General features: G+C 32.1%; 1 protein-coding gene across 4 annotated transcripts; it reads right to left on the bottom strand.

The window, feature by feature from the left end:
* Positions 1-15,442: 15,442 nt before the first annotated feature.
* On the bottom strand, positions 15,443-56,892 carry LOC143067723 (4'-phosphopantetheine phosphatase-like). Of its 4 annotated transcripts, none has more exons than XM_076241198.1 (17): positions 56,773-56,892; positions 54,813-54,955; positions 53,034-53,101; positions 52,133-52,356; positions 50,762-50,945; positions 48,241-48,333; positions 47,509-47,668; positions 46,699-46,886; positions 40,517-40,598; positions 38,147-38,241; positions 36,948-37,103; positions 35,932-36,041; positions 34,825-34,912; positions 33,886-34,090; positions 18,691-18,845; positions 17,533-17,702; positions 15,443-16,651 (listed from the first exon to the last, which is right to left on the bottom strand). In XM_076241198.1, exons 2-17 carry the CDS (start codon positions 54,910-54,912, stop codon positions 16,420-16,422), a joined length of 2,310 nt encoding a protein of 769 aa, XP_076097313.1. In that variant the 5' UTR covers positions 54,913-54,955; positions 56,773-56,892; the 3' UTR covers positions 15,443-16,419. The 4 variants fall into 4 exon arrangements, with proteins under 4 accessions (XP_076097313.1, XP_076097312.1, XP_076097310.1 ...); XM_076241197.1 differs by lacking the exon at positions 56,773-56,892 and adding an exon at positions 56,602-56,648; XM_076241195.1 differs by lacking the exon at positions 56,773-56,892 and adding an exon at positions 56,304-56,588.
* Between the last annotated feature and the right edge of the window lie 2,453 nt (positions 56,893-59,345).

The following is a 59,345-nucleotide window of genomic DNA, read 5'->3' as shown; positions in this document are numbered from 1 at the left end:
TATCCCAATTCAAGAACCTCTAGCCTCTGTACCATTGTATGTTTGTATCGACTGCAACAAGAGTCGCAGTATGCGAGACATACATGGTGTAGGTATAACTATCAGACGATAAGGCTCACCTGACCTCGACCTAATTTCATGGATCAATTATCAAGGTTAAATTAGGTGATTAATTCTGTTTTTCAGATTATTATTAGTAGTAGGTCAACTATATTTGTTGTATGGAATGATTGTAAGGTGAACATGTCGGTCTAATCGGTATCATCTGACATTTGCCCTCTGTTCATCTATCTATGTGATACTTGTAGTAAAACCAATCTCATTAATTCTTTCAACATAAATCAATGATCATTAAAGCAGGTCAGGCAATTTAACATGTGAATTCTTGTTTTGAAAGTTGTATTCTTCGGAGTTAATTGTAGCGTTTATCTCACTCAATTAGTATTATGAAAAAGAAGATGTGGTATGATTGCCAATGAGACAACTATCCACAAAAGACCAAAATAACACAGACATTAACAACTATAGGTCACCGTACGGCCTTCAACAATGAGCAAAGCCCATACCGCATAGTGAGCTTTAAAAGGCCCCAATAAGACAATGTAAAACAATTCAAACGAGAAAACTAACGGCCTTATTTATGTAAAAGACATGAACGAAAAACAAATATGTAACACATAAACAAACGACAACCACTGAATTACAGGCTCCTGATTAGTATTGTTTAATGACAAGGTTAAGCCCGCCCCTGTGTGTTCGATTTTAACTTTGCGTTTGATACCCATTGGTGGCCTTGGGCTGTATTTTGCTTTTAAAAATTTGGTCGGGTTATTTGCAACTTGACACATTCACCATTTCCTTTCTCTACCCTATTTAAAACGTCATTAAAATTGAACTATAGATTATTCATTTACAGTTATGACTCTACTTTGTCAAAATAATTTATCTCCTTATTACGCCAGTTCATTTTCACAATCGTAGAAATGGAAGCCATTGTACGGATGACGCGCTGCCAATTTTGCTCTTGGAAACCGATAAATTTATCCACATTGCACCATTACGATCCTTATATGTCAGTTGTATTTTAAAAGACAAATGTTTCAACTAGCTAATGAGCATCAGTAAATGATCTTTCTCTGCACTGAGTCAACTTAAAATTATTGTCTGATCGGTTGTCAGGTGGAATTTTCGAAAATTCATAAACATTTTAAAACATTCTAATTAAATATTTCGTGGAAGGGCAGACTAGATTTTTTTAGTGGTTGAAGACTATAAACCCTAGTTATCACACACATATCACACACAAAAAAAATATAACTTTTCGAAGATATGCATTTTCATCATCCAACTTGGAGGACTGTGTCAAGTACTTTTAGGAAAAAAACTAGCTATTCGAACACACATACTCTGATTTGTGATTCATTGGATAGGTATTTCACTTGACCCATATATTTCATCTTTTAGTACTGTGTACTATGTTATAAAGTTAACCTGTAGCTTTGATATATAAAAATGATAGAATCTGAAGCAAACGATGTATGAAGTATTCTTCATTTTTACGATATCGAGACAAAATATTAAACGCAAATACGCCCTAACATAAAAAGGTGCACTCGATTTTCTCTTTTCGATACAATTGTTACCCATTTGTTGGAATTTTTTCTTAAGTCACATAATGGAAGGGCAGACACGAAAATTACTGAACTAATAGATTGATATGTTTTCCGTCCGTGGTATTTTTTTTTTAAATCGGAGGTTATGCATTTTCTACATCCAACTTGAAAGATACCCATGTCGTCGACTTGATATCTTATTGTTCTGCTTAACTATGTACTAGATAAATTGAAAACGTATGCAAATGGTGTTTTTGAAATAAAACACTTTGTAATTGAGAAGAAAAATGTCATTTTATTTGTTTCTATTAACTTTTAAAATTTTGGTCACTATAGCAAACATTACAGTAAGCATTTATCGCCTTCTCTAACAAAGAGCTTCGATTCTTTTGTTCTTTTCAAACCGGGATTCCGCATGTTTAGCTGCGAGTTATCATTTGTAGGCTATGCAGGAACTAAACAACAGCAAAGATTATACTTCAAAAGGAAACATGTGCTTTGAAGATAAATCAAAACGTCATTTAACTAAACTAATCAACCAGTAAAGTTTTATTTAAGCCGCTATCATTAATTTAAGAATTCCATGAAACGGATTTCCGGCAATCATTACCGGTCTTTCTTAAGTCATGGAAGGAATGCAAACATTGTTGCTGGCAATGATAAACAAGAATGAATGATTTTTTTCCCCAACGTAGTCGATCATATAGTGTCCGCCATTGATCGTATGTTGCTAACCTATGGTTAAGGTGTGGACATTTTTGCTGATCGGTTTTATAATTGGAGGAAAATGTCACGTTTGCTATCCGGATAATTTTTATCTCAGATATCTATATTTAAACTATCTTATTACAATGGTACAATTGATTTATCATTGATAAATAGCATTTTACGACAAAAGCAGTATTCATTAATAGAAACTGTTGAAACAATTCCAGAATGCATCCATCCATGCTTTACTTTTCATGAACGTTTACGACCTATGCTCTAACTGATTTAAGCGTTTCACTGTGAGTGCTAATGTCTGCATAGGTATGGCTATCTGCATGAAATTGTTTTTTTGTTGTTTTCTTTGTTTTTATGGCTATTGTTTCGGAGCAGTTGGGATGAATGTGGTTGGTATTAAATCCTTTATAATACTGGTACCTTTGATAACTATTTACATCACTGGGTCGATGCCTGCTGGTGGACGTTTCGTCCCCGAGGGTATCACAAGCCCAGTAGTCAGCACTTCGGAGTTAGCATGGATATTAATTAAAATGTTCCTGGTACAAAACTTTGAATTTTTCGAAACACTAAGGATTTTCTTATCCCAGGAATAGATTACCTTAGCCGTATTTGGACTTTTCTGGGAATTTTGGGTCCTCAATGCTCTTCAACTTTGTACTTGTTTGGCTTTATCATTATTTTGATCTGAGCGTCACTGATGAGTCTTATATAGACGAAACGTGCGTCTAGCGTATCAAATTATAATCATGGTACCTTTGATAGCTATTTGGTTATTCCTGTTCTCTTTTTTACTTATATTGCGCTTGATATTTCTTGTAACAGAACATTGAACTAACTAAATTATCATGTATTCTAATGGCAACATTCGCTCATTCAAAACTCAAGTAATAAACAATTCGTTTGAGTGCTCTGAACTTATTTTCGACATGGTCCGCATTCAGTCTTTCTAAAGTATTAGATTCAATTATTCATACTTGCCTTAGTTTTTACTGAAAAACCATTATATATATTTAAAATCTCAATATGAAGAAAATCCCAATTAAATAACATTCAATAAAATGAAGTGATAAAATATATTATTTTTTTATGTTCTTAAGTAATCCTTTAAAACGCTCAAGCTATAATAACACATTTAACAATTGTCGCTTATATTAGGTTTATATAGTTATAGTTATATTGTCTAGTCCAGAAAGTATTCATGTTTAAAGTCCATCCAAAGTCAACAACCAGTAGGATAGCCGTGTGGTATCTCGAATACAGCTTACATCAGTAATCATAGTCAAAGCCATGTTGAGTAAGATGTGAATGGCCTCATAAAAACGAACACTTCATACCAAATATCATCAAATCACTAATATATTGCCAATAAAAAAAACTTTAAAAATGACATGCCTTCACGTACAACTATTTAGTGTTACACTTGTTAAATCTGCTTGGTTTTTTTCTATACAAAGTTAATTGTGATTCTATTGACAGCTTACATATTAATTTCAAATACAGTTAAGATTAACTTTTCAAAACAGGTGGCCATTAAACATATTAAACATTGAGGAGAAAGTGTATCCAATTCGTCTTTTAATTTATAAAACACCATTTTATAACTCTTATATAAATTGGATATGCCATTCTCTTGTCAAATCTGTTGGACTTATTTCACTATGATTAGACATCCATTAGACTATCACATACAACTGAAAATCAATTCATGTGTCATGCCTATCGACATTCGACTTTCACAAAATTAAAGTAAAAAAACAATATATATTTACACAGAAACTTGTATAGAAATTTGCAACATAAATAAAGGTTATTGATAGATATTAAATTATGCTAATCATGATAATAATAAACAATTCCTTTGAGTGCTCTTACATTATTGCCGACATGGTCCTCATTCTGTCTTTCTGAAGTATTAGTTTCAATTTACTCATACTTGCCTTAGTCTTTACTGAAAAACCATTTTATATATATATATATAAAATATAAAAATTTAATTCTGTGTCCACACTAGTAGAAATATAAATAAAATTAAATTTCAAAATGCTCTTTAAATCCTCTTATTCTCTACATTTTTCTCCAACCGGATTCACATCTTTGTGATAATCATGGATGAATGTAACTAACAGTAACGTAACGTCACGATAATAAGTCTGTAACAATGCATCTAAGGGACGTAACCCTTACAAAAGTAACCTCTTATCTGTCATGGCTTGGTTTGTACTTTTTTATAAACATATTTTCTTTATTAATCCTCATTTCTTCAGTGAATTGGTCGTCACATTGGTAAAATGGGAAAACATAGTATTTGGGTGATTTGGTGCTAGCGCATAAATCTAGGTGTTCACTTACGTTAATCATCCTAATTTCTTTATGTCGGATTTGTTGACGGTGAACAGTGAATCTTTTCCGTAAAGTGTTTCCTGTTTGTCCAATATAATTCTTTTTACACACATTACATTTGATGACATAAATTAAATTGCTCGATGCACACGTAAAAGAGTTTTTAATAGTGAAAATCTCTCCTAATTTCAATTCATATGACAGTCCTTCCATAATATTTTGACAAATACTGCAATTTGAACGTCCGCATTTTTTTACAGAAGGAATTGTATCATCTATGCTTAATTTCGCGCTGGTGAGTAATTTCTTCAAGGATTTTGACTGTCTTTTACTCTTAATAATTTTCTGTGTAGCAAGGACTCTTTTCATTCTTTGATCTTTCATCAAAGTTGGTACATTTTGATATATTATGGTATACGCCTCTGAATTTCTTGGGTTATACGATGAGACGTATGGTAAAATTTGATTCGTATCAATTACTGTGTTTTTCGGTCTCCTTAGTTCTTGAATATTTATAGCCTTTGCACGTTTTATTCCATTATCAATCAAAGTTTTTGGATATTGTCTCTCTAATAGTATTTCGTTAAGTTCTTCGAGTCTTTTATTTCTCAATTCAATACTGGAGACAATAGTACATATTCTTCTCGCCAAATTGAACGGCATGTTTGTTCTTGTGTGTTTTGGGTGACAAGAATTGAAAAGTAAGTATTGTTTAGAGTCTGTCGGTTTAAAGTAAATATCGGTTTCAATTTCTGTATCTTTTTTTATTATCAAGATATCTAGAAATGGTAATTGTTTATCGCTAAATTCCATAGTGAACTGAATACTTTTGTTGATATCATTTATTAAATTTCTAAATTCATTTAATTTTTGTAAACTAGAAGTCCACAATATAAAACAGTCATCTAAGTAACGTTTCCAATTATCTAAAATATATTTGTGGAATTGGGAACCGAACTGTAATTTGGATCGTTCGTACATTTGAGTCTCCAAATACGCCATTACTAAATTTGCATAGGTTGGGGCAAATTTTGTTCCCATGGCTGTACCAGATATCTGTCTGTAAGATTCCCCGTTGAAATTGAAGTAGTTATTTTGAAGAATAAATTTAATTCCTTCAATAATGAATTTCTTCTTTATCCGATTAGGTACTTCGGATGGAAATTTTTCAAGCCAAAATTCAATAGCTGTTAATCCATATTCATGTGGTATGGTGGTATACAGGTTAACTACATCAAAAGAAACCATAATGCTGTCTTTGCAAACTGTTCTGGGAAGATGGTTCAACATATCTAAGTCATCTCGAACAAAGCTTGGTATATGTTTAAGTATTGGTTTCAAAAGAATATCCAGAAAATTACAAAGTCTATGTGTTTCACACGAAGGACTTGCTACAATTGGTCTCAATTTCAGATCGTTAGGATGTGGTATATTCACACATTCTGACTTTGAATTATTACAAGATTCCCTAATAACATTACTTTTGTGAATTTTTGGAAGTCCTTAAAAATTACTGCTTTTACATTTGAAATTTGTTAGGTAATCGCAATCTTTGTCGGTTAATCCTTTTCTTAGTAAGTGGATACAGGCTATTAATTTGCTTTTTATTTTTGACTGATTGTAGTTCTTTACTTTTTCATAATAAGTATTGTCTGCAACAGCACTTTCTTTGTCTGCGTCTTTGATTATTATATCTTTGTTATTTTTTAATTTGTTTATTGTTTCCCATTCCTGACGACTTGTATTTGGTCGGCATTTCGGACTTTGTTTTTCGTTAAAGGGAAAATTTGTTATATGATCACAAAATGTATCTAATGCTTTGTTTTTACCCTTTGACGATTTATAGGTACTTTTATTCCGGACAATAGATTCGTCTGGGTTCTCTTTATCAAATAATTCTTCTCTTAAACGTAATTTTCGACAGAAATTGGAAATGTCATCTTTAACCTCATTATAATTTGATGTTTGTGGAGTCGGGGTAAATTTTAGCCTATTTAGTTACTATTACTTTATTCATATCTTTGTGAACGTTGTTGGTGGTTCTTTCTAAAATTGTTCGTTGGACTGAGGTTTCTGTTTCCCTGCATAAATCTGTTTCGCTGATTTTGCTGATTTTGGAAATTGGTTCGTCTAGAAGTTGACGAACTACGGTTTCTGTTTTTGTATGTATTTTCTGGTCTGACTTTTTCTACATTAACATATTTGTTTTGATATTTTGACTGTTTGTTAGTTTTTCTATTTGGCGCTTGTCTAGCTGCTTGGGCATATAATTTATTTTCAATTTTCTTGAAAAAAGGGTTTTCTGAATTATATTCTTGTTTAAATTCGGTTTCGTAATGATGAAACCAATCGTCACTCTTCTCCCAACGTTGTAGGGATGAAATTTCTTCATTCTTCTTTCCAGAGTTTAATGGTATTATCGCGTAAAAATCCCTCCGCTTTTTTAGAAATTGTTTGTTCAATTTCTTCATCGATAAATTTAACTTTCTGTTCATTTGAATCGGCTCTTAATCGAAGTAATTCAATCTCCGTGCGGAATTTGTCCATTGACATTTTTTCTCGCAGACGCCTTTGCTGTTCGGGTTCATCATGGATTTCTTTAACCTGAAGTTTTCTTGGAAGAATGATTGGTGTCGATGTAATCCAATTTTCGTATATGTCGGCTTTATTTCCGTTTTTTAGCATATTCCAAAAAGCAAATTTTCGTAAAGTAAGGTTCTTATTCCAAAAATGGCCTAAACGGTTCTTGATTAGATAAGTTGATCGCTGTTGACCATCATCATTATTGTCTGATTTTTGTTCAATATTCGCTGATTGAGGTCTCAATAAAAACGAGACACTCGGTGGAACTGTCAAAATGTGAGATACCAAGAATAATTAATCTCTCTAACTTAACATTATCAGCACCAGAGATTCAAATACTTTCAAAGGGACTAAAATTTAACCCGACTCCACAAACATCAAATTATAATGAGGTTAAAGATGACATTTCCAATTTCTGTCGAAAATTACGTTTAAGAGAAGAATTATTTGATAAAGAGAACCCAGACGAATCTATTGTCCGGAATAAAAGTACCTATAAATCGTCAAAGGGTAAAAACAAAGCATTAGATACATTTTGTGATCATATAACAAATTTTCTCTTTAACGAAATACAAAGTCCGAAATGCCGACCAAATACAAGTCGTCAGGAATGGGAAACAATAAACAAATTAAAAAATAACAAAGATATAATAATCAAAGACGCAGACAAAGAAAGTGCTGTTGCAGACAATACTTATTATGAAAAAGTAAAGAACTACAATCAGTCAAAAATAAAAAGCAAATTAATAGCCTGTATCCACTTACTAAGAAAAGGATTAACCGACAAAGATTGCGATTACCTAACAAATTTCAAATGTAAAAGCAGTAATTTTTAAGGACTTCCAAAAATTCACAAAAGTAATGTTATTAGGGAATCTTGTAATAATTCAAAGTCAGAATGTGTGAATATACCACATCCTAACGATCTGAAATTGAGACCAATTGTAGCAAGTCCTTCGTGTGAAACACATAGACTTAGTAATTTTCTGGATATTCTTTTGAAACCAATACTTAAACATATACCAGCTTTGTTCGAGATGACTTAGATATGTTGAACCATCTTCCCAGAACAGTTTGCAAAGACAGCATTATGGTTTCTTTTGATGTAGTTAACCTGTATACCACCATATCACATGAATATGAATTAACAGCTATTGAATTTTGGCTTGAAAAATTTCCATCCGAAGTAAAATAATCGGATACAGAAGAAATTCATTATTGAAGGAATTAAATTTATTCTTCAAAATAACTACTTCAATTTCAACGGGGAATCTTACAGACAGATATCTGGTACAGCCATGGGAACAAAATTTGCCCCAACCTATGCAAATTTAGTAATGGTGTATTTGGAGACTCAAATGTACGAACGATCCAAATTACAGTTCGGTTCCCAATTCCACAAATATATTTTAGATAATTGGAAACGTTACTTAGATGACTGTTTTATATTGTGGACTTCTAGTTTACAAAAATTAAATGAATTTAGAAATTTAATAAATGATATCAACAAAAGTATTCAGTTCACTATGGAATTTAGCGATAAACAATTACCATTTCTAGATATCTTGATAATAAAAAAAGATACAGAAATTGAAACCGATATTTACTTTAAACCGACAGATTCTAAACAATACTTACTTTTCAATTCTTGTCACCCAAAACACACAAGAACAAACATACCGTTCAATTTGGCGAGAAGAATATGTACTATTGTCTCCAGTATTGAATTGAGAAATAACAGACTCGAAGAACTTAACGAAATACTATTAGAGAGACAATATCCAAAAACTTTGATTGATAATGGAATAAAACGTGCAAAGGCTATAAATATTCAAGAACTAAGGAGACCGAAAAACACAGTAATTGATACGAATCAAATTTTACCATACGTCTCATCGTATAACCCAAGAAATTCAGAGGCGTATACCATAATATATCAAAATGTACCAACTTTGATGAAAGATCAAAGAATGAAAAGAGCCCTTGCTACACAGAAAATTATTAAGAGTAAAAGACAGTCAAAATCCTTGAAGAAATTACTCACCAGTGCGAAAGATAGATGATACAATTCCTTCTGTAAAAAAATGCGGACGTTCAAATTCCGGTATTTGTCAAAATATTACGGAAGGACAGTCATATGGATTTAAATCAGGAGAGATTTTCACTATTAAAAACTCTTTTACGTGTGCATCGAGCAATTTAATTTATGTCATCAAATGTAATGTTTGTAAAAAGGATTATATTGGACAAACAGGAAACACTTTACGGAAAAGATTCACTGTTCACCGTCAACAAATCCGACATAAAGAAATTAGGATGATTAACGTAAGTGAACACCTGGATTTATGCGCTAGCACCAAATCACCCAAATACTATGTTTTCCCATTTTACCGATGTGACGACCAATTCACTGAAGAAATGAGGATTAATAAAGAAAATATGTTTATACAAAAGTACAAACCAAGCCTAAACAGATAAGAGGTTATTTTGTAAGGGTTACGTCCCTTTAATGCATTGTTACAGACTTATTATCGTGACGTTACGTTACTGTTAGTTACATTCATCCATGATTATCACAAAGATGTGAAACCGGTTGGAGAAAAATGTAGAGAATAAAAGGACTTTAAGAGCGTTTTGAAATTTAATTTAATATATATTTAAAATCTCAGTATGAAGAAAATCCCAATTTTCGAGATGATCAGTTTGATTTTTTTGGCATGTTTGTCTATAGGGTAAAGAACCCAAAAATGTTATGTTTCAATACTTTGTCGACAAAATAACATAAATAGAGATATTCTAATTGGACTCTTTTTTGAGTTTGTGCGTCAACAACCTTAAGAAAACTGTTTGATCCTCATGATTATACTTCCAAACATATGTTATATTTTTACTATTTCGATTTTAACATTTCATGAACCCCTTGATTCCATTCATGTCTGGCTTAATTCATATATCATATATCATTTATAGTAAGATACCAAGTCTTAAGGTTAAAGCGATATTGATATAGGGCACAATTATCATTGATAGACAAGCGTCGACAACTTTCTTGCTACCACAACAGCATACAGACATAAGACATGTCATTGATTTTGTTTCTGATAATTTAGATATAGCATAGGTTAAAAAGTTTATGTTTTGGTTGCGAATGAAAATGAGGGTTAATGTGCTTTTTTTCAATAGATAAAAAGCACAACACATGATTCTTCCGGTAATGAGACATATCTGTGTTGCCTCTTAATAACATTGCAGTATGTTCATACAAAAAACGATATTAAGTTGAATTTTACTTAAAATATTATCACAAGGTGAGCTTATTCAAGAACTATCTAAATATGATAAAATATATAAACATCTTCAATTTATAAATGCTGCGACGTAAAGCAAACACCTATCAAACAACCAATCAATGATGACATACTTTTTGAGATATTTCAGTTTCAATTTAAAAATGAACACAAAAGATGACAACTGCTTTACCACTACAAATGAAAACAGCAAAATATCGGCAGTTAAAAGTTTTTGCAGTACGCACTTGGTTGTTAAAGAAAAATACTGAGTTAATGTACTGTATGTTAAGATTTAAGCAGAAAAAGATGTTATTAGAATACTGTAGATCTTTTTTTTCGCAATAACTTTTAAAAAAAGTTGCAGTATATCGTGTTCTTCTCAGTTGTCTAGAGTACGTAACTTACAACACGTACAGTACACTAGTTTTCGGGAAAGAAAGAAAATGACAATTCGAATACATCAGGCTTCTTCCGTGAACAGCTTTAATTGTAACAACGTTTATACGAGATTTTTAATTGTAACAACGTTTACACGAGATTTTTAATTGTAACAACGTTTACACGAGATTTTCATTCATTATAAATAACATTTGGGAAGTATTCGCGACATAATGTTTGATCCGACGTTGATATTAAGTTGGCCACGTACTTTAAGTATCAAGTTTCTTTCTGGTTTACAGAAATCAAAGAAAACAATAGTTTTCATCATGAATAAAGGCAACAGTAGCATACCGATGTTCAAAGGTCATAAATCGATTGAGAGAAAACAAAACCGGGTTACAAACTAAACCGAAAGAAACACATCGACAATAAAAGGAAACTAAAGGAACAACAGGACCACTGAAGAGCAACAAAAACAACCGCAAACATTTTAAGAAAAAATGGTGGATTAAACCTGGTTAAATGACTAGCAAAACCTCTCGCTTTATGACAATTTTAAAAACATTGCTCAAAATAACACCACTACGTGACAGAAAAACATCACAAACACAAGTAAGAATATTCATCACAGAGAAACGCACAATTAAATAATAATATAATATGCAAACTGCAGAACAGCTACGAACATATTCCATGAACGAAATTTACACAGATGAATACCCGATTTTTATTTTATCATAAGCAAACCTTGCTTGGTGACAGTCACCAATCCATTATATCACAGTTTATTAATCTTGGATTTACATTTATTATCCCTATAACTTCTTTAAAACACCAGACAATATCAAAATTTATTACAAATTTATTTCAGCTTATTGATGTGTCCACTGGGAGCGAATAACTCACAAACTGAACAAAGTCTGAAAATTCTATAGGACTTTTATTTTTAATTTGTGCGTGTCAACAACCATAAAAAAACTGTGTTTAATCCTTATAATTATAATCTAAAATATATGGTTTTTTTTACTATTTCTATTTTAACGTTTTACGAACTCTTTGGTTCCATTCATGTCTGGTGTAAATCATTTTTGGAAAATAATCAGTCAGTTTTGAAAAGTACAAATCGAATAACAATATAGAGAATTTAACTTATCAGCTGCTTTCAATAACATGTAGACTTCGTCACCTCGTGTGCTTTCCTCACTCGACAAAAAGCTGCATATTGTGTCTCATATTGATATCTATGGATATCGGCAGAAATCTGATAATCAGTATATATCCTTTCTGCAATTTTGTTGTTGGTGATATCAAAACAAGGACGGAAAAAGAAGAATACGTCTGTCTCGTGTTTAAATATAAAATAGAAGATGTTGACCAATTTATATTTTGTTCCTTGTGGGAAAAAAATCTTACCTCCCAGTTCTATGAAAGTAATTTTTGTTGATATTTTACTTTAAAAGTCAACATCTCAAATCTATTACTAAGTACCAATATCCTAGAGGCAAATGAACTGTTTCTTCGCGCACAAGGTGCGCATGACATAATCATAAAATTGAGAATTGAAATGGGGAATATGTCAAAGAGACAACAACTCGACAAAAGGGCAGAAAACAGCAGAAGACCACCAATGAGTCTTCAATACAGCGAGAAAATACTGCACCCGGAGGAGGGCTTCAACTGACACCTATTTTTTTTTCAAATGCATGTGTCAGATTTAACAGTTATGATAAGACCAATTGCGATTGAATTTAAAAACAACCCCGAACTCAAACAGGTTCAATCTCGAACAGTAGTTGCAATGATACACTAAACTTTACAGCATGCAAAGTAGTAAATAAGTTTATTTAACAATACACCATACAGTTGGAATAGCTACGAGTGATTGTTGAAGTCTGTATGTTGATTTTAAAAAGTGGATGAAAAAGTTACTTATCATTGATTTATTCTATTCAGAGTAGTAAGTTTGCATTTGTTTCTTAACAAGAACTAGTAGAAAAATATATATAATTATTTATTAAATGTAAAGGAGAGAGAAAAGCAAGAACAAGACATACATTAATCTAAAGTTACTATTATTAAACGCATGCTTGTTTTAATGGACGTCCTTCAGCGCGGTCAGTTTAACTTACAAGCAAATGGTTGTTAAACGAGAACCTGATCAATTTCTTATTAATGAAAATAAATGAAAAAAAAATGGAATTAGTGCCATCGAGACAGCAACCATTAACTTCCTATCAAACATTTACCATTTAGAGGTAATGTTTAAGTCATCAATGGGGAGTATACTCTTATATGTCTTATATATAGTAGTTCAGCTTACATGTGATAAAGAAAAGCTAGCCTCCAGTGATCCAAATTAAATTATCAGAAAGATAACAAATTGTAAAATAAAACAAGACAATCTAAATATCGAAAGAATGTCACTGAATATTGATATCTAGTCCTATATTATGTGATCAATATTCTATTCCAATAATAAATCACTGCTTACCATCATCCAATATATGTTGGGGATAGATAACAAGATTATACTTTAAACTGAGTAATACATACACTTTTGCATCATTTCAAAAGTAGAAGTATCAAGAAACAATTAATTATATCTTTGGCAATTTTTAGGCAACCTTTAAGCTATAAGTCATCATATGGTATAAATTACAATCAAAGATTTATCTACTACGGATTTTAATACATTTCGACAGCATGCACATATTAGACCACTAAATGGATTGAATTTATTTAAAATCATTTTCAGATATATTGGGGATTTGTTTTCACTCAATAACCCACATTTCAGTGAGGGCAGTGATTTTGAAATTAATTGAAAAAAATAAAAACTAGAACTGTCTGCATATAAGGACTTATTGAAAATGATAAGTCTAACAGACAACACAAGGATTGAAGTTACCAAGGGGCATATTGAAAATTATAAGTCTAAACGACAATACAAGGATTGAAGTAACGGCAACGGGCCAATTGAAAATGGTAAGTCTAACAGACAACAAAAGGATTGAAGTTACCAAGGGGCCTATTGAAAATGATACCTTATATTTTTGTTTACATTTGATGCATGCAATAATGCAACCATTATACTTTTGCTTTAGTTTCAAAGTTATAAGCTAACAACTACCTTTTACCCTGATGTACTATTTTTAGCCATGTCAGCCATATTGGTTTGCAGGTGGGAATCATTGAACATTATTTTTTAAACTACATACCCCAATGATGATTGTGGCCAAGTTTGGATAAATCTGTCCAGGTAGTTTCAGAGAAGATTTTTGTAAAAGATTACAAAAATTTACGAAAAATTGTTAAAAATTAACTTTAAAAGGCAAGAACTACTTAATTTTGGTCAAGTTGATTTATTTGTAGATCTTACTTTGAACAGTATTGCAGTTTATAGTTTACCTCTATCTATAATTATATATAAAATTTCAACCAAAAACTTCAAAATTTCCTTCAATGGCAGCAACCAAACAACTGCATGTCTGATTCGCCTGAAAATCTTAGAGCAGATAGATCTCAACCTGATGAACATTTTGACTCCAGTCAGATTTACTCTAAATGCTTTAGTTTCAGAGAGTTTTATAAGCCAAAAGCTGCATTTTACCCCTATGTTTTATTTTTAGCCATGTTGGCTATTTATGTTGGCAGGCATGATCATCAGACACATGTTTTAACAAGATAACCTAACGATAATATTCACCAAGTTTGGTAAAATTTATCTCAGCAGTTTCAGAGGAAAAGATTTTTGTAAAAAAACAACAGACGACAAGAGAAAATGGATGACAGACGCTAAGTGATGAGAAAAGTTCATTTGCCCCTTCAGGCCAGGTGAGTCTAACAAACAACACAATGATTGCAGATACCAAGGAGCTTATAGAAAATGAAGTTATCAAGGGGCCAATTGAAAATTATTAGTCTTACAAGAAACACAAGGATTGAAGATACCAAGGGGCCAATAAAAAAAAAGTCTATTGTAGTTACACAGCATACACACAACCTTAGTTCAATAGATCGACTTGCAATCAAAATCTTTGTTCAGTTCAATTTAATTGTAAAGGTATTCCAAATTGTAAGATTTGCTAAAATATATTTGACATTGAAGATCACAAACATATTCATTCCTGCATTCCTTATGTGCCTGTCCCAAGTCAGGAGCCTGTAGTTCAGTAGTTATCGTTGGCTCATCCATGTCATATTTGTTTCTTTGTAAGGGCCTTTTATAACATACTATACAGTATGGTGATTTCTGATTGTTGTAGGCTGTATGGTTGCCTATAATTGTTTACATATACTTCATATGAACTTTGGTGTCTTAATGGCAATCTTAGGGCATCTTCTTATTTTATATTGAAAATCTACTTTCTGACAACAAAAATATATTTTTTCTATTATTTATAAGAGTGTATTCCTAAATTCAAATAAACATTTACAAATACCTCATAATGTTAAATAGCAATGTAACAACAGGAAACAAACAAATTGTATGGCAGAAAATGCTCAGCCTAGAGTTATACATTTTTGTTTATTGATACAAGCAAATCACTGATAATTGTATCTTAAATTAAGCTAAATAATTGACTTATATCAGATGATTATGACACTGATTATACAAATAAAATAGACTGCTTGCAATTATTATACAGTTTAATTTTCTGTGTTTTCTTTAAAAAAAAAATTATATCATACATGTTTAATCATTCATCTTTCAAATATAATTTACAGATAAGTAGGTGTTGTTTTTATCACATATCTATAAATAAATAAATAATTGTAGCAATTCTATGTATCAATAATTTTACATAGTATTGAGGTCAAGAATTGTGTATTGAGTTCTGTATTGAATTGTATAACAAAGTGCCTGTTCAATTATAATATTAGATATAAAAGGTGGTCTGAAATTCAGAATTATGTGCCATCTTAAAAACCAGACTGATCACATGGAAACCACCATTGGTGGACCAAAATAACAAATCACAGATTGATATGTCCAAAATTAACATAGTCAGAAAATTAATGGGCAATTCAATAATTAAAATTCACTGAAATATGACAGACAGAACATTAGGTTCAACATAAAAGTGAAGAGGTAGCGGGAGATCGTTTCTATCTGTGGCATTCCATTTCTGTGCCAATGATTAACAAATTTAATAGGGCAACACAATAATCACAAAAGTTAAATATAATGGTTACAGTTTGAACCAATTCACATGTTCAGCTAAGGTATGCATGACAAAATGTCTTTGGGCAATTGACCATTGATACATGAAATAAAACCAGTTTATGTTCACAGTAATCTAGAAATGTATCTGTAAATTTTGTAAGTAATTATAGATTATTTTTGGTCAACGAGATTGATTTTTTTCACTTTAGCCTTGACGGCGAAAGTGATAAAAGCAATCGAGATGAGATGACCCAGAAAATTTGGATCAACAAAATTAAAAGAATGCACATCTCTCATTTGTATTACTTAATGAGAGCTGCTATGATTTAGCAGCAATTATTTTTTGTGGTTTCTGATATTTAAAAACAACACTAAACATATCTCCTCCAAGTCTATTTGCCAACCAACGATTTTTTATCACAGCAACTTTCAAAGATTCACAACTAAATGCAGCATCAAAGTTTGTATGAATGGCTCGTCCCATTCCTTCTATCACAATTAAATCAGCCTCTTGTTTCTTCATCAATTCAACAAGCTCAAAATTAATCAATCTGAAAAAAGTGAAATACAAATAAACAGCTTGTACAATTATTTAAATTTTTATTAACTTTCCTACAGTGAACTCTTTTCAATTAATCATACAGTTTAGAGAATACTATATCTTTATACAGGATCTTCAATTTTAATTTAGGACCAACTATTGGACTGCTTTCTTAATAATTGTTTAACAAGTAAAGGTCCTTGGCTAGTTTTAACTTTTATTTCTATTATATGTAATGTTAAACTTGTCTCATCTAGAATGCCTGTCTGACTTAGAACTTTCAGTTGCTGTGAAGTTTCTTAGCATTACATTGCAAAAGATTGTGAATTCAATAGTGATTCTGTGAGGGATAATTTTTTTCCGACATTCCTGCAATAACCCTACATTTTGCTATTATGGTGTCATTGCAATCTGGATAGTATTTTCAAAAAGCATACATCAAATTACTGTGATTAGCTTATTATATACCGAACAACAGAAATTTCATCAATGACATACTTTTTCTTTCTTGGTGGGAATATGAAGATAGCCATGGTCCTTTAGATCCTGATTCTGGAGAATTACCAGGAAATTTTTCAAATGAAAACAAGTTCAACTAATATTAGTTTTGCCAATTTTCAAACAGCAAAAGTAACACTTCTTGTCAATTTAAATGATTTCCATACAACAAATGTGTTATCATATTCCCCAAAAGTTTAGATCTGAAATGGGGAATATGTCAAAGTGACAACAACAATCAAAGAGCAGAAAACAGTCAAAGGCCATCAATGGGTCTTCAACACAGCCAGAAAATCCAGCACCCAGAGGAAGGCTTCAGCTGCATACTCCAATAAAAGGTGAACATTTATGTTATAAATGGGATATTACACTGTTATTGGACTAGGTCTTTACCTTAAATCAAGACAGGGTGATCCTTGCCCAGAGTCCATCACCATTAGAGTACCATTGTCATAAGCTGCCTTTATGTCTGGAGAAATTTCTGCTACTCTCTTTACAAGTATTAGAAGTTCACTATATATCACATCATTCAATGCAGGTCGAGAATTGGCACATAATATTACCTAAAATATATAACTTAAATTCAATAATTTAATAACAATAAATAAACAATGATATACTAATGATACACTTGTGTATGAAATTTGATTTAAAAAAAAAAAGAAATCTTTGTATAACTTGTTGTATAACACCAGGGTTTTGGATTTCAAAAACTTGTCAAAACTTTTATTAATTTTGTAATCAGTATAAGGACATTGTTTGTAAATATAAATCAAGGTGCAGACATCTTTTATCGGGCCGGGCCACGTTCACTTGTATTTTTGTCCATCTGATGAGTTAAGCCTTTTTCAACTAATAATTATAGTTCGTTCTTATGTTGTACTGTTATACCACTGTCTCAGGTTAGGGGAGGGTTGGGATCCTGCTAACATGTTTAACCTCGCCACATTATTTATGTATGTGCCTGTCCCAAGTCAGGAGCCTGTAATTCAGTGGTTATCGTTTGTGTATGTGTTACATATTTGTTTTTCGTTCATTATTTTTTTTTTTTTTTACATAAATAAGGCCGTTAGTTTTCTCGTTTGAATTGTTTTACATTGTCTTATCGGGGCCTTTTATAGCTGACTATGTGGTATGGGCTTTGCTCATTGTTGAAGGCCGTACGATGACCTGTAGTTGTTAATGTCTGTGTCATTTTGGTCTTTTGTGGATAGTTGTCTCATTGGCAATCATACCACATCTTCTTTTTTATATCTTACACTTTCAGGTATTACACATCCCATGTTTTATGGTAATAATCTGTTCAAAGCACAATAAATGTCATCATTCACTTTTTCAAAAATTAACCAGACCTTTTAACAGACTATTATTCACAAGGGATTTAATAATGATACTGTTGTCAAGTCATTAAAGATGTCATTTTTAAAAATTGATATCGACTAACTCATATGGTCTTTGCATTTAAAACAAACACATTTATTCTAAAACATGTAGTTGGCATGCTATTGGTTATGTTCTGGAAAATTTAGAATGGCATGATTCTAAACATACCTTTGTCTCTCTCCTGAGAAGCTCCCTTACAAATGGAAATACTCCTAATATAATATCAGCCCCACTATTGTCTACAAATATCACAGCACATTTATGTGGTTTATCTTGTAGTCTTTGATGCCATTCTTCATAATTATCACACAACCATGGTCGCTCTGAAATACAACAGTTTGGGGCAATAGTTAAAGCAGATAATACATTGAAAAACAAAAATTCAACAGCCTCCTTTAATAGCAATCAAGAAAATAACTGATATATAAGAATTGGTAAATTAAATCAGTACATTATGAATATTTTGTGAAATTCAAATAAAATCTATGTTATGAATTAATCAACCAATCACTATCTGGTTTAAGGGCATCCGATACAGTTTCAAGGGAGTTAACTCTTGGTGCGACATTAAGCGTTTGAATTCTTGCAAAACGTCACTTTTTGAGGGACGTAATGTGTGTAATTTTCCGTAATAAGAAACGTAATGCAGAATTTCGATGCTCCAATTTCTGTTTCTCCCATGCTTACTTCTACGCCATTAATATTAGTGCATTTGATTCTAACAGGATAACAGTCTAATAACATCATAAAAAATAAAACAAATTACTGTTTCTTTGAGATCTTCAACACAATATCGTATAGTGAGCAATCTCAAGACGACTGACCCTTTTGGTGCATGTCATTTATCATTTGTAATTATCATTCATAATCCATGACATTTTATTACAGCACAGGAAACCAATGGTATTTTAAAACTAATACCGATAATGTAGGTACACGCCACTAATATAAACAATGATACAACTTTTATAAAAGAACAAAGTTCTTATTTCTTCCACGTTGCACGTATTTTATCTAACAAAAGGCAATAGCCAAATATGTTTATACACCCGTAAAAATTTTGACCGGACGTTTTATGGTATATAAATACCCGTGTCCGTCTGTCAGTCGTAAACATGGTACAGCATATTATGCAAATTTCATTAAACTGAACATGATTCTTTTTTCAGTCATAATGGTCAAACAATCTGTTTAATTTTTTGTGAACTTTTTGAGTTACAGGACTTTGTAACTAAAACAGTGTTTTTTTCACAGTTCGCGCTGTATCGCAAATACGATTTATGACTATTGCTTATAAATTTACACACTACTTAGTTTAGTTAATCTGAAGATCTGTATATACTTTTTGAGGATGATTCAAAATTTGATGTAGAAATTATTGAGTTTAGGACAAAAAGATGGGGTTTTCACATGTCGCGCCGTATCTCAGAAACTATTTATCATCATTGCATAAAACTTCACATACTTTTTAGTTAAATTATTCTTAAGATCTGTATACTTTTGCGTGATGATTCTTTAATTAAGTCTTTCCACTTTTCCGTGGAAAGGCTTATTGTATTTGTTCTGATTATTATTATTAAGTCTTTCCACTTTTCTGTGGAAAGACTTATTGTTTTTCTTCTGATTATTATTATTTTTTTTTTTTTTCCGCCAAATTTTGTTCTTGCGATAAATGTTTGTTTTCGCAATATGTCGCTTAGATATTTCTCATATGGTATCGTATAGTTTATGCGCTTTTAAATTTCACTCTGCTAAGCCGACTTATTTTCTTTGTAAAAGTTATCTTCCTATTCACTGTTTACCATCAGAGTGCATCTCCTTCGTAACAAAAAAAGATAGCGACAAATTTCTTTTTACAAATTGTTCGTTACATCCTCAGGAATTTTTGGCTAATTTGGATCGAAGTGATTCGATGACATTTTATAGGAGTTATCTACCCTTACACAATAAATTTGTCGGTATGTGTTTTCAACTCATCAACCGTTAACCGTATAAGTCTGGGATATTTTTATTTGAATCCCCTAGGTCCTAACTTAGAAAATGAGGTCAAGGTCAAAGGTCATGGTCAAGTTCTCAATTGTGACTTTTGCTTGTTTTTGCATTTTCTCTGACACTTTGAAAGATACATATAAAAGAACAAGTGCAAAATGTCTGCTTTATTGTTTTTGAAGATATGCTACATTAAGTCTGATACAATTTCATGGCATCTTATAGGAGTTAGTGCCCCTGAAATGTTTTGATATGAGGTTATTTGATTATAACTTCAACTAAGTTTATTATAAAGGCATTTGACCTTGTACAAAAGTTTAGGTGACCTTGAGAAAACCGGAAGTAGCATTTTTTGCAATTTTTTCATATAAAATTACTCAGAATCCATATATTTTGTCATATATATACATAAACTGATAACTGAAGACTAAAAATGACTTCAAACAAACCGGAAGTGGCCAGTTATCTCCCATTCTACATGCAAAAGTATATAGAAAGTATATATTTTTGGAATCAGTGTGGAAGAAGCTTTGATATGAGACCGGAAGTGACATTCATTTTACCGTAAGTAGCATATTATCTCCCTTACATCACTCAAAAATATAATTAAAACATTATTTATCACTTTAGTATGAAGAAACTATCATCTTATCAAAATTTCTTTGATGTGGAAAGACTTTCAATTGTTCTCTGAACAATTGGCTTTTAATTCATTTTTGAGTTCTTGAATTTTTATTGAGCTTAAATTTGGGGATCATATAAAACATGTTGTGACAAACAAACTTCCTATTGAGCAAGATAATGAGTAGGGTCAAGATATACTTTAGCATGACTTCCTGTACAACCCCCGTGTTATTTTAAAAACATGTATTATGTTTTTTCATAAGACGACGGGCGTATCATGCGCACGTAGCGCAGCTGTTTATTTTGTTCTTTATATTTTTTTATAAATATATTAGAGAAATGACGGAATGACAGCAAATACAATGCAATTTTCAATATAATCAATATTTCCAAATGGCATAACTCTTTTAAAGAATAGTTGATATGCACTGATTTTCGAACGTGTCCATATGTACGAAAGCCGAGAAGGCTCACCTATAATTCAGAATTCAACATTCGGAATTCAGCATTCAGAATTCAGAATTCGGAATTCAGAATTCGGAAAATATCTTATTTCAAACAAAAAGCGAAAATCCGATTAGCGTTAAAATTAAATATAGAATCACATAAAACTTAGGTAGTAAAAGCTTTTTCATGATCGAAAGATAATTTCTCTGGCAAAACTTTGTAAAAAAAGTTTTCTCAATTATCAGTATTTTGACATGTTGATACGGACCTCCATATAGTTTATATCTATAATTTGGAAGGGATTATTTGAGGGGAAAAAGCAAGGCGACAAACAGGTGACGCGGATTCTAGCAATTTTCTAGCTTTAGGCTTGCTCTCTCTCAACACTATATTACATGCCTATGAGTCTAACTACAATCCCTTTTTTGTCATTTGCCCTTGTATGGACTAGTATAAACGCATGTTTCTGAAGGGAATTTACTACTTCCGTGAAACATTTCTCGGAAAGATGTTTGATTGTGAAAAAAAGTTCAGAGATATATTATATCCTATAATTATTTGCAATCCCCTTTCCACTGACACGATAAGAACGTGTACATATCTTGCTGAGAAAGGCGATATCAATTTCCCGTAATTTTTAGTGCGGTGAAAGCAAACTTACACAATACTGAGTACATACAAAAACGCAATACAAGTTTGAAACTTTAATTACAGTTACTCCATTATCTACTATAATAAAAGCAACAAAAAAATAATAACCTGGGGTATTGCATATGTTTCTTAATTCATTTGGATCGATCATAATAGTTTAACGAGTGAGTGAATGAATTCTGCTTAACGTACAGAAGCAGAAACTATATGCATATTCCTTATGTGAACATGTGAATAAATTGAATTGTGTTTGTCCAATATGTTGAGCCGGATACCAATTTCAAAGTCTTTTGATTGATCTAGCGGACAAAGGTTCGAACTTACGACATTCTGTACTCAGACAAGCATGCTAACAACGAGACCAACTAGTTTGTTTAGTATAATCATGGATGTTTAAATATTACTTCCATGGTATAATATATTCTTCCCTGAACAAATATTTTTTATAAAGTCCTGTTATTTACATAGCTACTGATATATTTCATTGGAGATAAATGGTTTCAATCTTTAGACAAAATAATGTTCCATTTGGTGTTGCGTTTTAATTGACACTCACTATACTAACGGAAATCAATGACCAATCATCATAAACTATCAATTACAGATCTATTAAACTCATTATGTATGTTTATCTTAAGCCAGCAAATTCTCAAGGTTCTAATACCATATAATCTGACAAGTAAATAACCTGTGTATTCCTTATCTTTATCCTTATCTTGTATTTAATTTGAAGTCTGTCGCAGTTGAAAGTTAGCTCTTATAATAATAATAATTACTGTATTTAAAGAACGTGACTCAGTTAGCATTCACTAATCTACCTTGAGACCCTCACAAAAATAATACAGAACACATATTATAGATATTACAGTCTTTGACAATATCATGTTATATATATAAATGAATGTCTGTAGAAAAGGAAAAATAAAAACAAATTATACATTTAATTTATTGCTCAGACTTGTATATAAAGAAGATGGTTTTTTTTTTGGAACTCATAATTGATAATATAATAAATAGTTAATATCTTTTTCAATATAAAGGTTACCATTATTATTTGTTCTAGTACTTTAATTTATGATACTGCAGTTAATGACGAGTGTGTAGGGAGGCATGTGCGGGAAATGTTTATTTGTAACAGTTGATTGACATACAGTAACACATGCGATGACAATTTTTCTTTTTCCACATCACGTATCTTGAATTTTGATTTGACTGTATTTAACTTAACAAGAGTGCACACGCTGAAATGTCTCGCCTTCTATACTAATCATTGATATTATGTTGATAGTCCTAAGTATAAAGCTAAGCTTTATTACAACTGTCACATAAACTTAACATTAACCAAGATAACTAAACAAAGACCAATGAACCTTGAAAATTAGGTCAAGGTCATATAAACCATGCCAGGCAGACATGTACAGCTAACAATGCTTCTATAAAACATATATAGTTGACCCATTACTTATAGTTTAAGAAAAATAGACCAAAACACAAAAACTTAACACTGTGCAATGAACCGTGAAAATGAGGTCACGGTCAAATAAAACCTACGCGACTGACATAAAGATCATAAAATATTTCCATACACCAAATATAGTTGACCTATGGCATATAGTATTAGATAAAAAGACCAAAACTCAAAAACTTAACTTTGACCACTGAACCATGAAAATGAGGTCAAGGTCACATGACATCTGCCCGCTAGACATATACACCTTACAATCATTCCAAACAACAAAAATAGTAGACCTATTGCATATAGTATGAGAAAAACAGATCAAAACACAAAAATTTAACTAAAACCACTAAACCATGAAAATGAGGTCAAGGTCAGATGACACCTGCCAGTTGGACATGTACACCTTACAGTCCTTCCATACACCGAATATACTAGCCCTATTGCTTATAGTATCTGAGATATGGACTTGACCACCAAAACTTAACCTTGTTCACTGATCCATGAAATGAGGTCGAGGTCAAGTGAAAACTGTCTGACAGACATGAGGACCTCGCAAGGTACGCACATATCAAATATAGTTATCCTATTACTTATAATAAGAGAGAATTCAACATTACAAAAAATTTGAACTTTTTTTTCAAGTGGTCACTGAACCATGAAAATGAGGTCAAGGACATTGGACATGTGACTGACGGAAACTTCGTAACATGAAGCATCTATATACAAAGTATGAAGCATCCAGGTCTTCTACCTTCTAAAATACAAAGCTTTTAAGAAGTGAGCTAACACCGCCGCCGGATCACTATCCCTATGTCGAGCTTTCTGCAACAAAAGTTGCAGGCTCGACAAAAATTAACACTGTGCAATGAACCGTGAAAATGAGGTCATGGTCAAAAGAAACCTGCTCTACTGACATAAAGATCATAAAATATTACCATACACCAAATATAGTTGACCTATGGCATATAGTATTAGATAAATAGACCAAAACTCAAAAACTTAACTTTGACCACTGAACCATGAAAATGAGGTCAAGGTCACATGACATCTGCCCGCTAGACATGTACACCTTACAATCATTCCATACACCAAATATAGTAGACCTATTGCGTATAGTATGAAAAAAACAGACCAAAACACAAAAATTTAACTATAACCACTGAACCATGAAAATGAGGTCAAGGTCACATGACATCTGCCCGCTAGACATGTACACCTTACAATCATTCCATACAACAAATACAGTAGACCTATTGCATATAGTATGAAAAAAACAGACCAAAACACAAAAATTTCACTATAACCACTGAACCATGAAAATGAGGTCAAGGTCAGATGACACCTGCCAGTTGGACATGTACACCTTACAGTCCTTCCATACACCGAATATACAAGCCCTATTGCTTATAGTATCTGAGATACGGACTTGACCACCAAAACTTAACCTTGTTCACTGATCCATGAAATGAGGTCGAGGTCAAGTGAAAACTGTCTGACAGACATGAGGACCTTGCAAGGTACGCACATATCAAATATAGTTATCCTATTACTTATAATAAGAGAGAATTCAACATTACAAAAAATTTGAACTTTTTTTTCAAGTGGTCACTGAACCATGAAAATGAGGTCAAGGACATTGGACATGTGACTGACAGAAACTTCGTAACATGAGGCATCTATATACAAAGTATGAAGCATCCAGGTCTTCCACCTTCTAAAATATAAAGCTTTAAAGAAGTTAGCTAACACCGCCGCCGCCGCCGCCGCCGCCTCCGCCGGATCACTATCCCTATGTCGAGCTTTCTGCAACAAAAGTTGCAGGCTCGACAATAAAAAAGCGAGACAGATAGAAAAAGTTGGCCAAGTTTTGTAATAAATAATTTTGTTTTGAACATGCTCCAAATTGTCCACCTGACGGGACGGACTCCACCGGCCGTCAACATATACTTAAAGGGTACACCAGATGAGTAACGGAGTTTAACGGATATGAACGGACACAAACAAATTGTTTAAAGTAACAAATTGGGATGCTATCCGTAACGGTTACTCATCTGCGCGTGTTATCCGGTACAGTGATCAGGGCACAGTCAAACGATCTGTATATGTTTTGGTGAAATTATGATTGTTCGTTCCAGAACTATGCAGTGGCGGATGCAGGAATTTTCGAAAGGGGGGGTGCTAGCCCAGGGCAAAGGGGGGGTGCAGGGGGGGTGCAAACATATGTCCCGATTCAAATGCATTGATCGGCCAAAATAAAGGGGGGTGCGGACCCCCGGAACCCCCCCTCTGGATCCGCCACTGCTATGGGATTTTTTTTATTAGTTAAAAAAAGGAAAGGTATTTTTTCACATATCTTTAAAATGCCATATCTTATTGGCTTTAAATTTTACACAATTCTGTCTGTATACTAATTAAAGACGGGTCATACACGTACGGTAGGACATTTACCAGCTGGACTATATGAGTATCAATACCAAATAGGTATTTTATACATGTATCAGAATTTCTTAAAAATATCTTCAAAAATGTAAAAATTTAGATTCCACAAAAACGATGATAGATTTCAATAGTTGAAATTGAAATAGCTGAAGAAATTAAAGAAATTAGATTTTAAAGGATCAAATATGTGTATATGTGTGTTAAAAATAAAACTATTACAGTATTGTTGTAAAGCCGTTGTTCGTCCGTCCGTCGTCCACACTTCGGACAATATAACTCAAAAACAACTTTTTAACTTTAAAACATCCGTGCAACCTTGCATTATATTTTGCCTGATAGGAGCCGTCATGGTGATGTCGCGTAAGTCCTACATCTATTATTAAGACATCCAATTATTCCGACAACCCATTACTCCGACAGCTCATTATTCCGACAGCTGATTTTACCGACAATGCATCTGCCATAACCTTATGGGTTAAGTTTCTCTAAAATGACCAACTCCATTCTCCATATTATTTGTATTTGTCCGTTTTTATTCCCATTATTCGGCTCATGTTGGATATTTGCTGGATATTTGTCTCACTTCTTTGGAGATACACATTCTTAATAATTGACCCATAAGGATGATTGCCCTTTGAAGTCATTTTTTGCAATTTTTTGTACACTTTTGTAATCTTTTACAAAATTCTTATCCTCAGAAACATTAAGGCCAAATTAAACCAAACTTAGCCTGAACCATCTTCAGGGAATGTTGTTTAAAAAATGTATCTGAAAACCTCGCCCATCAACCATGCAAGATGGGCGCCATGGCTAAAATTAGAAAAGGGGGTAAAAAAACAGCTAAGCTTATATCTTTGAAACTTAATCATCAAGATATATCTACCGTTGAAATTTTCACACACATCTGACAACCTGCTGTTTGATTACTTCCATGGACTGGTTATTTTAGGACATTTCGCAGTTTTATTCTTTATATTCTTGCCTATATAGTTCTTGAGTGTCTTAGTTTGTTTAATATGCACTGCAGCACATAGACCAAGGCGAGCGACACAAAAGCCTCATGTTTTGTTTTGTCATCTCTTCTGTTCATATGTGCAGTAGATCCAATTGTATTTAACACCTCTTGTCATCTTTACAAAAACTTTGTATTACCTTTGATTATGACTTAAGAGCTACCTTAGTGTTATAAACAATTGCTGGAAATTTTGTCGAATGAACTCGAGTCAACATCAATGTATTGACTTTTGAAGAAGGTTAACAACTTGGGGAGTATGAAATCTGCAACAAAATACAGATGGATAGTTTTAGATACGAGTCCGATAAAGTGATGCTTGATCAAAGGTCAGAACTGTAAAAAATATCTTTATCTGATCATGATTCGCATCTTTTTCGTTTTACAGTGAAGATATCCACCTGGATTTGCACCAATAGTGAAGAAGAACTGATTAATATGACGTTAAACGGTTGTTTGCTTCTTCTTTTTTTCGAACATAATACATTTGGGGGTGGGGATAGGTAGTATTTGTTTTATCGTGTAATCAGTCAGAGCTCAGACATAAATAAGTCTGAATCTGCTTTTGACTCATAGAGGTCTAAATTTGTAAGTTTTAGGATTTGTCTCCCTTTAATGTAAGACAAAATATGACTTGAATAAGTCCAATATTGTTAAACAAGAAATAATTGACCAGAATCAAAAAGTTGCAAATATCGACTCCTACAAGTCGATGAGTGATCAAAATTGGTTAACTTCAAGACCCATGCATATTTATAAGGAGGTCATGCATCTAAATCAAATAATGACAACATTGAAAGCCAATACTTTGTCTTCTATAGAAAAATATGAATGAGAGTCTAAAAAATCGGAGATAATGTTAATTAACCTTACAATGCAACCACCTGGAATCACACTTAATGAGGTAAAACATCTGTGTTTAGTAAGGATGTCCACTTAGATAATTAAATATAGATAGCTCAAGTCCTTGTGAACTCTCATACAGGTTTTTGCTGTCATAGGTGGTGTAGTTTGGCCACAAAGTAACATTAAGTTTTTTCACCAACATAAATAGACCTAAACAAGTCTGTCATTTTCTGACTTAGATAAGTCTAAAATTGAAAATACATTTTTATAATAAATACATGTTTTGACTTATTTAAGTCAAAAACAAAAATCGACTTGTTTATGTCTGAGCTCTGACTGGTAATGGACATATTTTGAGGGAGATAATAGACTATGAAACTAGGATTGAACAAGAATGTGTCCACAGTACACGGATGCCCCACTCACACTATCATTTTCTATGTTTAAAGGACTGTGAAATTGGAATAAATTCTCTAATTTGGCATTAAAATTAGAATGATCTTATCAAAGGGAACATGTATACTAAGTTTCAAGTTGATTGGACTTCTACTTTATCAAAAACTACCTTGACCAAAAACTTTAACCTGAAATTTGCACTATCATTTTCTATGTCCAGTGAACCGTAAAATTGGGGTCAAAACTCTAATTTGGCATTTAAATTAGAAAGATCATATCATAGGGCACATGTATACTAAGTTTCAAGTTGATTGGACTTCAACTTCATCAAAAACTACCTTGACCAAAAACTTTAACCTGAAACCAAAAACTTTAACCTGAAATTTGCACTATCATTTTCTATGTTCAGTGAACCGTAAAATTGGGGTCAAAACTCTAATTTGGCATTTAAATTAGAAAGATCATATCATAGGGCACATGTATACTAAGTTTCAAGTTGATTGGACTTCAACTTCATCAAAAACTACCTTGACCAAAAACTTTAACCTGAAATTTGCACTATCATTTTCTATGTTCAGTGAACCGTAAAATTGGGGTCAAAACTCTAATTTGGCATTTAAATTAGAAAGATCATATCATAGGGCACATGTATACTAAGTTTCAAGTTGATTGGACTTCAACTTCATCAAAAACTACCTTGACCAAAAACTTTAACCTGAAGCCAAAAACTTTAACCTGAAATTTGCACTATCATTTTCTATGTTCAGTGAACCGTAAAATTGGGGTCAAAACTCTAATTTGGCATTTAAATTAGAAAGATCATATCATAGGGCACATGTATACTAAGTTTCAAGTTGATTGGACTTCAACTTCATCAAAAACTACCTTGACCAAAAACTTTAACCTGAAGCCAAAAACTTTAACCTGAAATTTGCACTATCATTTTCTATGTTCAGTGAACCGTAAAATTGGGGTCAAAACTCTAATTTGGCATTTAAATTAGAAAGATCATATCATAGGGCACATGTATACTAAGTTTCAAGTTGATTGGACTTCAACTTCATCAAAAACTACCTTGACCAAAAACTTTAACCTGAAGCCAAAAACTTTAACCTGAAATTTGCACTATCATTTTCTATCAGTGGACCGTAAAATTGGGGTTAAATCTCTAATTTGGAATTAAAATTAGAAAGATCATATCATACAGAACATATATACTAAGTTTCAAGTTGATTAGACTCCAACTTCATCAAAAACTACCTGGACCAAAAACTTTAACCTGAAGCGGGACAGACGGACGAACGGACGAACGAACAGACGGACGAACGGACGCACAGACCAGAAAACATAATGCCCATAAATGGGGCATAAAAACAACGTAAGGGTGAATGTTAGGACGGTGATGAGGGGAACATTTTAAACCAGAGACTTACAGAGGTGGATTCAAAAACAGCAAAAGCACAAAGATATGACGAAAAGCATACAATTTTCATATCACAACTAAAACATATATCAATTATTATAATATGTATGTTATAACATTTGATAATCAAAGCACCAAAGGGTGCTATAGGCAGTTAATCAAAAACCCAAAGGCAAACTTGGCCACGGTCAGATGAATAGTGTAAAGAATTAGTCGAAATATTTATCTCAGGCATTGTTCTCAGCTATTTCTAAAATATCAAATAATGCTTGCACAGTAATGTTTATGTTATGCAATCCTACCACTTTCAAAAGTTATTTCCAATTTATATTTATAAAGATTCAATGTCTGAGATTATACACATACACTTTCCTATGTTAGGGGCGAGTTTTGTGCCAGTTAAGATGTTTAATCCGCCACATTCTGTATGTACCTGTCCATAGTGATGACCCACTAATGCGGTGATTGTTGCTGTTTATCATATTTATTTTTCATAATTGTTTAACAGTTTTGTACATTTTTAAAAATTTTATTAATTTCTTGTGTATACTTCTGATTTTAGTATGATGTCCAAGTTATTGTAAATGCTCTTTTGTTCTGACATTGGAAAGTTTCAGGAGGAAAGAACTAACTAGCCGAAAAGTTCTCCAGAACTTATTAACTACATTGTAGTTACTTTGTTCTTCCTCTGGTTTAAAAGTTCCACCTGAACAAGTGACTAGTTGAAATAGTTTACATTTTTGTTATCATGGTTATTGTGTTAAGGGGCCAGCAAAAGCAATCCTTTGGGTGTAGGAGTTTCTCCCTGCATTAAAGATCCATTGGTAACCTTCGACTGTTGTCTGCTCTAAGATCTGGTTATTGTCTCTATGACACGTTCCCCATTTTCACTCTCGATTTTTTTTACGTCTCAAATTATAACTGAATTAAAATATGTTGATTACGGTTTAACTGTCTTCCATTACTAATATCATAATAAAAAAACATTTATTTAAACTTTCAATAACTGTAATAGTAAGAATTAAGAAAAACTTGTTTGTAAATTCAACTAGAACTTGTTGAAAACATATTAAACGTTTCTCAAGTCTCGTTAGTCGACTCGTTACCTTTTTATCGTATCATGCGATTTCTTTTCTTATTATCTTTCATGGGGAAATCGTTTACCAGCATAAAGTTGCTGAAGGAACTTTCTTTTCTTATTACTTTCATGGGGAAATCGTTTACCAGCATAAAGTTGCTGAAGGAACCTCATAGAATTGATTCAATAACACTTAATGAGTGTTTAAATGTGAAAAATTATAAAAAGAAACATATAAAAAAAGTCGTATTTTTCTGTACCGGAAATCGAAAAGTCCTTGTAAATCAAACACAATTACGGTGTGATACGCGTCACAGATTCGGACTTAATATTTTACAAAATATGCGACTTTGAAGTTAAATAATGCCGTCCTTTAGAAAACAGTTGTTAAAGTTTACATCACAATATTTATTGAACCACATCGAGCTTAAGCAAAGCATGTGTAGCATTATGTTACATTGTGTAACACTAAAGCGAAACAATCTTAAAATGACCTTGACATCGACCAATCAGAAAACTACAATAACAACAACTTAATTTGACAAGCATGAAGGTGATTTGCTAGAAATCGGAATAATATTAACAAGAAAACAAATGAGCATTCTTTAAAGATTACTGAATAACTATGATTTAAATAATCTCAATCAGACAAAAAAACGAATAAAATGATTAATAATAAAGTACCGATGTATCATCAGAATTCTCCCAATTTAAAAGGTACGTAAATTTCGTCATCTATGTAATTTGAAATTGCCGCCAACTTATATCAGCTTATTAATAGACTACTGACGTATGTAATACGTATTGATGACAAACAATATTCCTACGACTTTTGCCATCTGGGAAATGTAAACGACTCATCTTTATAGATTTTCAGCGATCAAATATTTCATACAATTGTTCTTTGACATCTTAGCCCACAGCACAGGGGGTAATAAACTATAGAAGGATTTCTATCGAGCACTACTTCCTATGTGTAACTTCAAAACTTTTGGGAAAATCGACGACCATTTAATGTTTTTATGGTAATATTTTTTATATTCCAAAATAAAAAGTATGAAAAAAGTGCCCAATTAGTTATAAATAACATGATAGCCAGCCAGATAATAAAAGTGGCACATATTTCAGCATTTATTGGGTAGAACATAAATCTAGGGTGCTCGCATAAAGCAGCTTAACTGCTTAAAAATGATTTCCCAATTCTGAATTCTGAATTATAGATGAGCCTTCTCGGTTTTCGTACATACGATATCAGTTTTATTGAAAGTTAGCAAGAATTGTACACATGAAAAATGTAATTAACAAGAAGGACCGGAAGGACAGACAGAGGAAAAGACGTGCGATATTTTATGTACGCGCTATATGGTGAAAAAAATATATAGTTATTGACCAATAGAATTACACTATGAGAGAAGGATTTTAATAGTAACTAATCCAATCGTTTTGGCCAAATCAAAAGAACTCAAAGTTACAGTTTCATTGATTGGACAAAAGCATTCTTTAGCAAGTTGAAGATTCTCCTTTATAAGATTTTGCTTTTGTTTTCTGACCAAATAAAACAGAAGATGTGGTATAATTGCAATTGAGACAACTCTCAACAAGAGACAAACATGACACAGAAATTAATAACTATAGGTCATCGTACGGTCTTCAACAATGAGCAAAGCCCATATCGCATAGTCAGCAATAAAAGGTCACGAAATGACAATGTAAAACAATTCAAATGAGAACAGTAACGGCCTAATTTATGTGCTGCAACTTATGTACAAAAAAAGAAGGTCCGTTTGCAGGATAATTCTGAGTTCACACGTAATTCGAATTCGATTCGCATTAACTAATTCGAATTAGTTTAATTCGCATTCAAAATGTTTTACGTTCTAACGTAAATTCTAATTCGAATTGCAATGCGTGTTAAATTTGATTTACTATCCAAAAGACGTTAACTTTTGATTCGTATCAACAAAACCGGATTTATCAGTGATTAAAACGTGAAGAAAAGGATTTTAAGGAATATTTGTAATGAAACAGCAGCCCACCAAACAAAACAAATTAAATCTAGAGGTCAACATACGGTATGAAATAATATACGAGTGTGTACAGTAAATGTTCCTGTATGTCAAGTTCTAAATTGCCCAGTCTTTAATTTTAAAAGCCATAAAAATTATCAACAGTCTGTATTAACTTTTCTTGAAATGTTTCTCACTTACATTGTACACCACAAAGAGAGAGAGGTATTTGTTATTTACATGATTTTATTTCTGGAAACAATATTGCCAATTTATAGATAGTACATTACAAGCAATATTTATACATCTGAAAAATGTCGCCGGTAATTTCCAGAGATAATGTCGAAATTGTCTGCCAGCGACGTCGTGCACTTTAGCGCTAACGTTGAGGCTACAAAGGGGGGGACGCAATTTTTAGGATAAATCGCGTTCATCATGGAATCAAGCAGGGTGACCTATATTTTTTATTTGAGATTTGGAGAAAGCATGACAAAATGCACTTTATGCAGAAAAATGATAAAAATGACATTTTCAGAAACAGTTTATTTTCCTTTTTTTAGGTTTAGAAAAATACAACTTTGAGCATCTGGTCCGCAATGTCAAGCAAGGCTTGAATAATTGTATAGTTATTCGTGTAGTGATTTATTTTTTTCCTTTTAGTCACTTATCACAGCTTCAGATTGAACCCGATCTTAATAAATTACGACGAAAAATATCTGCTCCAAAAAATTCATAACATTGCCTAATTTTTTTACAAAATTGCACAAATCCCCAATTTTCTCGAAAAAAAACAAGCACAGTGACCTATGATTTATTTCGTGTTTTGTTTTATAAATCGACAAGGCCTACAACATATTACAAAATAATAAAAATGACATTTTATCGAGAAACTGTATCGGATGCCCTTAAGTAATAAGTCAGTAATAATATGCTTATTATTAAAAATAATTGAAAAATCAACCAATTAATTGGAGTTGTTTGCCTTTGAATTACCTTGTAGTTTATCCTGAGCCTCAACAAAGCCAAAATCTTCATTTTCCATTATATCTACAACCTCTCTAGCTCCCCAGTCAAACACATTGCCTGCCAGTAGACCTTTAGCAAGAGACAACTGAAGCTCCTCCAATGATAATCCATCTAACTTACGTAGTAATTGAGGAAGGCACTTCAATGCTTGTTCATTCTCTGTATGCTTTAACTAATTACAAAACAAATAAACAGTAAGAACATAGTATAAACATAAGATTATTATACAATATTGTATATAAGGGATGTCAGGTATACATTTATAAAGCTGCTACTTAATAATGTAAGTGGAACTAACAAAATAGATATTTGATGTACTATAATGCAGTTTTTATTTCACATTTTATAGAGAATGCAGAAGAATACATTATGGCTCAATGCCTATAGCATATTCATAGTATAGATACTTCAAGTGCATTGTGTACATCTGCCTTGCCATCTGGCGACAATAATGAACACTGAATTATGTAAAATGCTGCTTGATTTAGCAGTATCATTTAAATAATTCAAGAAACTATGCTCACACAAAATTGTTAATATATATATATATATATATATATATATATATACATTTGCGAAAGCAAATTTACAGATCTAACATTGTTGGGTTGATGTTTAGACGAGTTTATATATATATATATATCCTTTGCATATCTGTACTATCATAAAGACACAGAGAAATATAAATCCCCTAAGAACTAGAGAAATGAAAATATCTTATTATAAGGACATTATACATGTATCTGTCAAACTAAATGCTATTTCACATCTTATCCAACAACTGTACATATATCTTAATGATCCATTTATTAAATCTGTATAATGACCTTTACATCTCCACGACTTGAAGTATTTCACACTACTAGCTGGTATTTTTCTTGACATAACGACCACTTATTTCCTCACCTGAGAATATGGATCAGTAAAGAGACAATCTGATAAACAATGACTGCTGGTGTCCAGTAAACTTCTCACAGTAAGGGATCCATATGCACTAAAAATTAAATTAAAAAGTTGTATTCCATTTTGTTTGATAGTTTTCATACATAAATAACAATGTTTAATGTGAACAGAAAATGACTGATGACAAATAATGATAATAACTCATATTTCTTTTGACCAGGTAAGCTAAAAAACAGTAAAACAATTATAACTTGTCATTTTTGGTACATTAAAATAAAACCAGCTATCAAGTTTTCTTTGAAATATCATTACAATAAAAGAAACTAAACTAGTAGCATAATAACCTGTACCATTGCTCTATATTCCTGTACAAAAATATTTTTAGACCACACAACAAGCAATCAAATTTTGTTTGTTAGTTTGTTGGTGCATTAAGTATACTATACCAAGGATTATCATTAAGTATGCTATACCAAGGATTATCATTAAGTATGCTATACCAAGGATTATCATTAAGTATACTATACCAAGGATTATCATTCAGTATACTATACCAAGGATTATCATTCAGTATACTATACCAAGGATTATCATTCAGTATACTATACCAAGGATTATCATTCAGTATACTATACCAAGGATTATCATTCAGTATACTATACCAAGGATTATCATTCAGTATACTATACCAAGGATTATCATTCAGTATACTATACCAAGGATTATCATTCAGTATGCTATACCAAGGATTATCATTAATTATGCTATACCAAGGATTATCATTCAGTATGCTATACCAAGGATTATCATTAAGTATACTATACCAAGGATTATAAGTATACTATACCAAGGATTATCATTAAGTATACTATACCAAGGATTATACCAAGGATTATCATTAAGTATACTATACCAAGGATTATAAGTATACTATACCAAGGATTATCATTAAGTATACTATACCAAGGATTATACCCAGGATTATCATTAAGTATACTATACCAAGGATTATCATTCAGTATACTATACCAAGGATTATCATTCAGTATACTATACCAAGGATTATCATTCAGTATACTATACCAAGGATTATCATTAAGTATACTATACCAAGGATTATCATTAAGTTCTTGTAATCTTTGTAAGTATTTCTGTTTAAATGCTTCTGCTCTTTCTTTGACATCAGGACCAGTTTGACTTGCCAATGCTTGATCTCTGGTCTACAATAGATTATCATGATCATACTGTATTGATTTTATACATACTGGAATATATCAATAGACAGAAAATATCTTTCTTGCAGTAATTCTATAAAAAAAAGTGTATTGTGTTAGCATTACTTCTCAGAAATGAAGAAAGTTTTTAAAGAAATAAATACAAAACATACAAAAATGAAATTGAAGTTAATAGCCAATGTAATATCGCTAACATATATTAAAACTTGTAAGTAATAGGTTCCATGAATTGTGTTTGACCTACAATTTCTTTGTTCCATGTATTAAATAGTGTAATACAAAAACGAAGTCAATTTGTCAGTAAAAAAACAGAAAAAATAAATTAATTTCTTGGCTTGAGGAAATTCTGTTCAAGTTTCATAACATTCCTAAAAAGTTTTATAAAGTTATTGGTGTCTAAAAATTTAATCTCTAAATGACAACTGCAGAAAGAAAATCATTTATCAGTAAAGTACAAAAAAAATGAAGAAAGAAAATAGTTTCGAACTTCCAACAATTTTTCATAATCAATAAAAAGCTTCAGTTTTATAAAAAGTTTGATGAAATTCAATGAAGCTTTGACAAAATAACTGATTCAATCTTTTAAAAATATTTTCAATTGTTTGCCCTTAATACTATCTTTTGATCATAACAAGCTTCTGTCCAAGTTTTGTTAAAGTTGATGAAAGTTTGAAAAAAGTCATTGATGTTGCAACAAATTTATAATCAGTTTAATCTGCTGTTAATAATTATTGCAACTCATTTTGTCTTTCCAAAAATTGTAGACTCAATTTTCTAAAACAAATCAAGTTTTTAATGATCTTCAAATATTTAAATTTTATAGGAATTAAGATTTAGAGGATACAAAGAGTCAAATATTTTGCTAAATGCTTTTTCAATATTTTTACAAACCTTATCAACACTGTTAGAGAAACAATCTATCCAATATTCTCTGGCAGCTGTATCTGTTGTCAGATCAACCGTGTCTGGGAGGTAACTGTTGGGATCTAGTAGTAGTGAGCAGGGTTGTAACATCTTTTCTAATTTGTCAAGTTCTAACATATCAAACTGAGAAAAAACATCAAAATGAAACTTTATCTATAGTATTCTTTTATTAAAAGACATAGAAGACAAGCAGATAGTACAAGGTAAACAGTATTTAGATTTTTTTTTATAAATATATAACTTCCATTAAGCATATATTTTTCATTACAAAATTCATCACTGGACATAAACATTTTTAATTGAAGGAATGCATCAAGGTCACCTTTTAATACTTAAATTCCTCTATGCCCTAGCAGATCTTCCTTTAAAAGACATCTTTTTTTTTTTAATTATTTTTCCAATTAAAAGTATGACTAAAGATTAAATTATGCAGGTGCTTGCTTTAAATGAACATAATAATTCACTTTCTACTGTAACTAGAGCTATCTGCATAACGTAGCTAATACCCCTGTACATGCATTCATGTTGTGAAAGTTTTGAGCCAATGACGTGTTAAGATTTTTGGTGTTCGGCAATTTATTTTTTATCATCATTCATTGCCTCTGTGTAAGATTAAAACATGGGTCACTGATAGGACAGAACTATACGGACCAAAGAACAAAGTCTGAGATTTTTGTACTGTAAATTCAAAAATTAAAGGTCAAGATCAGTGGGTATGTTACTTCTACATACAAAGTTTTGTCAATCTGACTGTTACAATACAAAAGTATGCACCAACCACAACACAAATCAGACAATATTTAATTTCATAGGGTCAACCGTCATGTTCCAGATCAGAGTGACCTGACTTTGGTAAATGATACATCACAAGCCATCCCAAGTTTGGTTTTAAGTACAAATGCTATTATGAGCCAGAAACTAATTGGACAAGGTTTTACTATCATAGAGGTCAAAGGACAAAGTTTGAAAGATTTGACCTGACATAAGGGTCAAAGGTATTTAAAATACCACCACACCATGATGCAACTGCATACCAAGTTTGGTAAACTTAGAATTTATGGAACAAAAGTTGTGAACCAGACACAAAGCATGATTGAAGGGCAGAGAAACAGACATGATGATTCCTATGAACCCCCAAAACTTTCTTTGTGGGGTATAATAATTACCGTTGAACTTCTTTCTCTACTGTCTAACAATGGATTAGAACTAGATAAACCAGAACATCCTGCAAAGTTCTCTCCCCATGTATATCTTTCTGTATCTGGAAATACAATACATTATAAGAAATTTGTACCATTGATTCTAATGGCACGTATTATAATTTTATAAATGGCTTTGACTGTACATACAATACCGTATTTGTATCCTATCAATTTGACACTACAGTTAGGAATATATTACAGATTTATTAAAGGGAATTACTTTTACATATTGGTTTCAGTCTTCTAGGTTATTAAGGGTACCCATTTTGTCATAATTAACATTAAATAAAATTTTCTAAAAGCATTAATTGAACAGTTTTCAAGTTATTGCCTTAAAAAAGCTGTAATAATCAATTTAGGAGCCAACACATAAACACATGGACTAACACTACCTTAGAGAGCCAGCTATATCTCTACAAATAACGACAATTTTCTTTACATGTTATTCAAAATATAAAGATGTATCTTATCTGTTGAAAAGTTTAATTTACTGTCAATCAAAATAACATATAACTGTCATATGAGTTTCACTAAGATACTAAACAGCCGAGTTGAGATTAACTTTGAGATTAAGATTATTAAAGAAATAATAAAATTCTCTCCTTGTGAGTTATAAAACTGTTTAAAATCTCTATGAAAAAATTACAATCATATGAAATCTGTCATCTGTTTTTCAACAATTTAAAAACTCTTACAATATCAAATTATAGCAAAATATAATAAAGTTGCAATAAACTTGTTTACAAAAATTCTAAATTAATCAAACTGTATTGTTTAGTACATGTTACGCATGTAGTAACAATTATTAATTACTGGTGGCAGTTTGTTGTTGAAATATGAGGAAACTCATAATTATCTGATTTGCTGTCAGTCAGGTTATTGACATTCAGATTTTACATCACAGGTAAACAGGTCAAAAATAAAAATAAAACAAGAATGTGTCCAAAGTACACGGATGCCCCACTCACACTATCATTTTCCATGTTCAATGGACCATGAAATTGGATAAAAAATATAATTAGGCATTAAAATTAGAAAGATAATATCATAGGGAACATGTGTACTAAGTTTCAAGTTGATTGGACTTCAACTTCATCAAAAACTACCTTGACCAAAAACTTTAACCTGAAACATGCACTTTCATTTTCTATGTTCAGTGGACCGTGAAATTGGGGTCAAAAGTTTAATTTGGCTTTAAAATTAGAAAGATCATATCATAAGGAACATGTGTACTAAGTTTCAAGTTGATTGGACTTCAACTTCATCAAAAACTACCTTGACCAAAAACTTTAACCTGAAAAACTTTAACCTGAAACATGCACTTTCATTTTCTATGTTCAGTGGACCGTGAAATTGGGGTCAAAAGTTTAATTTGGCTTTAAAATTAGAAAGATCATATCATAAGGAACATGTGTACTAAGTTTTAAGTTGATTGGACTTCAACTTCATCAAAAACTACCTTGACCAAAAACTTTAACCTGAAAAACTTTAACCTGAAACATGCACTTTCATTTTCTATGTTCAGTGGACCGTGAAATTGGGGTCAAAAGTTTAATTTGGCTTTAAAATTAGAAAGATCATATCATAAGGAACATGTGTACTAAGTTTGAAGTCGATTGGACTTCAACTTCATCAAAAACTACCTCGACCAAAAACTTTAACCTGAAGCGGGACAGACGGACGAACGAACGGACGAACGAACGGACGAACGAACGGACGAACGGACGCACAGACCAGAAAACATAATGCCCCTCTACTATCGTAGGTGGGGCATAAAAATACACAATATGTTTTCCCCAGTTTATCTAAGTCAGTTCAAGTGTACTTGCATGAGAGTATTTTAAGGACATAACAAGGTCCTATTTAATTATCTGGGGACCAGTTTATCTGCCTCATGTAAAATGTAAGTCACTTAAGGTCTTCTGACCTGGGAGTCTTTTTTTTTTTTTTTTTTTTTTTAGATTTTAGTGATTTTCTAGGGACTAGTAGTTAACAACCATATCACTTATATTTTATAATTATGTATCCAGATCAATTAAAAAAAAAGTTTCTTTTATTTTATATACCTTCAGGGGTCTTGGTGGCCCAGTGGTCTAAGTAGCTACTACTGTAATCACTAGCCAGTCAACACTGAGGATGCGAGGTCAAACCCCGCTCCTGTTGGTGCACTCGATTTCAATTTTAATTGACTAGGATAGTCAATTTTCCTATTGAAGGTTGTGGTTTTCTCCAAGCACTCTGGCTTCCTCCACCAATAAAAACTGGCTGCCGTGAAATAGCCTAAATGCGGTTGTTAAAAGTGGCGTTAAAACACCAAAAATCAAATCTATTTACCTTCTTCTTCTGCTCCTTTCAGAAAAGCTCCTATAGCACCAAGGTATCCTTCATGTCTCATGAACAATGCTTGAATCTCACCCTGAAACACAACCATTGGTTCAAACCTAAGCTTTTACCCCCGTCTGAATGTGCATTTTATTAAATAAAACATTAAAATATTATCCAACTTATTAGTATATACAATAAACCTCATGAGTTAAAGGAGTTCGCTTCTCAGTTTCAAAATAATTCACTTTTCTTAAAACTAGTATAAATTGAAAGGGGATTAATTAAGGAATCAAAAGAGCAGAACAAATATATAGGTCAATGTGCTTGTTTTTGAGATATTAGTCATTCAAATTTGGGCAGGAAAATGTTCTCTAATTAATTTCATAGCTTTATCATTGACAAGATTAAGTTCTCAAAAACTATTAAAAAATAATTAAAATTTCATAAGACTTTTTCAGATGGTTTATCATTATACACGTAAAAGATTTGTAAAAAGAAAAATGGGAGTCAATAGGCAATTTTTTTAAAGGCATTCAAATGGATTAAACCAGAGGATTTCAAAAATCTAACAAAAATTCCAAAACATGACAAACAAACATCCTTAAGTCAAATAAACTGGTTTTTTTTCTTCTAAAAATGACAGATCAATCTTCTATTATTTTATTAATGATAGATATGTATAGGAAAGCCTTTAAATCAGAAATAGGTTTATATATGGAAGACATTGCTTCTTTCATTTACAGAAAAGTTGGATGTGATGGTTTTTTGTATGTATATAATTTGTTTTTTCCCAAGATTATTTGATAAGAACAATTCTAAAAGAATGAATTTTTCATGTGAAATTTTCTTTTTTTCCAGTTTAATTAATGACATACTTTGCATATATATTAGAAATACAACACACATTTTTTACCACCTAAATGAATCTTTTTTTTTTAACATTGTATGTGCCCTTATAGTGAGATAGTTTTACAGCGTGTTATAACTGAACATAGTCTTCCTGAATTAACAGATCAAATAATGCAACTTGAAATTAGTTGATGCAAGAGTTTACTCAAATATAATTAGGAAATAGCACATCATGTATTCAAGGGAGACAAGTCATGTAATTTTGGAAATAAGATAACTAGAGGCTCTAAAGAGCCTGTGTCGCTCACCTTGGTCTATGTGAATATTAAAGGAAGCAGATGGATTCATGACAAAATTGTGTTTTGGTGATGGTGATGTGTTTGTACATCTTACTTTACTGAACATTCTTGCTGCTTAAAATTATCTCTATCTATAATGAACTTGGCCCATTAGTTTCAGTGGAAAATGTTAGTAAAAATTTACAAATTTTATGAAAATTGTTAAAAATTGACTATAAAGAACAATAACTCCTAAGGGGGTCAATTGACCATTTCGGTCATGTTGACTAATTTGTAAATCTTACTTTGCTGAACATTATTGTTGTTTACAGTTTATCTCTATCAATAATAATATTCAAGATAATGACCAAAAACAGCAAAATTTCCTTAAAACTAACAATTCAGGGTCAGCAACCCAACAACGGGTTGTTCGATTCATCTAAAAATTTCAGAGCAGATTAATGTTGACCTGATAAACAATTTTACCCCATGTCAGATTTGCTCTAAATGCTTTGGGTTTTGAGTTATAAGCCAAAAACTGCATTTTACCCCATGTTCTATTTTTAGCCATAGCGGCCATCTTGGTTGGATGGCCGGGTCACCGGACACATTTTTCAAACTACTAACCCAAAAGATGATTGTGGCCAAGTTTGGATTAATTTGGCCCAGTAGTTTCAGAGGAGAAGATTTTTGTAAAAGATTACTAAGATTTACGAAAAATGGTTAAAAATTGACTATAGAGGGCAATAACTCCTAAAGGGGTCAACTGACCATTTCAGTCATGTTGACTTATTTGTAAATCTTACTTTGGTGAACATTATTGCTGTTTACAGTTTATCTCTGTCTATAATAATATTCATGATAATAACCAAAAAAAGAAAAATTTCCTTAAAATTACTAATTCAGGGCCAGCAACCCAACAACGGGTTGTCCGATTCATCTGAACATTTGAGGGCAGATAGATCTTGAACTGATAAACAATTTTACCCCATGTCAGATTTGTTCTAAATGCTTTGAGTTTTGAGTTATAAGCCAAAAACTGCATTTTACCCCATGTTCTATTTTTAGCCATGGCGGCCACCTTGGTTTGATGGCCGGGTCACCGGACACATTTTTCAAAATGCTAACCCAAAAGATGATTGTGGCCAAGTTTGGATTAATTTGGCCCAGTAGTTTCAGAGGAGAAGATTTTTGTAAAATATTACTAAGATTTACGAAAAATGGTTAAAAATTGACTATAAAGGGCAATAACTCTTAAAGGGGTCAACTGACCATTTCAGTCATGTTGACTTATTTGTAAATCTTACTTTGCTGAACATTATTGCTGTTTACTGTTTATCTCTATCTATAATAATATTCAAGATAATAACCAAAAACAGCAAAATTTCCTTAAAATTACTAATTCAGGGGCAGCAACCCAACAACGGGTTATACGATTCATCTGAAAATTTTAGAGCAGATAGATCTTCACCTGTTTAACAATTCTACTCCATGTCAGATTTCCTCTAAATGCTTTGGTTTTTGAGTTATAAGCCAAAAACTGCATATTACCCCTATGTTCTATTTTTAGCCGTGGCGGCCATCTTGGATGGTTGGCCGGGTCACCGGACACATTTTTTAAACAAGATACCCCACAGATGATTGTGGCCAAGTTTGGATTAATTTGGCCCAGTAGTTTCAGAGGAGAAGATTTTTGTAAAAGATTACTAAGATTTACAAAAAATGGTTAAAAATTGACTATAAAGGGCAATAACTCCTTAAGGGGTCAACTGACCATTTCGGTCAGGTTGACTTATTTGTAAATCTTACTTTGCTGAACATTATTGCTGTTTACAGTTTATCTCTATCTATAATAATATTTAAGATAATAACCAAAAACAGCAAAATTTCCATAAAATTACCAATTCAGGGGCAGCAACCCATCAACGGGTTGTCCGATTCATCTGAAAATTTCTGGGCAGATAGATCTTGACCTGATAAACAATTTTACCCCCGTGTCAGATTTGCTCTAAATGCTTTGATTTTTGAGTTATAAGCCAAAAACTGCATTTTACCCCTATGTTCTATATTTAGCCGTGGCAGCCATCTTGGTTGGATGGCCGGGTCACCGGACACATTTTTTAAACTACATACGCCAAAGATGATTGTGTCCAAGTTTGGATTAATTTAGCCCAGTAGTTTCAGAGGAGAAGATTTTTGTAAAAGATTACTAAGATTTACGAAAAATGGTTAAAAATTGACTATAAAGGGCAATAACTCCTTAAGGGGTCAACTGACCATTTCGGTCATGTTGACTTATTTGTAAATCTTACTTTGCTGAACATTATTGCTGTTTACAGTTTATCTCTATCTATAATAATATTCAAGATAATAACCAAAAACAGCAAAATTTCCATAAAATTACCAATTCAGGGGCAGCAACCCATCAACGGGTTGTCCGATTCATCTGAAAATTTTAGAGCAGATAGATCTTCACCTGTTTTAACAATTCTACTCCATGTCAGATTTCCTCTAAATGCTTTGGTTTTTGAGTTATAAGCCAAAAACTGCATATTACCCCTATGTTCTATTTTTAGCCGTGGCGGCCATCTTGGATGGTTGGCCGGGTCACCGGACACATTTTTTAAACTACATACGCCAAAGATGATTGTGTCCAAGTTTGGATTAATTTAGCCCAGTAGTTTCAGAGGAGAAGATTTTTGTAAAAGATTACTAAGATTTACGAAAAATGGTTAAAAATTGACTATAAAGGGCAATAACTCCTTAAGGGGTCAACTGACCATTTCGGTCATGTTGACTTATTTGTAAATCTTACTTTGCTGAACATTATTGCTGTTTACAGTTTATCTCTATCTATAATAATATTCAAGATAATAACCAAAAACAGCAAAATTTCCATAAAATTACCAATTCAGGGGCAGCAACCCATCAACGGGTTGTCCGATTCATCTGAAAATTTCTGGGCAGATAGATCTTGACCTGATAAACAATTTTACCCCGTGTCAGATTTGCTCTAAATGCTTTGATTTTTGAGTTATAAGCCAAAAACTGCATTTTACCCCTATGTTCTATATTTAGCCGTGGCAGCCATCTTGGTTGGATGGCCGGGTCACCGGACCCATTTTTTAAACTACATACGACAAAGATGATTGTGTCCAAGTTTGGATTAATTTAGCCCAGTAGTTTCAGAGGAGAAGATTTTTGTAAAAGATTACTAAGATTTACGAAAAATGGTTAAAAATTGACTATAAAGGGCAATAACTCCTTAAGGGGTCAACTGACCATTTCGGTCATGTTGACTTATTTGTAAATCTTACTTTGCTGAACATTATTGCTGTTTACAGTTTATCTCTATCTATAATAATATTCAAGATAATAACCAAAAACAGCAAAATTTCCATAAAATTACCAATTCAGGGGCAGCAACCCATCAACGGGTTGTCCGATTCATCTGAAAATTTCTGGGCAGATAGATCTTGACCTGATAAACAATTTTACCCCATGTCAGATTTGCTCTAAATGCTTTGGTTTTTGAGTTATAAGCCAAAAACTGCATTTTACCCCTATGTTCTATTTTTAGCCATGGCGGCCATCTTGGTTGGTTGGCGGGGTCACCGGACACATTTTTTAAACTAGATACCCCAATGATGATTGTGGTCAAGTTTGATTAAATTTGGCTTAGTAGTTTCAGAGGAGAAGATTTTTGTAAAAGTTAACGACGACGGACGCAGGACGACGACGGACGACGACGGACGCAGGACGACGGACGCCGGACGCAAAGTGATGGGAAAAGCTCACTTGGCCCTTCGGGCCAGGTGAGCTAAAAAGGTCACTATTGAGATATGTTAATTACCATTTAATTCTTAATTTCATATGTTTTTTTTAAGTAATAGTTTAAATCAAAATATCATAATTAACCTTAAAACTCTTGCAAATGACATTTAAACAAATTCTAGCCAAAGGTTTAGAAGTTAGAACATGTGATTTTTGAGGCAGTCGGGCTAGATTTACACCTAATTTTACTTAAAAGGGTAAAATTGAGGTGTTAAGTATGACATCCATTATCACTGAACAGTATACATCTTTGTTAAGGGGCCAGCTGAAGCACCCCTATGGGTGCTGGAGTTTCTATCTACATTGGAGACCCATTGGTGGTCTTTGGCTGTTGTCTGCTCTTTGGTTGGGTAGTTGTCTCTTTGACACATTCCGCATTTCAATTTTCAATTTTGTCATTCCACAAAAGAAGGAAAATACATGAAACAAAGTAATCAAAGTGATGGAAATCACTCATGGAAAGATTGGAAGAGTAGTTTGAATAATTTCATATCGGTATGGCTTGGACAAACAAGAACATTAATAAAGCATTATTTCTGACAACTGAGTAACTGTGATTTTCAACAATTTCTCAAAGTCCAAAGTCTGCAATTTGGCAAAAATTAGTGGAGCGGAACGAAACTTAAACTTGATTTGTAACTCATCATGGTTAACTCACATACCAAAAATCAGCCCAATATCTGAAGGCATTTAGAAAAAAACATTGTATAATGGTTTGTTGCAGAATGACAGAATTTGGGAATTACGGAATTTCGTAATATCGGAATTACGGAATTTTGGAATATCACAATTGGGGAAAATCGGAATTATGGATTTTGGAATTTCGGACAAGGGTAGAACTATATGGCACCGACAACTTCGTTGCGGGGCCATAAAAAAACCAGCAAAGTCAGCAAGTATTCCATTTATAAAGGAATACAACCCTAGAATGGTGAATTACAACACTTTGGTCTCCGTTTAGAACATTATAAGCATTGTTTATACGGTTCATTACATTTGGATGAAGCAAACTGCAGTTAGAGAATAGAAATTAATTTTGGGACATACATAAGTACTGAAATAGAGACTTATAAGGATGAACCTTAACATCCTCTCTGCTTAGAGGCAGGGGCATACAATTGATGCATCTGTTCCTAATTTGTTAACAATAATACAAGAGCAGATACTTCAAAATAACCATACTAAAATGACAATGATTTAAAATATATTGACATTACAATGATAGTATACCTTTGACCAAAAGTTAATAGCAAAACTAATAGTATGCATAGTAAGTGGATGTCCCCTGATGAAGTAACCACCAAAGTAAATCTTCTTTAACTGATGAAGTCTACAGTACAGGGAAGCTAACTGTCCTATATCATTACTAATGGACAACAATAAACTTCTGGCTACATCTTCATCTTTATAACAAGGCACTGCAAAATTACAACCAGCTAATAAATGTCTTTACATGTTCAGCATTACAGTAAAGTGCCACAGTATCAAACTTTAAAAATATATTGTCAAATTCTATATTTGTGCATAAAAATTTTCCATTGAGAGGTTATCAAAAATGTCCCAAGTCAGGAGCCTCTGGCCTTTGTTTGTCTTCTATGATTTTTAATTTTAGTTTCTTGTGTATATTTCAGAGTTTAGTATGACGTCCCTTATCACTGAACTAGTATACATTTTTGTTAAGGGGCCATCTGCAGCACGCCTATAAGTGATGGAATTTCTTGCTGCATTGAAGACCCATTGGTGGCCTTCAGCTGTTGTCTGCTCTTCGGTCGGGTGGTTGTCTCATTTACACATTCCCTATTTCCATTCTAAATTTTATCTACTTAAACTAGAAACCATGAAATGAATACTGGTACTAATACTTTTTTCAGTTTTATCAGTTTTCTGTTTCAGTTTCAGTATGGACTGGATCACGTTTTTTTCCGATATATCTATTCATAGACCTAATTCCATATTCTATTATTTTTTCCCCATTTGTGTAAAATCTTTATTATCATTACTCTATAAAAATCTATATTTTACATTTATTATGAATCATACCATTTTCTTTGTCAGTTCTAGCAGCTTTACCAAAGCTACTGGCTATTATATCCCCTGTTAACCCTATGGTAGAATATTCTCCTCCGTAAATATCTCTAACTAACATATCAACCTTCTTGTGGTCTCCTTTCTCAGCCAATTCTAACAAATCATCAAATGTCTACAATAAATCAAATTTTATATCATAAAAGACATTTTGTTATTCTCTGAACAAAGTTAGTCTTCAAAATGACATAATTATTATGCAAGAGTTAAAAACAAACTGTTTTCTGATTTATAATTCTAATATGTTTTGCATATCTACAAATACTTGAAATTTATTGGTCCATTAGATTCCCCCCCCCCCCTAAATTACAATTCTACAGTCCTTGTTACTGAAACTACTTTCTAAGCATATGCAAACATCATTTTTTCATGTAACTCCAATATAATAGCTACCATCAATTAATTTTTATTCTTTATTATCGTGAACTACATTCAGCCATAGTTGGTCAACACCTACCATCAAGATGACAGAGCAATTAAAAGATTGGTAGAGAATTGATCTTAACTTGATCTAAATCCCCAAGTTTATTTGAATGTACTTTATCTGATGGTTTAAGTGTGATGTCTCTACCTGATAGTATAAAGTATGTATTTGTAAGACTTACTACACCACATAGTCTGTAAATACTTATCATGTCAATAAATGTCGTCATGGTCAAAGTCAGCACTACAATGCTGGTTGCTTACCTTGGCTTTTGTAAGAAGAGATCCAAGTCCCCAGAATGTCCCCCCTCCCGTAGATGTCCCTCCAATTCTTTCATATTTTGTCTCTGATTCTACCTGCAAAAATAACATAGGGTCAAGTTGCAATTGAGTTTCCTACACAGGGTTTTTCAAAAGGGTCTTAATTACCAATATTGACATTTATTGCTGGTAAAAGTCTGTTAAGAATATCACTAAAATGAAGGAATGAATGAATAAACATACAGACAGACTCTCTATTTTACCTACTGTAAATTCTGATATTATCGGAGTTTCTTTATATTAAGTAATGCGGAAAATGTGATGGGTTGCAATAAAGCTTATGTTCTGATATCTGATACATATATATGTATGAGACAATATCTGAAAAAGTCTAATTTTTGGCAATAAGAAAAAAACAAAAAAAATGTCTTTACACCCGGTATTTTAATAGCATAAATCGAAGAACACACATTGAGGATCTAGGAACTGTTGTCTGTAATTTTAAGCAAAATTGTTTAATGTGGAAACAATGGCAATTTTAAAAATGGTACAAAAAAAATCCAGTTCTTTCCTGTTACCAAAGTGAATCAGTTTTAAAAAGCTTCTAATGGGAATAAGTGCCAATTATTGATTTTAGCATTTGCAATATGAAAGGTTTAGAAATATACTAAAATATAGTCAGATATGTTGGTAACATGAAAGACTTTTGAGTAACAGGACAGAGTTGGTAACAGAAAGGATTTCTTTCTCAAAAAAAATTAATCTATAGTTTAAGAAAAATACATGATTTCAGATTGGTCACAATTGGAAGATAACAGCAAACAATGTCATTTATCCTTTGAAACTTTATCAATCTTCCTAGGTAATGAAAAATTCTAAAATAAATTCCTTTCTGTTACTATCTACCATACTAGAATTGCACAATGTTCTCTGCTGTTATCAAAAGCAAAAAACCTATTTTTTCATTCAATATACTGTATATTATTTTGAAATTTATATAATATGGTGATGATAACTTATATTAAATGAAATGTTTGGCATATAGTAGATTAACTTTTTGATTCATCTGTTAAATTGTCTTGAACATCCTTCCTGTTACTGATTATGGTTATGCTGTTACTTTTTATCAAGTAACATGACAGAACGTAACAATAAGGAATTATGCAGTACTTTTTGTTAATTTTCTCGAATAGTGTAGAAGTTTACTTCCATCTGCATATCAATTTGATAAGATACTATAAAAACAAATGTACTGTTATAGTGCTGACAATGAAATATTCTCAGAAGGTACACAAAAAGGTTGTAACAGGAGAGAACAACAAAATAATTTTTCTCCAAATTCTAATCCTTGGGGAGTTCAGATTTTTCAAACTGGCTGCTATTCACCTAAACATGAGGAGTCATACATTCAAGAAATGATGCTCTTCACATTGCATTAAAATGAATAAAACTTTGGTCTTTCAAACTTGTCCACAGGTGGAAAATCAAAGAGCTAAAAGCTGTGAGGAAAAATGATGCCACTGTCTCTAATATTGGGATATTTTTTATGCAAGTCTTGATTTTCACATACCGTAATTAGTTTAACAATGCAACATGTCTCGTAAGCATATAACTGATATTTGTATATGTGTGTGTGTGAAGTGAAGATGACAAATGAATAGGTCAAGACTACCTGGATTGTACAAATAAATACCGTAGAAAGGCTTGTATATTTCTCACTAGTACATAGTCCGAACCCCCTTCTCCCCACAAAATTTTAGGTTAATAATCTTTTTGTTACTGTTATCAAAGGTCTAATTAAACTCAGGTAATTTCAAAGAATTCTAGTCAAACCGGCACACTTTGTTCGAGTGTAGCGGAATACAAGCAGATACCAGTTAGTTTGTAAAATAGTAAATATGAAACCGAGTGCGGTACACGGAGGCAATAATCGACTTCCTGTTGTTCTGGTCAATGGTATCGGAACAATGCCACTGAAGCGTCATTTTCCAAAAACCAGCAGTAACAGGAAAGAAACTACCCCCTGGGGACAACATTTAAAATACCCTTAAAATTGCAACATTTTCTTACATGCTTTAGTTATAACAAAATCAGACTCGTAATGGAGAAGTGTTTTATATAAGCTAACATATTTGTGAAAATCGAAAGGCTGTTAACTTATTTTAGATATTCTTTGAATTATTTAATTTTCAGAAAATAACAGGGGACAACATGTTTTGGGGGGTTGACCCTTTAAATTATAATTTTTTTATAAGAAGCAATCTTAAAGAGAATGTTTAATTTGGTGCAGTTGGTGCAATATATACTCTAGTTAATACTAAAACTTAAAATTTTCCAAAAAGATGTCTGAATAAAAAAATAATTGCTGGTGAAAGACGGGACAAGGAAATTAGACTTTTTCAGAAATTGTCTCTTATGCAGATTTTGCAGAAATCAAAAAAAAATAATCTAACATTGTGTCCAATTTTCAAAAGTCACAGTCATAAATGCATGCAATAATTCCTGAATGAAAAGTATATTTTACCTTTACAAAACTGACACCTGATCCTATGTTTACAAGAAGATAGGGGAAAATATCATGATGTATTCCTTGAAATTGATACTCTGGCTGGCCATGTCTTTGGTATATGAATGCCTCATCAGGAATATTCTTCAACAGAAAGTTGCTTCCATTAATCAAGCATTCCATTTCATCTTCCTTGTCTAACCTGTGATAAATATACTAGGTTTATATGAAAGTGACATAAAAATATTGCCTTAAACATATAATTTAAATTATAAGTAACCTAAATTTGAGAATGAAATGGGGAATATGTCAAAAAGACAAAAGAGCACAAAACAAGGTTCTCTTGCAATAGCTACAAAATATAGGTTCTCTTGCAATTGCTTAAAAATATAGGTTCTCTTGCAATAGCTACAAAATATAGGTTCTCTTGCAATAGCTACAAAATATAGGTTCTCTTACAATAGCTACAAAATATAGGTTCTCTTGCAATAGCTACAAAATATAGGTTCTCTTGCAATAGCTACAAAATATAGGTTCTCTTGCAATTGCTACAAAATATAGGTTCTCTTACAATTGCTACAAAATATAGGTTCTCTTGCAATAGCTACAAAATATAGGTTCTCTTGCAATAGCTACAAAATAAAGGTTCTCTTGCAATAGCTACAAAATATAGGTTCTCTTGCAATTGCTAAAAAATATAGGTTCTCTTGCAATAGCTAAAAAATATAGGTTCTCTTGCAATAGCTACAAAATATAGGTTCTCTTACAATAGCTACAAAATATAGGTTCTCTTGCAATAGCAACAAAATATAGGTTCTCTTACAATAGCTACAAAATATAGGTTCTCTTGCAATAGCTACAAAATATAGGTTCTCTTGCAATAGCTACAAAATATAGGTTCTCTTGCAATTGCTACAAAATATAGGTTCTCTTGCAATAGCTAAAAAATATAGGTTCTCTTGTAATAGCTACAAAATATAGGTTCTCTTACAATTGCTACAAAATATAGGTTCTCTTTCAATAGCTACAAAATATAGGTTCTCTTGCAATAGCTACAAAATATAGGTTCTCTTGCAATTGCTACAAAATATAGGTTCTCTTACAATTGCTACAAAATATAGGTTCTCTTGCAATTGCTACAAGTGAGGAGAAGGATACCAAAGGGGTAATTACATCCATAATTAGAAAACAAATTCACAATGCCATGGCAACTTAGGTCATGTAGAATAGATGTCTAGAAACTTTGTAGGTGTGTTCTGTTGTGATCCACACCCTAAAGACAATAGCTGAATATGATTGATGATTCTCTTTTACAAACTTTGTCCATGCTTAGTGGATATAAAATGCTAAATTCAAATACCTGAAGACTTATTTAAAATAAATACTCACTGAACACCTAGGGTCTTTATAATTTGATCCTTGTACTTATGTGCCCCTCCCCCTGTAGCTTTGATGTTTTTCTTCTCCAACATAAATTCTTTTGACTGCATAAGATGTCCTCGAATAAAATCCAAACATTGGTGTAAATACTTTGTCTCAAACTTGATAAAATGTAATCTTCTTGTATATCCATCTTCTTCCAAAATTTGATAAATACTATTATTGTCTTCCTTCTAAAGTAAGAAAAATTTCAGTTAAAACAGCTCAAATATGGTAATCCTAAAATAAGTTTGATATTTTGTTGAAATGTATTTTTATTGAGAAATTTGTATGTCTCTTTTATGGTTGTATCGATGACTGCAATTCTATGAGCAACAACTTTTCTAATTTTCTAACAGTTTAAATATGTCTAATATGATAACGGTGCAATGACTTTTTTTGCATTTGGTAATTAAACAGGTCCCTGCTTCCCAAATTATGTGCTGTCTTCATCATCCAAAACAATTATATATTTTCCTGATAAAATTGCAATAATCAATCATTTAAAACATGTGTAACATAAATATTAAAGTCATGTGTGATGATTTTCAAAAATCTATGTCATTTAATCATGTAAAATTTTATAAAAACTTCAGTAGTCCATGCTACCATTGATATTTAAAATAACTTTATATAGAATTTTTCTTAAAAAATCAACTCTATGGGTAAAACATTTGTCATTTAAACCTTTTACAGCTTATGTGTTTTGATCATTGTTAAGGCTTTAAAGTAACCTATAGTTGCTAACTTTTGAGACATTTGTTTTGGTAGAGCGGTGTTACATTATCAATCATTCCACATCTTCTAATGTCATAGTGAATAATATACTTAAAGTACAAGGAAATTTATTTATGAACCAGTTTGCACTCACATGATCACGAACATGTGATGTCCTCCTGTGGAGTTTGGAGCAGTATGCAACTTTTACCAGGGATCCACCTGTGAAAATATAAAAATGAAAATAGGTTACGGAAAATATAAAAATAACAATATGTTACAGAAATATAACATAATATATGTTACAGAAATATAACATAACATATGTTACAGAAATATAAAATAACATGTTACATAAATATTAAATAACATATGTTACAGAAATATAAAAATAACAATATGTTACAGAAATACAAATAACATATATGTTACAGAAATAAAAAATAACAATATGTTACTAAATAATATAAAAATAGCAATATGTTACAGAAATATAACACTAATGTCGTTGTTATCATACATTGGAAAAACAAAGATATTTCAGAATGTTTCTCCATTCACATTGACTATTACATTTTTTTCTTCTTATTGAACTGCTCTCATTCACTTCATAAAGTAATTATTTTGATGTAATGTTGAAAAATAAACATGATTTAAAATCTGGATTATAAGCAAATAACATTCAATCAATAGTCATGATAGTGGGTTGATAGAATGGCAAAAATAACATGATATTCAGTCATTGTCGTTTGTTGCTGTGTTACATATCTGTTTTTTGTTCATTTTTTTCTTGTCTATAGATCAGTTAGGCTGTTAGTTTTCTCATTTGAATGGTTTTACATTTGTGAATTCTGGGCTTTTTATAGCCGACTATGCGGTATGGGATTTGCTCATTGTTCAAGGTGACCTATAGTTGAAGGTGACCTATAGTTGTTAATTACTGTGTCATTTGGTCTCTTGTGGAGAGTAGTCTTATTGGCAATCATACCACATTTTCTTTTTTCATATTTTGAATATTGTCAAAAGTTAACAGTTGTCTGCATCTGATTTAGAATATAATGTTTCTGATTTTAATAAAAGATTGGAAGTACATTTGTATTTCTGGGATAGATCAGTTTGCGCCAAAAATGCGTCCTTTTGCTCCACAACTTTTTTTCTTACTGCTGCTGCATGGGTACTCCCCAATTTAATGTATGAAGTAGCTTGTAACTCCACTTTATTGTCCAAAAACACAAACATTGAAGGAAGCAGTAAGTTTTATTCTCTCTCTGTACATTGACTGTCTAATGCATTTTAAGTAATTTCTCTCCAGATGCTCATCTTCTTGGTGAAATATCTCCAAACATATGATACTTTTTAAGCCAAGATAAGAATAAATACATATCAATTATTAATATTTATAGATATGTGTACAGGTAAATTAGCGCAAATGAGTTCCAAAAAATTGGCGCAATTGATACATTTGGAAAACAAAATTTGGCGCAAATGATAACCCTGATAAACAGTAATTGGCGCAAAAGGACTGCTGCCGTATTTCTCACCCTACTTTTTCATTAATCTATCATTGCTATTAAATTTTTTCTTTCCTTTATTGAAACTTCCATATCTATTTATCTGTGAGTGTGCACACTGCTTTCAAAATTATGTGTTGTTTATTATTTCCTTGTTCAAGTTAGTGGCCATTCTCTTGGTAGCTGAGCTGTGCATCGTTTATATTACATACAACATGTGACTACATTTGTAGATAGGTAAATGAATTAATCCCATCACAATTTGTAAATGTACCAAGTCGAACCATGCATTGTTCTTTGTTGTTCAGACTTTGGTTTTTCTAAAGGAGTCATATGTTAATGGTTGATGAGGTCTGTTGCAATGTCCAGTATTTTAAGTGATTCAGACCTATACATTTGATATACATTTATACATGTATTACCAATATCAACAGCAAAGTGACAGGCATTCTGTAAATTTCTAAACACATCCTCTGTTGGAAGGTCGATGCTTGTAGCATATCTCTTATCTGTAGAACTCATCCTTGGTTGTCAACACCATACAATATATGTAAACACAGACTACCTATAAATGATTGATTACACTGTTTAAAAATAATCAAATTAAAATGGAGGTGTACATATCATCTAAAATTGGATGGTTGGCAAAAACAAAATCATGAGATATGCTGTTTTAATTCTAAACAATCACATTGAGCATCAATATTAAACTAACCCCATCCTGACATATTATTTTGACTTCAAACTTTCAAGTTTTTACTCTTAAACGTAAAATGCTTAGTGGAAAAGAAACAGAACTCATTACAAGTCTTTGGTCAGATGAGACTTGATACATGGACCAAAACCATAACCTACTGCTACATAACTGTCAATATGCCCTATGACATTACAAAATGTATATATGTATATATATATATATGTCTATGAGAAAGTTTCAATAAATTCTAATTTTTGAGGAGTTTTTGATAGATATTGAGAGCTGGTAGCCAAAAATTAAGAAATGACAAAGTTCATGATTTTCTTGGGTAATATCCTAAAAGAATTCTGATACAAAAATAGATGCACAAAAGTTTCTTTATACTGATGCCTCCTGATTAGGGTTTAAAGGACATTTTTGCAATCTACATGCATATGTATGTAGAATGATTGTTGCAAAGATTTTAAAATAAAGTCATACAAAATATTGATGATTAATGGTTTTAAATTAATGAACTTACTGTGAATAAGTTAACATTCTCAGTCATTTGTATCTTATTCTTTTTAAGGTTGACACTGTTTTATTTGAAAAATTACCAGAGTACTTCAAGAACTTTTGAATGAATTGTTAAAATATTGTTATAAGAGTTCAGTGTTTTTGTTAAGTTTGTTTCTGTTTTGAATTGATCTGAAGAGTTGAGGCCTTTTCAACTAAATTTCATAGTTTGTTTTCATGATCAACTGTTACACCAATGTCCAAGGTTAGGGGAGAGCTTGGAACCAGCAAACATTTTTAAGCCTGCCACATTCTTTATACATGTATGCCTGTCCAAAGTCAGGAATCTGCAGATCAGTTGTTGTTTGTTTGTGGTTCATGTCCATCATATTTCTTTTTTGTAAATAACATAATACAGTATCATTTTGTCTGCACCAAATGCACATTTTGATAATCAATGTCTTTTCAGTGATCATGGTGATGCTCTTGGCCAAAATATTTAAATCTTTAAACAACTGATGACTAATTAAGCCTTTATGGTGGGATAATGTAGCTAAAGGAACATCAAGATGATTTTATACATGATTTATGGGCTATTTTCTGTGTGACTGTCCATATTTTAGAGCCAGTTTAGAAACCCTTTATTTTCACACATACTTTTTGATGCAATTTTACAAAAAAAAATATTTTTACTTGAATATAATGTTCGCAAAATCTCTACCTCAGCTGTCAAAGCTGGGGGAGACCTCCCTCTGTAAAGGTTTCATTTTTTCAAAATCATGTATCTGCATTTGGCGATCTGCATGTGTTTTGTAAGTACTCGTAATCAAAGAGTGGGTGTTTACAGTTTACTGTTTAGTCTTTTTCCAAATTCGAGCGACAAAAGTCAGGCCTTCAGTCAATGCTTGTGGAAAGATAATTTCATCAGGGCTTAAAAATTTGGCAATATACTTGTTTACACGAATTTTGCAAGTACTGATCAATTGATTAGCTAATTGGGCAGACAAACTGTTTCTTACATTTTTTTACTACGGTTTGTTTACACCGGAAGTTAGCTAAAGTAATCTCTGGAAAATCCCGGATGGTATACATATTTTCCCGCCAAACATTTAAAATAATCGGAGAGTTTTCTTTTTTTTTAAACTCACACGAGTCGACCTATTAAAGACGAACGAGAAACATACACATACACAGAAATCAAACGATCTAAATTAAATTGATAAATGTTCTTCATGGTTGCAGTAGCTTTGCCTTCCCACTGTAACGGTTTATTTCTTCCTCTCAATCTCCGGCGCAGAGTTCATATCCGTTCCATACATGCTCCGCAATACTGCACTAATAGCTGACTAAAGTTCTAGTCAATTTATTTCCCTGAGAAACAATTTCCCCGGGGGAAACAATGTAATTTTAAAAAACCCGGTAGCCGATGGAAAACCATACGCACAAAATAGTCCACCGTACTTCTATTTTCGCAGACACTGTATACTGATTACATAACGTAACACAAATCATAGATAATTTATTAATAATGTTTAAATTTTAAGAAAAGGGGTCATATTCATTTTTCATAGATTGATTAATTATTTTCTTAATTATTCTAGTATATAGTAGGGGAAACATTGTTTATGTCAAACAAGTTTGCATTCACTAGGGGGGGGGGGGGTCATTTTTTTGTGTTTCTTGTGGAAACATTTTTTTTTTGTGTTTCCAGAGGAAACATTTTGTTATGTTTCCAGGTTTGTCTAAAAATTTGTTCACTGCTGTCAATTTTTCCCCCTCCTAGTATGGGTTTATCTTAGACAATTTTCATGTTTCCAAGGAACACATTTCATTCTTTATTTTATGTGTTTGCAGGGGGAACATTTCCAGAGTTGTCTAGTAATTATTTTTTAACTACTTGTTAATTTACAATTATAACGGTAACATTTATGTATGTGAAAAACCGCCAACAGACAAAGAAACTGCAGTAGCAGTAAAAAATTTGGAGAAACTAAACATGGACTAATCTGACTTGAACTTTACATTAGAACATCTAACCCAGAGGGACATGTCGTTGCCAGAATCCCTTAGTATGGATACAACTAAGAATGACAACCCAGTAAATTTTTTCGACATCGACTTGACATCTCCAATTCAACAGGCAACACCTACAGTCGGAGCAACCATCAAAGCGATTAACACCATCCTTGAAAATAGACACCATATTCTCACACTAGAATATACCATGAGAAAAGAATCAACTAGAACACCCATATTTTTGAATACAAACATTGACTTTAGACCATTCTATGGATCAAATGAAGCCAAGGACTTCTTTGTTGCAAAATTAAAGATTATACGTCAAGAATCTGACCAGGGTATCCTGGAAAAACTAACCGCATCCTGCAAGGAGTTTACTACCAAATGTACAGTCGATGCTGATAAACTTAAATTGGATCTATACAAAGAACTAAACTCGGGTTCCGAAAGTGGTAACAAGGCTATAAGTGAGTTCAATGATGAACTGCTTAAACTTAAAAACAAGTGGACGGAAGAATATAGAACAAGTGTGAACAGAATGAACTCAACATCGGTAAACACCAACAAGTTTAATAGGGATCGAAATCGCCCTTATTACAACAGGCACGATTCTACCGGCAAATTAAATAGAAGAAGATAAACTGTGCATCTGAATATATTACGCTATTTGTTACTACTTAATTTTTGGACAATTATATTACTATAGAAATGTAAGTCTACCTAAGATTAAAACATTAAACTTGTATGTAATGATAGATGTTGGTATTTATTTATTTCTATTTTAAATTTTCTACGACTGGTTAGTAAACTTATGATGAAAATTATATTAATATTGGCCATATCAACTACCACTGTACATATTATAATTAAACCTTATTTATTACCCCTAAAACGAAACGACAAGGATATAATATCTCTCAACCCGGCACACATTACATTAAATGCAGAGTATACCAGTTATGACAGATAAACAGTATCGGTTAAAACAATCAAATATCTATACACTATACAATGTAACAAAATCAACGATATCAATTGTATTTTAATCTAATATTCAGGGATGTGCAGAAAAATGTAAAATTTATAAAAAAAAAAAAAAAAAAAAAAAAAAAAAAAAAAAAAAAAAAAAAAAAGCATAACATTGAACAAAACCACAAACTACAATTATTTACGCTACGGGAAGATCTTAGGAGGTCATATATTCCATTCATAACTATTCAGCTAATTAACCTTCTGCAAGTCAATCTATTTTAATCACAAATCTGACCCAAACATTATCAGGTGATCGCTATGTAACACGAGAAATGAGGTTAACATAGCACGTGCACAGAATCAGTTCACTACTTTACAATCAACATGGCCAGACGCTTTAAACGAACTATTAAAAACAAAAAAGTACGACATAAACTTGTAGAAAATAACAACAATAAAAGGAGTAAATTACATACCAAGTTAGTAAAAAATGCCAAATTATTTGTAAAAAATTTGTCGGGACATAATTTGACGGATCATGAAACCTTATTACTTGCAAAAGGTGTAAAGTTCATAATTAACCCTTCGAACAAAAATGCCATACGAAACGTTATGAAGGACTTCGACGAATTCTCAAGAAAACTTCGGAACTAAACACATTATTTTTAAAAACAGTTGTTGGCATGACACGGGTTATGTTCTACTCATATATGTTATGATGGTATGATACTAAACCCCTAACGGGAAGGATTGTGCCTGATGTTCATATGAT

This window comes from Mytilus galloprovincialis, chromosome 3 (genome assembly GCF_965363235.1).
Source record: "Mytilus galloprovincialis chromosome 3, xbMytGall1.hap1.1, whole genome shotgun sequence".
In the NCBI taxonomy this organism is placed as follows: domain Eukaryota; kingdom Metazoa; phylum Mollusca; class Bivalvia; order Mytilida; family Mytilidae; genus Mytilus; species Mytilus galloprovincialis.
The sequence above is the reverse complement of the archived record's forward strand: the minus strand, read 5'-3'. Positions and strand labels throughout refer to the sequence as shown.

Bases quoted from the DNA above. Each gene is read 5' to 3' on its own strand.
- LOC143067723 (XM_076241198.1), bottom strand. From the start codon at position 54,912: ATGAGTTCTACAGATAAGAGATATGCTACAAGCATCGACCTTCCAACA. The intron at 53,102-54,812 runs GTAATACATGTA...ATATTTTCACAG, and splicing joins TCACTTTGCTGTTGATATTG to GTGGATCCCTGGTAAAAGTT. The intron at 34,913-35,931 runs GTATAGTATACT...TTTAATTTTTAG, and splicing joins GAACTTAATGATAATCCTTG to TGCATATGGATCCCTTACTG.